The 66536-nt window shown below is 57.7% G+C and overlaps 8 protein-coding genes across 10 annotated transcripts in view; 3 read left to right on the top strand and 5 right to left on the bottom strand.

Annotated features, from left to right (window-relative positions):
* The window catches only part of USP39 (ubiquitin specific peptidase 39), a 12528-nt gene extending 11409 nt beyond the window's left edge, over positions 1-1119 (bottom strand). The window contains exon 1 of the mRNA XM_029075778.1: positions 882-1119. Coding sequence (XP_028931611.1) covers positions 882-1119 — 238 coding nt within the window. The remainder of the gene's footprint in view (positions 1-881) is intronic.
* Positions 1120-3860: 2741 nt separating this feature from the next.
* C11H2orf68 (chromosome 11 C2orf68 homolog) lies at positions 3861-5583 on the top strand. Its single transcript, XM_029074446.1, has 4 exons — positions 3861-3988; positions 4087-4205; positions 4498-4637; positions 4796-5583. The coding sequence occupies exons 1-4, from the start codon at positions 3882-3884 to the stop codon at positions 4916-4918; spliced, it is 489 nt and encodes a 162-aa protein (XP_028930279.1). The 5' UTR covers positions 3861-3881; the 3' UTR covers positions 4919-5583.
* Positions 5584-10303: 4720 nt separating this feature from the next.
* Positions 10304-15544, top strand: TMEM150A (transmembrane protein 150A). 2 transcript variants are annotated; one of them, XM_029075926.2, is made up of 8 exons: positions 10304-10385; positions 10794-10941; positions 11588-11635; positions 11922-12008; positions 12268-12335; positions 12843-12970; positions 13456-13633; positions 14829-15544. In XM_029075926.2, exons 2-8 carry the CDS (start codon positions 10877-10879, stop codon positions 15068-15070), a joined length of 816 nt encoding a protein of 271 aa, XP_028931759.1. In that variant the 5' UTR covers positions 10304-10385; positions 10794-10876; the 3' UTR covers positions 15071-15544. The 2 variants fall into 2 exon arrangements, with proteins under 2 accessions (XP_028931759.1, XP_028931758.1); XM_029075925.2 differs by lacking the exon at positions 10304-10385 and having other exon boundaries at positions 10523-10941.
* Positions 15545-16356: 812 nt separating this feature from the next.
* RNF181 (ring finger protein 181) lies at positions 16357-20077 on the bottom strand. The gene is made up of 5 exons (XM_007665554.3): positions 19941-20077; positions 17390-17523; positions 17009-17124; positions 16734-16808; positions 16357-16492 (listed from the first exon to the last, which is right to left on the bottom strand). Exons 1-5 carry the CDS (start codon positions 20024-20026, stop codon positions 16433-16435), a joined length of 471 nt encoding a protein of 156 aa, XP_007663744.1. The 5' UTR covers positions 20027-20077; the 3' UTR covers positions 16357-16432.
* Positions 20078-24912: 4835 nt separating this feature from the next.
* On the bottom strand, positions 24913-35521 carry VAMP5 (vesicle associated membrane protein 5). Of its 2 annotated transcripts, none has more exons than XM_029076041.2 (3): positions 35307-35521; positions 25638-25775; positions 24913-25452 (listed from the first exon to the last, which is right to left on the bottom strand). In XM_029076041.2, the coding sequence occupies exons 1-3, from the start codon at positions 35307-35309 to the stop codon at positions 25294-25296; spliced, it is 300 nt and encodes a 99-aa protein (XP_028931874.1). In that variant the 5' UTR covers positions 35310-35521; the 3' UTR covers positions 24913-25293. The 2 variants fall into 2 exon arrangements, with proteins under 2 accessions (XP_028931874.1, XP_028931875.1); XM_029076042.2 differs by lacking the exon at positions 35307-35521 and adding an exon at positions 30723-30812.
* Positions 35522-38376: 2855 nt separating this feature from the next.
* On the bottom strand, positions 38377-42081 carry VAMP8 (vesicle associated membrane protein 8). The gene is made up of 3 exons (XM_029076040.1): positions 41916-42081; positions 39617-39775; positions 38377-38793 (listed from the first exon to the last, which is right to left on the bottom strand). Exons 1-3 carry the CDS (start codon positions 41916-41918, stop codon positions 38650-38652), a joined length of 306 nt encoding a protein of 101 aa, XP_028931873.1. The 5' UTR covers positions 41919-42081; the 3' UTR covers positions 38377-38649.
* A 3406-nt stretch (positions 42082-45487) lies between these two features.
* On the top strand, positions 45488-53955 carry GGCX (gamma-glutamyl carboxylase). Its single transcript, XM_029074849.2, is given in 16 exon segments — positions 45488-45569; positions 46478-46648; positions 47285-47443; positions 47856-48021; positions 48962-49040; positions 49287-49393; positions 49882-50045; positions 50295-50410; positions 50412-50558; positions 50661-50792; positions 51100-51251; positions 52123-52292; positions 52561-52691; positions 52919-53066; positions 53176-53371; positions 53615-53955. Coding segments are annotated over 16 exon segments (2277 nt in total). The 5' UTR covers positions 45488-45541; the 3' UTR covers positions 53826-53955.
* A 1708-nt stretch (positions 53956-55663) lies between these two features.
* MAT2A (methionine adenosyltransferase 2A) lies at positions 55664-62983 on the bottom strand. Its single transcript, XM_029074850.2, has 9 exons — positions 62788-62983; positions 60651-60728; positions 60443-60565; positions 59507-59619; positions 59247-59390; positions 58691-58909; positions 58380-58562; positions 58138-58271; positions 55664-57363 (listed from the first exon to the last, which is right to left on the bottom strand). Exons 1-9 carry the CDS (start codon positions 62876-62878, stop codon positions 57261-57263), a joined length of 1188 nt encoding a protein of 395 aa, XP_028930683.1. The 5' UTR covers positions 62879-62983; the 3' UTR covers positions 55664-57260.
* Between the last annotated feature and the right edge of the window lie 3553 nt (positions 62984-66536).

Here is a 66536-nt window from a genome sequence, read left to right as displayed (position 1 = left end):
ACGTGGGACCACCTGATGACCCTGCATCTCCCCCAGCGCTTCGAAGCAGCGTGGCTCAGTGGCAAGAGCCTGGGCTTGGGAGTCAGAGTTCATGGGTTCGAATCCCAGCTCTGCCACTTGTGAGCTGTGTGACTTTGGGCAAGTCACTTAACTTCTTTATGCTTCAGTTCCCTCATCTGGAAAATGGGGATGAAGACTGTGAGCCTCACGTGGGTCCACCTGATGACCCTGGATCTCCCCCAGCGCTTAGAACAGTGCTCTGCACATAGTCAGTGCTTAACAAATACCAACATCATTACTGTTCTCTGTGCCTCAGTTCCCTCATCTGCCAAATGGGGATCAGCTGTGAGCCTCACGTGGGACCACCTGATGTCCCTGGATCTCCCCCAGCGCTTAGAACAGTGCTCTGCACATAGTCAGCGCTTAACAAATACCAACATTATTATTCTCTGTGCCTCAGTTCCCTCATCTGTCAAATGGGGATGAAGACTGTGAGCCTCACGTGGGACCACCTGATGACCCTGGATCTCCCCCAGCGCTTAGAACAGTGCTCTGCACGTAGTCAGCGCTTAACAAAACAGGGCCGAGCACGTAGTACGCGCTCAGGAACTAGCACCCTCCTGAGAATTATTTGTTAAGCACTTACTATGACCCAGGGGGTTTCTAGACCCAGGGGAATCAGGTGGTCCCACGTGGGGCTCCCAGTCTTCATCCCCATTTTCCAGATGAGGTCACTGAGGCCCGGAGAAGTGACTGGCCCCCCGTCAGCCAGCTGACAAGTGGCAGAGCCGGGACTCGAACTCATGCCCTCTGACTCCAAAGCCCGGGCTCTTTCCAGTGAGCCACGCTGCTTCTCTTATTAGAGTATCAGTCGGTGTCACCTCGCACTTCCCGGTGGGGCTGGGACTGGTCGTCCTGCAGGCGGTCGCGCTTCCCGCGGGTCCCGGCGGGGTCGGGCCAGGCCGCCGACGCCTCCTCCCGCGGGCGCTTGGCACGGGCCGGGCTCCCCCGGGGCTCCCGCTCCCGCTTGGCCCGGCCGGCGGCGGCTCCGCCCCGGGGCTCCGCCTCACGCTTCGCCCGCGCCGAGCTCCGCGGCTCCCGCCGCAGCCGCCCGCTCATGGCCGCCGCCCGCCCGCTCCCGCACCGCGCGCCGCGCACGCGCAGACACCGCCCCCTCGGCTGCCGCGCAGGCGCGCGGCGCTGGCCCGGCGCGCGGCGCTGGCCCGGCGCGCGGCGCTGGCCCGGCGCGCGGCGCTGGCCCGGCGCGCGGCGCTGGCCCGGCGCGCGGCGCTGGCCCGGCGCGCGGCGCTGGCCCGGCGCATGCGCACCCTCACCTAACGGCCTCCGCGCCTGCGCGCCCGCCCCAGTCATGGCAATGCTAATCATCCATTCATTCAAGAGTATTGATAATAATAATAATGATGTGGGTATTTGTGAAGCGCTTACTATGTGTCGAGCACTGGTCTAAGCGCTGGGGTAGACACAGGGGAATCAGGTTGTCCCACGTGGGGCTCACAGTCTTCATCCCCATTTTACAGATGAGGGAACTGAGGCACCGAGAAGTTAAGTGACTTGCCCAAAGTCACCCAGCTGACAAGTTGATAATAATGTTGGTAATGTTGGTATTTGTTAAGCACTTGCTATGTGCCGAGCACTGTTCTAAGCGCTGGGGTAGACACAGGGGAATCAGGTTGTCCCACGTGGGGCTCACAGTCTTCATCCCCATTTTACAGATGAGGGAACTGAGGCACAGAGAAGTTAAGTGACTTGCCCAAAGTCACCCAGCTGACAAGTTGATAATAATGTTGGTAATGTTGGTATTTGTTAAGCACTTGCTATGTGCCGAGCACTGTTCTAAGCGCTGGGGTAGACACAGGGGAATCAGGTTGTCCCACGTGGGGCTCACAGTCTTCATCCCCATTTTACAGATGAGGGAACTGAGGCACAGAGAAGTTAAGTGACTTGCCCACAGTCACATTGGGGGTGGGGGGACAGACACGAAGGTAAATCAGTCAATAAATGCCAGTTATGTCCCCGGGGGCAGCACACAAGTGCTTAATAAATGCCATCATTATTATTATTATTATTAAAAGGGGGGAGAGAGAGACATCGAAACAAGTAAACAGGCAACTTTATCCACTGAGCCCCCCGCTTCTCCAACCTCCCTGCCCACAAAGAGGTTACAGTCTGGGAGTGGGGGGACAGACAGGAAGGTAAATCAATCAGTAAAACCGGCTATGTCCCTGGAGGCAGCACATAGTAAGCGTTTAATAAATGCCATCATTATTATTAGAAGGGGGGAGACAGACATCGAAACAACAGCCAACTTTATCCACTGGGCCCCGCCGCTTCTCCTACCTGCCTGTCCACAAGGAGATTACAGTCTAGAGGGGAGAGACAGACATGAATAGAAATCAATAAATGCCAGTTATGTCCCTGGAGGCAGCACCTAGTAAGCGCTTAATAAATGCCATCATTATTATTATTATTAAAAGCGGGGAGAGAGACAGCGAAACAAGTAAACAGGCAACGTTATCCACTGAGCCCCGTGCTTCTCCAACTTCCCTGCCCACAAAGAGGTTACAGTCTGGGGGTGGGGGGACAGACATGAAAAATCAATCAATAAATACCAGCTATGTCCCCGGAGGCAGTACATAGTAAGCGCTTAATAAATGCCATCATTATTATTAGAAAGGGGGAGAGAGAGATCGAAACAAGTCCACAGGCAAATTTATCCACTGGGCCCCGCCGCTTCTTAGAAAGGGGGAGAGAGAGATCGAAACAAGTCCACAGGCAACTTTATCCACTGGGCCCCGCCGCTTCTAATAATAATAATAATATTGGTATTTGTTAAGCGCTTACTATGTGCCGAGCACCGTTCTAAGCGCTGGGGTAGACACAGGGGAATCAGGTTGTCCCACGTGGGGCTCACAGTCTCAATCCCCATTTTACAGATGAAGTAACTGAGGCACCGAGAAGTTAAGTGACTTGCCCAACGTCACACAGCCGACAAGTGGCCGAGCTGAGATTCGAACCCATGACCTCTGACTCCAAAGGCCGTGCTCTTTCCACTGAGCCACGCTGCTTGTCCACAAAGAGATTACAGTCTAGAGGGGAGAGACAGACATGAATAGAAATCAATAAAGGGCAGTTATGTCCCCGGAAGCAGCACCTAGTAAGCGCTTAATAAATGCCATCGTTGTTATTATTGGAGAAGCAGCGTGGCTCAGTGGAAAGAGCATGGGCTTTGGAGTCAGGGCTCACGAGTTCGAATCCCAGCTCTGCCACTTGTCGGCTGTGTGACTGTGGGCAAGTCACTTCACTTCTCTGGGCCTCAGTTCCCTCATCTGTAAAATGGGGATGAAGACTGTGAGCCCCACGTGGGACAACCTGATTCCCCTATGTCTACCCCAGCGCTTAGAACAGTGCTCGGCACATAGTAAGCGCTTAACAAATACCAACATTATTATTATTATTAGAAGGGGGGAGACATGGAAACAAGGAAACAGGCAACTTTGTCCATTAAACGGGCAACTTTCTCCACTGAGCCCCGCCGCTTCTCCAACCTCCCTGCCCACAGAGAGGTTAGGGTCTGGGGCGGCGGGGGGGGCAGACACGAAGGTAAATCGATCACTAAATGGCAGTTGTGTCCCCGGAGGGCGGGGGTGGGCTTCCCGAAGCCCGTCCCTTCGCCCTCGCCCCCCCGGCTGTAGAGCGAGGCCGCGGTTGTCTCGGGGGGGGGGCCGGTCCCGGTGTCCGGCGGAGGGCGGTCCCGGCCGGTCCTGGGGCCCGGGGAGGGGGCGGACACCGTCCGGTGCCCCGGCGGGTGGGGGTGTTTCGGCGCCGGGGCGGGGCCGGGGGCGGAGCGGCGGAGGACCCCGATGGAAGCGGAGCCGGGCCCGGGCCGGCGCTGCCGCTTCCAGCCCGGGGGCCGGCTGGACATGAGCCACGGCTTCGTGCACCACATCCGCAGGAACCAGCTGGCCCGGTACCGGCTGCCCCAGCCCCCGCGGCCCGGCCGGGGAGGGGGAAGGGCTCCCGGGGCTCCCGGGGCCTCTTGACCTCTGACCCCGCCGCTCCCCGCAGGGACGACTACGACAAGCGGATGAAGCAGGCGGCCACCGAGAAGGGCAGGAGGCGGCACACGCCCGCCCCGGCTCGGCCCCGCAAGCCCGACCGCCAGGTCTACCTGCCCCGCCGCCGAGGTGAGCCCCAGGGACGGGCCCCAAAGATGGGGAACCCCCGTCCCTCCCTCCCCTTGCCCCTCCGGGCCTCGCCATCATCGTTATTCTTGGCAACTGAGCCCGGGGTTGGCAGCCCTCCCCTCCATCTGTTGCCGACTTGTCCGTTCCAAGCGCCGAGTCCAGTGCTCTGCACAGAGTAAGCGCTCAATAAATACTATTGAATGAATGAGTGGATCCCCCACCCCCCCTCCGACCCCTGCCCCTCCTTCTCCTCCTCTTCCTCCTGCTGCTGCTGCCCCCCTCGACCCCCCAGCCGGAGAGCCCCCCGCCCCCCGCGTCCCCGACTTCGAGGAGTCCAGCGGCAGCTCGGACCCGGAGCCGCCCGGACCCCAGCTCTTCTGCCTGGAGTACGAGGCCGACGGCGGAGAGGTCACCTCCGTCATCGTCTACCAGGTAGGGCCCGGCTCTGGGGCGAGGGCCACGGGGCAAGGCCCGAACCGGAGCTCCCTGGCGCGCCCCGTGTCCGCCGGGCGGCCGGGACGGTCGGTTGGAGGGACGGGGCAGGGTCCCGTCCCGCCTCCGCCCCCGTGACTTTCCTCTGGTCTGTCCAGGACGATGACCCAGCCAGGGTAAGCGAGGAGGTCTCGGCCCACACCCCCCTGGACCCTCCCATGCGCGAGGCCCTGCGACGGCGCATCCAGGAAGAGATGGCAAAGCGGCAGAGTCTGCAGTGACCGGGCCATGTGTCCCGCGGAGGGGGCGAACCCCCTTTTCCCCGGCTGCCCCTAAGGGGGCCGGGGGAGCTGCGGGTTGGACCGCCGGCGAGGGGGGAGCCGGGCCCCGCCTGCGGCCGGGGGACACCTCCCCTAGTCGGCCGCAGCTTGAGGCCCCCCTCCCGAGGGAGAAGAGGTGTCGATCCACAGGCCTGGGGCCTCCTTCGAGGGCGTGCGCTGACCATCCCCCTGGACCCCTCCTGCCTCAGGCAGTGACCCGGGCTCTGGACTGGCCTGCCGCCGTGTGGCCCGGGGAGGGCCCTCAGGGGACCCCCCGCCTTTCGCCCAACCTCACGCCTTGCCAGTGAGGAAATCGTGGTGGTGTCAGAGAACAGCGCAGTGAGCCGTTGTCTCGCTCCCCCTCTAGGGCCCAGTTAAGTTCTGTGCCAACTTCCCGAAGCTGCCTGTGTGCCGTATAACAGCCTTCTCCACCTGGCCGCCCCCCTAAACGGGGAGCCCCATCCATATCTTATGGTGAATCATCTCCTCCTGCAGTCCTTACTTCCCCCGATCCTGGTTTTTATACTGCTTTCCTGTTCACGCCCTCTCTGTGTGCCTCCAGAAAATGTCCGCGGCTGCGCGATGCTCGGAATAAAGGTACCGAAAAAGGGCGGCCCCTGCCTTGATCTACTGAGTCTAATTCCTATAGGGGCGTGGGGGTGCTCCGAGGGTCTGTGCGCCCCAAGACCGTTAACCCCACTGCCCTCAGCAGCACTGCTTTCCTAGTAGAGGTCTCCCGGCACCCCCCCTCACCACCACCCTCTGAAGCCAGTCCCACAACCCTATCAGGCCCTGCTTTTTGTCCTCAATGTTGCCCAGCAGTGGGGGCTGCCAGTGGTCATCGTTGATGGCCAGGAACCCTTTTCCTCCTCCAGACGCCTCCAGCCACCACATAGCCTGACCCTCAGCCTCGTAACAAGCACTAGCCACCGTGTCTAAAAGTTATGGATCCAGGTGAACGGGCATCACGGCGAGCGGAGAGTAGAAGCTCCTCACCAGCAGAGCCGTGTCTTTTGTTTTTCTTTTACTCTCCTAAGGGCCCAGTACAGTGCTCTGCCCACGGGAGGCAATACAAACGGCACTGTGCCCCCAGGAAGCCTGCCAGTACAATTCTCTGCTCACAAGTCACCCAGCACAGTGCTTTGCAAGCAGGAGGCACCCGTTACAGTGCTCTGTTTACAGTGGACATTTAATACCAATGGTTCCCATAGCTGAGTGCTGCAAACAAAGCCATAGCAGATCTCCCTAAACCTTCTGCTCCTTCCATCAGTGCCCCTTCCCTTTCCTGTGAGGGGAGAGAAAAATACCGTTTCAAAAACCAGGCTCTCCCTCTCCTGGCTGCTGTTTCTGCCTTGAACCTCTCCCTTGCTGTCTTCAGTCTCAGGATCAGGCTGAACCCAGCCCAGACCCCTCCAGGGTCCCCTTAGGGACAGAAGCCAAGAATAGGCTTCCCTCGGCTAGAAAGAGGGTCGAATACTGAGGGTAAAGGGGATGGTGGCAGTCAGACATTTATCCAGTCATCTGCCTCCCCCCCGCCATACATTCCTCCCACGTGGCAAAACTGCCTGAAGCCAGGAGTTGGGGAGGAAGGGGCAGTGGCCACGAAGCTTTGCCTCCATCCTCGCCCCTCTTCCAGGCCTCAGCAAGTGGGTGCTGGGCAGCCTCGAGGGACTCTGTGGGTCCCATCAATCTAAACCCCCACAGCCCCGACTGTCTGAGTCAGTGGGTCGATCTGAGTTTGCCTAGCTCAGCCGGGCCCAGACCCCTGCCCCCAACCCCCCCCCCCACCAGAGACTCTCGTCTCTCCCTCAGCTGGGTCCCCGGAGCCCTCAGGACACTGGAGCTGCATCCCATTCTGCCTCTTCCCCCACCTCTCCCAGCCCTCTGGTTTTGTCCACCCTGGGAGGAACTGGGGCTGGGTTCCCCCCACACTCCTGTCCTCCCCGGCCCAGGTAGGGAGTAGGTTTGTGGGGCACGTGGCTATGGCAGCACCTGAAAACGGGATACTCCCCCATTTCCCACATGTGCCGAGGATGAGGGCAGATCCGGGCACTGGAGCGGTTTGAGTAGCTCAGCAGGTTCCCTGGGCACAGGTCACATCTCAACAATAAAAACAAGCCTTTGTACTTGCCTAGAGTTTTGATTTTTCCCAAGTGCTTTCACATAAGTTGTCATTTTTGCCTCACAACAGTTCTGGAAATAGGTCATCATTTTACTGATAAGGGAATCAGTGGAATTTATTGAATGCTTACTAAGCACTTGGGAGTGTACAGTACAACAGAGTTTGAGATATATGTTCCCTGCCCATAAGGAGTTTACAGACTAGAGAGACAGATATGAAAATAAACTCGAGATGTGTACATAAGAGCTGTGGGGGTTGAGGGTGGGATGAATTTCGGGTGCTTAAAGGGGACAGATCCAACTGCAAGGATGACACGGAAGGGAGAGCCATAGGGGAGATGCAAGATTTAGTTGGGGAAGACCTCTTGGAGACGTGATTTTAGTAAGACTTTGACAGTGGGGAAAGTGGTGATCTGTCAGATATGAAAGAAGGAGGGAGTTTCAGGCCAGAGGGAGAATGTGGGCAAGGAATCGGCAGCAAGGTGGAACTGAGGCCTACTGAGGTCAAGTGACTTTCCCAAGGTCATTCAACTGGCCACTGATGAGCTGGAAAGAGAACCTGGGTTCCCCTAATTCCCAACCCCTTGTGCTTTCCACTAGGCTGCACTACCTTCCCTGAAGGCTTTTTTGGGGGGGGGGGGGGGGGGGGGAGGTGTTGAGGAATTCGTGCACTGACCCGACCCTGGGGTCGTTCCTTGAGAAGGAACAGGAGATCAGTGTCCAAACCAGGAGGGGAGTCCGGAGTCCTGAGTCAATCGCGAGTTCTGCTACGACCCGGAGGAGGACTCTGCCCCACTGGGCCTCGGTTCTGGCCGAGGGTGCCGAGACCCCGCACGCAGACGCTACAGAGCTACCCTAGAGAGCGGCTCCAGCTTGGCCCCAGACTCCTCACTGGGCTCAGATCCAGCTCCATCGCCAAATAAATGGCCAGGCCTGTTTCTTCTTACCTGTCGCTGCCAAGGCTGGACTTCCAGGGTCAGGGGTCTCCTGGGCAACCGTGACCTCACAACGCAGTGGGATTGTTTAGGGCCGTTGCCAGGGAAACCTGGAATCTGGACCCGAGTCCTGGACAGTAAGCAGGGGGAACTGGTCCTTCAAGGGCGTAAGGCTTTCTCAGCCTGAGGACAGGGTGGGAGGCGGGCCCCTCACCCGGAGAAGCCTCTGGAAAGAGACATGGAGTCCCTGGGGTTCGTCCCCAGCTGAGGCCGACTCCTGCCAGCTGGGGTGGTCCCTTTGTGGCCCGGGAACTGCCGCTGAACCCCATCCAGCAGGGCAGGGGCGTCCAGCCTCTGCGGGAACAAAAATCAGCTCCTTTCATCCACCCTAGCGACTGAAACAAGCGTCCCTCTTCTGCCTCCAGTCTCTCTCCTCCTGCCTTCTTGCTTTCAATGACCCCTCCCCCCAATCCTCTGCCTCGCTCACGGGTTGAGGTGAAGCAAGAGTGAAAGAGCTGCTTACCTCTACGGACCCAGCACAGTGGAAGCAACAGATCTCTGGGCTTTAGTTTCCTCATCTGTAAAATGGACATAAAATACCTGGCCTCTCCTGCTTTTAGATTGTCAGCCCCCATGGGGGACCGGCACTGTGTCCATAGGATTATCTAATAGCTAAACCAGCGCTTTACACAGTGCTAGGCTCATAGTAAATGCTCAATGAATGCCATCATTCTTCCAGCTCATCAGCGCCCTGGCCAAGAGAGTCAGCTGATAATCTCAACTCCAGATGGGGTGGCGAATGGTTCCCACCATTGAGCCAACGGTCCTCACCCCCTCCCCTGGCTGGGTCTGTCCCCTTGGGGTGAGGGCGGTGGTCCCTTGCCTCTCCAGGCGGGGAGGGTGAGGCCGTCTCCACGGCTGCTGAGCTCTGGCTAGAAGGAGTCCTGAAGCCCGAAAGGCGCAGCCCTTTTCCGCAGCATCTCGTGGCTGCAGGGGAGTCCCACGGCCACCCTGATGACCGCTCCCGAGATCCTCCGGGGCTGGACACGTGTGGTGTGGCTTGGGCCGAGGATGGGACACCCTCGGCGGGGTTGGGGGGAGCTGACAGGATTTCACCCCACTCCCCGTGGAAAGGGCCCGCCAGAAAGGAGTAGCGCTGGATGTGGCTGAACCCCGGCCCCTTCTGGCTTTTGCGGCCCTCCCTCGGCGTCGGCCCTGGCGCAGGGGCCCAGGGCGGATTCAAGTCCATCCACTCTGTGTTCTGGGGGTCACATTCATTCCTCCGGGGCTGCTGAGGCACGAGGACATTCCGAGCGCTTAGTACAGTCCTCTGCACATAGTAAGCGTTCAATAAATACTATTGAATGAATGAAAGGAAGTCTTTAGATGGGGTTGGCACCGGCCGGGGTGGCCCCGCTGCACCAGACCGCTGCCCGGAGGGTCCAGGGGCCTGCTGGAGGGGGCCCCGCTGCCCCAGAGATGCCACTGCGTGCAGGCGAGCCCATGGAGAAGGGCACCTCTCGGTGGGGCAGAGGACAGAGGGCAAGGGGCCCTCTGCTCCCTCTCTGCTCCCCCTTCACCTCCCCTCAGCTATGCCCCCTTTCCCCCCTTTAATAACGTTGGTATTTGTTAAGCGCTTACTATGTGCAGAGCACTGTTCTAAGCGCTGGGGTAGATACAGGGGAATCAGGTTGTCCCACGTGAGGCTCACAGTCTTCACCCCCATTTTCCAGCTGAGGTCACTGAGGCCCAGAGAAGCGAAGTGACCCGCCCACAGTCACCCAGCCGGCAAGTGGCAGAGCCGGGACTCGAACCCTTGAACTCTGACTCTTCCCACTGAGCCACGCTTTCCCTCTGCTCCTCCCCCTCCCCTCAGCCCTGTGCTCATTTGTCTATATTTGTATTCCCCCGTTTATTTGGAGAATGAGGCGTCCACCCCCTTCATTCTATTTACGGTCATTAAGTTGTCTTGTTTTTGTCCGTCTCCCCCTTTCAGACTGCAAGCCCGTCAGCGGGCAGGGACGCAAACTGTCCATTCCAAGGGCTCAGGCCAGCGCTCTGCACCTCGTAAGCGCTCAAGAAATACGACTGAATGAGTGAATGAAGGGGCAGGGGGCGGCCCGGCCCCGCCCCCCCCGCTATTGTGACGTCACGGCGGGGCCGGCGCGGGGGCTGCCGGGAATTGTAGTCCGGGCGGCGGGGGCGGCCCCGGGGCCTGCCGGCCCATGGACTCCAAGGCCCGTCGGCCCCCGGGGCGGCCGCCCCTGCCCGGGGGAGGGAGGGCAGGGAGCCGGCCCAAGACCCTGCTCTTTAAACCCTTTAAAGGGCCATTCCGGGAGGAGGAGGTGGTGAAGGTGGAGGAGGAGGAGGAGGTGGTGGTGATGATGATGATGATGATGATGATGATGATGATGATGATGATGATGGTGGGGGGGAGAGGTCACGACCCCTAACCTGGAGCAGAGCTGCCACATCCAGCTCTTTCCCCCTCCCTGGGAGGAGCCTGCACCCGGTGGGGGAGGGTCCAACAGACCCCTCCCCCCGGCCCAGGGAGGGACGAGGAGGGGGCTCCCACCCTTTCTGCCCCCCGCTCAGGGTTGGGCGCACTTGCCTGGTTTTGCTCCTTTTTTTTTTGCAGCAGGGTTGGTCTTACTGGGGTCTGAGCATCCATGGGGACCCCCCAGAGGGGTGGGAGGGAGAAGAGGGCCGTCCTAGAGACCGGTCCCGCTCCCCGGTCCCCACCGTGACCCCCTTTCCTCCCGTCTCTCCGCCTCCCCCAGGGTCGGGGCAGCCCATGGTTGCGGTCGGAGGCAGGAGGAGGTAGCCGGGCTCCCCCGTCCCGCTCCCGGCCCTCCCCTCCCTCATGACCGCCTGGATCGTCCTTCCAGTCAGCCTCTCCGCCTTCTCCATCACCGGCATATGGATCGTGTGAGTTCAGCGGTGGGCAAGGGCTGGGGGAGCCTGGGGAGGGCACAGCACTGGGGGTCGGGGAGCACTGGGGAGCAGAGGAGGGGAGCAGTGAGGGCAGGGGGCACTGAGGACAGGAGGAGGAGAGTAGCGTGGGGGCAAGCAGAACCAGGAGCCGGAGGAAAACGGGGCCGGGCCGAAGCTCTGGCCGGGAAGGCTGGGGAAGGGACCCCAGACACAAGGTCCCTTGTCCCAGCCAGGCAGGAGGGCCAGAGCCCGGCACCGCTCCTGGTGCCTCCACCGCCTGGCCCAGCGCCCGGCCCAACCCCGCAGCCACCCAGCGCCCTCAGGACCAGCTGGCACCACCGCCAGACGGCCAGACGGGCAGCAGCGCCCTGGCACCTCTGCTCCCGGCCGGGGTCGGTGTCCAGAGCGGACTGCCTTGCAGAGCGGGGCTGGGAGGGGGAGGAGAAGGGGGCAGATGCTCAGGTTCCGGCCCCCAGCCCCCACCTGCCCCGGAGCTCCGAGCAGGGCATGTGCTAATCTGCTGGGGAGGAAGGGCAGGACCGGATTCCAAGGAGCCTGGAAGAGAGTGGCTCGAGGAGGAGCGGGCTGGCCGGTTGGGGGGAGGGGCGGAGGCTACTGATGCCCTTCTGCCCCCCGGCAGGTATGCCATGGCGGTGATGAATCACCACGTGTGCCCCGTGGAGAACTGGTATGATGTCCCTTCTCCCAACCCGAGGGGCCAGATGGAGTCCCCGGTCTTCCCTTTTGCATGGCCATCCCCTGTCCCCAGTCCCCTGCCCGGCCCCCCATCCCACGTCCGTGTTGTCTGTGAGCTGCGGGGCGGGTGGCGGGGGTCTCCGAGCTAGGAGAGGGGCCGAGAGTTGCCGTCGGGCGGGCACGCCGGGAAGAACAGGGTGGGACCTGCTTTCCTCCAATCCACTTCTCCTCCCCCGTCACCCCTGCTCCTGTCCCCCTTCCCCTCTCCCTTCCAATAGGTCCTACAATGAATCGTGCTCCACTGAGTCTGCCAAGCAGGGCTCCCCGAAGAGCTGCTGCACCCTGGAGGACATTCCCCTCATCAGGTGAGGCCCCCGGGGCCAGAGGCAGGGTGTTCCACTGGCCCCGCTGGGGGCTCCTTGGCCCCTCGGAGCCACAGGCCCCGGGCGCGACCTGGCTCCGGGGCTCCTTAGCCTGAGACAGAGCCCCCGGGGCGGCAGCCGCCTTCCCTTTCTCGACCTGGCAACCTCGGGAGAGCAGGATTCTTCCGAAACGGGGCAAGGTGGGGCTTGGCTGGACCCTGGGGTCGGCTCTTGACTGCCCTCTCCCCCGCCGAACCCCCAGCAAGTGCGGTACGTACCCTCCCGAGAGCTGCCTCTTCAGTCTCATCGGCAACGTCGGTGCCTTCATGGGTGAGTGCCTCTCTTCCTTCCGTCGCCCCAAACACATCCTCCCTCCTCCCCCTCCCACCGGCCCCTATCACCCCTCTGCCCTGCACTAGGCCTTCTTTAGAGCGGAATTGGGTGAGGGCAGGGAATTCCGGGTTGGCTCCTGTTATACTCCCCCAAGTGCTCAATTCTAAGTGCCCACTAAATGCAGAGCAGCGTACTTACCGTAGGTTGATTGCAGGTGACCCGATGGCAGCTTAGGCCTTCACGGGGGCCGTCCGTGAGGCCGGTCTCCCTTTTTCTGCCCCTCTTCGTTCCCCCTCCGCCCCCGGCCCCCACACACAGAGTGGCTGCCCCTGGCCCAGGGCCGGGTTGTCCACTCAGAGCCCCTGCCCACCTTCCTCCGCCTCCTTGACCAACCCTCTGAGTGATACGAGGGAGGGATGGCCCAGCCCCCCCAGTTTCCCAACTCTTCCCCCCCGCCACCCCCATCGGTCGGGGGCCGAGGCCTCTAACGTTTTCTGCCCACAGTGGTGCTGATCTGCCTTCTGCGCTACGGCCAGCTGCTGGAGCAGAGGCACCACTCCTGGGTGAACACCACGGCTCTGATCGCGGGCTGCACCAACGCCGCCGGGCTCGTCGTCGTCGGTAACTTCCAGGTCTGGCAGGGTGTCGTCCCCCACCCCTCCTTCTGCGGCGGCGGGCAGATGCGAGGCCAGAGGTTGTGGGGAGGTTGCCGATAATTCATTCTTTGTTAAGCACTTACTTAATGCTAAGCACTGGGGAAGAAATAGATGATCAGATCAGAGAGCCCCTCCCCTACATGGTCACAGTGGAAGTGGAGAGAGCAAGTGTCTTATCTCAGTTTTACAGATGAGGAAACTGAGGCTCAGAGAGGTTAAATGACTTGCCCAAGGTCACACAGCAGGTCAGTGGTAGAGCCGGGATTAGACTTGGGATGATGATGATACTAAAAATGACGGTGGTGGTGGTAAGCCCTTCCTGAGGGCCGAGCACGAGGCGAAGGTGGGGCTGACGTGAGATGATCAGACGGGTCACCGTACCGGCCCCTGCCTCCGGCCCCTGCCCCGGCCCTCGGCCCCGCCGCCTCCCGTTTAGCCCCCTGTGGTCCCCGCGCCCCCAGGTGGATCACGCCAAGTCTCTGCACTACATTGGGGCTGGGGTGGCCTTCCCCGCCGGCCTGCTCTTCGTCTGCCTGCACTGCGTCCTGTCCTACCACGGGGCCGCTGCCTCCCTCGACCTGGCCATGGCCCACTTGCGAGCTGTACTCGCCATCGTCGCCTTCGTCACCCTGGTCCTCAGTATCCTTACCGGGGGAGCTGGGTTTGGGGGTGGACTGAGCCCCGGCCCCCGGGGAACGCCCCCATCCCCACCCCGGGCCTGGGGCCTCGATAGCCGGGGACCCCTGGTCTGACACCTCGCACGATGCACTCCCAGATCCGACCCAAGGAGGGGCGGTGCAGGGGTCAGATGCTTCTGACCCACAATAATTATAGTAATAATTACAGTATTCTTTAAGCTCATACTATGTGCCAAGCACTGTTCTAAGCGCTGGGTTAGATATAAGCTAATCAGGTCCGACACAGTCCCCGTCCCGCAGGGGGCTCACAGTCTTAATCCCCATTTTACAGATGAGGTAACTGAGACACGGAGAAGTGAAGTGACTTGCCCAAGGTCACACAGTAAATAAGTGGCAGAGCCAGGAGTAGAACGCAGGTCCTTCTGACTCCCAGGCCCAGGCTCTATTACGGTAAGCAGCATGGCTCAGTGGCAAGAGCGCGGGCTTGGGAGTCAGAGGTCATGGGTTCGAATCTCCGATGTGCCACTTGTCAACTGTGTGACTGTGGGCGAGTCACTTAACTTCTCTGTGCCTGTTACCTCATCTGTAAAATGGGGATTTAATAATAATGTTGGTATTTGTTAAGCGCTTACTATGTGCCGAGCACTGTTCTAAGCGCTGGGGTAGACATAGGGGAATCAGGTTGTCCCACGTGGGGCTCACAGTCTTAATCCCCATTTTACAGATGAGGGAACTGAGGCACGGAGAAGTTAAGTGACTTGCCCACAGTCACACAGCCGACAAGTGGCAGAGCTGGGATTCGAACTCATGAGCCCTGACTCCAAAGCCCGTGCTCTTTCCACTGAGCCACGCTGATTTAGACTGTGAGCCTCATGTGGGACAACCTGATGACCCTGTATCTCAGAAGAGTGCTCTGCACACAGTAAGCGCTTAACAAAAACCAACATTATTAACTAGGCCATCCGCTTCCCCATTAGTGCAGTGATACCGCCCCGGCCGTGCCCCAGAAGCAAGTCGGGGGGAGGTGAGAGTGTGGGCGGGAGCGTAGGGATGTGGGGGGGTCACATCTCTGCCCCTGTGAGAAGCCCCCCCCACCCCCCAAAGCCGATCCCCACCCTGGCACCGGGTCAGGTGCAGCTGAGAAGACGAGGAGGATCCATCCCATTCTGGCGCCCCGTTCCTTAGCCGGCTCCCAGGCGGCATCTTCTTCATCCACGAGAGCTCCCGGCTGCAGCACGTGGCCGCCCTGTGCGAGTGGGTCTTCGTCATCGACATCCTCATCTTCTACGGGACCTTCAGCTACGAGTTCGGGGCCGTGTCGGGCGACACGCTGGTGGCCGCCCTCCAGCCGGCCTCCGGCCGCGGCTGTAAGTCTCCGGGCAGCAGCAGCACCTCCACGCACCTCCACTGTGCACCAGAGGGCATCGCCATGATTTGAGACTGGATGGGGGGCAGGGGTTGGCGCCGGCCCTCACCCCGCCCCCATTTATTTTGTACCAAAAAGAGTTTTTTTAAGAGAAAGCGTTATTTGGAGGGGGGAGGCCCTTCTCCAGCCTGTACCACCCTAACGGGCCACTCCCCCAACCCCTGGGGCTGCCCATGTGCCTAATGGAGCCAGTCCACCTATCGGGGGGGCAGGGCCAGGAATTTTTAAACGTTGTTTCCCACCCCAATCCCCCCACGGTGCCTTCTGCTCCCCTGCCCTGGGGCCGGTGGAGCTTCTGCTGCGGGAAGTTGGGAGGAAGGGACTGGGCCCGGATGGGACCCTCCCGCCTCCAAGCTGCAGCAGGCCAGCACAAGCCATTCAACTCTTTTCCTTCTCCCCTCCTTCCTTTAGGGCAAATAACAGAGCAGAACCACTTGGGTAATTTTAGTACTTTTTTATATCTATAAAAAAATGGCTTGGATTGTGCCACGGCCTTGGGGTCTCTTTGGAGAGAGGGGTGGAGGGCAGGGAGGGGCTGGGGCTTGGCCTCTGATTCCAGGGAAGAGATGAACAACAGTGGGGGGTACGGGGGGGGGGGGGCACCACCCCTACTCTAATCTCCCTTTTAACTGCGGTTCCCGCGCTCTCTCATCTCGGGGATGGGGGCGAGCTCTTCCGGGCCTGCTCGGTTAGTGGGGCGAAGCATTACTTTGCCTACAGGCCCAAGGTTGCTGTTTTCCCCACCCCTACACCGGGCCTGCCGGGGCAAGAGGGAAAAGGGCAGCTCTGGCCAGCGGGTCAGGGGGGCCCAGCACTGTGCTGATCACCCTGGGCCCCGGGACGGATGCTGTAGGGTGGAGACCTGGAGCAAAGCAGCTCCTCCGGGGAGGCCCAAGCATTGATTTCTGGAGGCGAGGCCCCCTCCGCTCCCCGGGGGCTCAGAATCAGGTGAGCTCTGCGAGGAGCGGCTTCAGCCCACAGGGGAGCCGCTCCATGAGGGTCTTTAGGGAGGTGGCGGGCTCCTGCCGGGGGCAACCGTCTGGAGGTCTCTGCTCGCTGATTCTCCAGTGACCCGATAGTTCTGGCCCACTGCTTGGAAGAGCCTCCTCCCCACCCCGGAGATTGGCATCTGAGCAAGCCTCCCCTCACCGGCACGGCCAGGCCCCCTGCAGCGCCTGGGCCCGGCGAGCCGGCTCAGGCTTCGGCACTTCTGAAGGGGCCCTAGCTACTCCATCCTCCCCCCTCACAGAGATACCTGTGGCGAGATACCTAGGCGAGATACCTGCGGGGCCACATAAGGAAATTTAATAAGCCGGGGGGGCGGGGGGGCTGGCGGGGAAGGAGGGCAGGGGCAGCCTCGGGCTCCCGGCTCCATCACGTGTACATGGCTCCGTGCAGGTACTCGAGCCGGTGCTGCCGTTGCTGCTGGCGGGCCTGCAAGACAGAGGCGGCTGGAGCGAGGGGTCCCAGCCCACCCCGAACCCCTCCGAGGCCCACCAGGGACCTGCAGTAGCTGCAGGGCGGGGGGGGAGTTGGCGTGAGGTACCCCGGGGAGTCTCTGAGTGGTCTCAAGATCTGGAAAGATCTGGCCTGTTGGTGTGTGCAAAGAGGGAGGAGCCCTAGCATGAGGTGGGGTAGGAGAGACCCTTTGGCCCATCCCCGCCCCTAACCCTACCTTGTCCTTCTTGTATTCCTCGTACTCTGCGTTGTCCGTGGGCAGCTCGTGCCGGCACAGGGGACAGGAGTTGGTCTGGAGAGACAGGTCGGGGCTGAGGGCTCCCGTTCCTCCGGCCCCAGAAGGACACGCACGTGCGAGGGCCCCATTTCACCTCTCGCCCCTGATGCCCGCAGGCTCCGCTTTATTGTCCAGTTGGCCACCCCCCAGCCACTTATTCCCCTCCAAAGCCTCAGGCAGAGTCTCCAAGGGGTGGGAAGGGGACAGAGGGGTACCTTGCCCAGCCAGGGTAGGATGCAGTTGGCGTGGAACAGGTGCTGACAGGGCATGGCGCGTGCCGTCTGCTCCTCCTCAAACTCCAGCAGGCACACGGGGCACTTCAGACCTTTGTCTGGAACGGAGAATGAGTTGGAAGGGGCGTCGCTCTGTCCCCCTGGAGGTCTCCAGCCCCCGGGGCAGCTCACGCCTAAAGCCCTGCTCTCCTGCTCTCTGCCTCCCCTGGGGCTGGAGAGAGGGGGAAGAGGGCGGCAGGGGAGGTTTGGACCGAGTGAAGCGGCTGCCCCACGGCGGGTACGGGGGGCAAAGATGAAAGGGAAAGGGAGAAGGACCCTCTAGGGGACGGAGGCAGAGGGGAAAGGGAGGAGGAGGACGCTCACCGGCCTGGGCCTCGGTGATGACGGCCGTGGGGAGGTTCTGGACGATTCTCTTGGCGGCGGGCGGGGGCAGCCGGTGGTCCCAGTCGGTGAGGTCAGCGGAGCCCAGGTCAATGTCCATCCCGTTGAAGAGCGTCCTGGGATGGGATGGGGCTTCACTGGACCGTGCCTTCTCCCCTCCGGCCTCGCAACTCACCCCCACCGATACTCCTAGCGCCGCCTCTCCCCCCTCATTCATTCAATCGTATCTACTGAGCGCTCACTGTGTGCAAAGGCCTGTACTGAGCGCTTGGGAGGGTACACTACAACAGCAACGGGACACATTCCCTGCCCACGACGCCAATCCAGGTCCAGCCCCCTGCCAGGAGCAGAACTCAGGATGTTTTCAATCAATCGAGGGTATATTTATTGAGCACTTACTATGTGCAGAGCGCTGTGGCCGCCCCCCACCCCTCACTCCTCCTGCCCGGCCCCCCGATAACCTAACATCCTGCCCCCGGATAGAGAAAGTGTGGCTCAATGGACAGAGCACGGGCTTGGGAGTCAGAGGTCATGGGTTCAAATCAGTTTTGAATTAGAATCCCGTGCCTCCTCTTGCCTGCTGTAAGACCTTGGACCAGTCACTTCCCTCCTCTGGGCCTCAGTTCCCTCATCTGTGAAATGGGAGTGTAGACCGTGAGCCCCACGGGGGACAGGGACCGGGTCCAACCCCATTTGCTTATGTCCACCTCAGCTCTGACTGCAGTGCCTGGCACATTGTGAGCGCTTAGCACTGTGAGCCTGTTATTGGGCAGGGATGGTCTCCATCTGTTGCCGAATTGTCCATTCCAAGCGCTTAGTACAGTGCCCTGCACATAGTACGCGCTCAATAAATACTATTGAATGAATGAATCCCCATTCGGCTGCTTTTCAGCTGTGTGACTTTGGGCAAGTCACTTAGCTTCTCTGGGCCTCAGGGACCTCATCTGTAAAAGAGGAATAATAATAATTATGGTATTTGTTAAGCGCTTACTATGTGCAGAGCACTGTTCTAAGCACTGGGGTAGATACAGGGTCATCAGGTTGTCCCACGTGGGGCTGACATTTTTTAATCCGTGGCTCAGTGGAAAGAGCCCGGGCTTGAGAGAAGAGGTCCCTGAGGCCCAGAGAAGTGACTTGCCCCCAGTAACCCAGCTGACAAGTGGCAGAGCGGGGATTCGAACCCATGACCTGTGCCTCCCAAGCCCGGGCTCTTTCCACTGAGCCACACTGTCTCCTCCCCCAGCGCTCCTAACAGTGCTTGGCACATAGTAAGCGCTTAACCAATGCCATCATCATCCTTATGATGATGATTATCCCGGCTCTGCCACTTGTCAGCTGTGTGACCGTGGACAAGTCACTCCTCTGGGCCTCAGTTCCCTCATCTGGAAAATGGGGATGAAGACTGTGAGCCTCCCGTGGGACCACCTGATTCCCCTGTATCTCCCCCAGCGCTTAGAACAGTGCTCTGCACATAGTAAGAGCTTAACCAATGCCATCATCATCATCCTTATTATGATGATTATCCCGGCTCTGCCACTTGTCAGTTGTGCAAGTCACTTCTCTGGGCCTCAGTTCCCTCATCTGGAAAATGGGGATGAAGCCTGTGAGTCTCACGTGGCACAGAGAAGTGAATTGACTTGCCCACAGTCACACAGCTGACAAGTGGCAGAGTCTGGATTCAAACCCATGACCTCTGACTCCCAAGCCCGGGCTCTTTCCACTGAGACACGGATTAAAAAATGTCAGCCCCACGTGGGACAACCTGATGACCCTGTATCTCCCCCAGTGCTTAGAACAGTGCTCTGCACAAAGTCAGCGCTTAAATACCAACATTATTATTATTCTCTGTGCCTCAGTTCCCTCCTCTGTCAAATGGGGATGAGGACTAGGAGCCTCCAGTGGGACCACCTGATGCCCCTGTCTCTCCCCCAGCGCTTAGAACAGTGCTCGGCACACAGTAAGCACTTAACAAATACCGGTATCATTATTATCCCAGCTCTGCCACTTGTCAGCTGTGTGACCTTGGGCAAGTCACTTAACTTCTCTGTGCCTCAGTTCCCTCCTCTGCCAAATGGGGATGAGGACTGGGAGCCTCCCATGGGACCACCTGATGCCCCTGTCCCTCCCCCAACGCTTAGAACGGTGCTCTGCACATAGTCAGCGCTTACCAAATACCAACATCATCATTCTCTGTGCCTCAGTTCCCTCCTCTGCCAAATGGGGATGAGGACTGGGAGCCTCCCGTGGGACCACCTGATGACCCTGGATCTCCCCCAACGCTTAGAACAGTGCTCTGCACATAGCGCTTACCAAATACCAACATCATCATTCTCTGTGCCTCAGTTCCCTCCTCTGCCAAATGGGGATGAGGACTGGGAGCCTCCCGTGGGACCACCTGATGACCCTGGATCTCCCCCAGCGCTTACAACAGTGCTCTGCACATAGGAAGCGCTTAACCAATACCAACATGATGATGACTAAATGCCCCCTGCCCCGGGGCGGATAAAGCGCAGCGGCGGGCCCGGGGTCGCACCGGGCGAGCTCCAGCAGCGCGTTCTGTCGGTATTGCTCCTCCGGGAGGCCGGGCTCGCAGTCGTGCTCCTCGAAGTAGGACGCCATGTGCCCGTCCCGGCCCGTCCCCTCCGGCCCGCGGTTGCCCCTCCGCCCCCGCCGCGGCCCCCTTTGCCCCCAGCCAATGGGAGGCCGCGCCGCGCCCCGCGGGCCAATCACAGCAGCTCTCGCCCGCGCCGACGTCACCACAACCCGGAAATGGAACGCTTATTCCCCATTGGCTCCTTGCGGGTCAGGTGAGCGGCCGCCCGAGCCAATGGGGGCGGTCGCTTGCCTTCTAGACTATTTATTGAGCGCTTACGAGCGGCGGAGCGCTGGACTGAGCGCTTGGAATTCATTCATTCATCCGATAGTATTTATTGAGCGCTTACGAGGTGCAGAGCACTGGACTGAGCGCTTGGAATTCATTCATTCATCCGATAGTATTTATTGAGCGCTTACGAGGTGCAGAGCGCTGGACTGAGAGCTTGGAATTCATTCATTCATCCGATAGTATTTATTGAGCGCTTACGAGGTGCAGAGCGCTGGACTAAGCGCTTGGAATTCATTCATTCATCCGATAGTATTTATTGAGCGCTTACGAGGTGCAGAGCACTGGACTGAGAGCTTGGAATTCATTCATTCATCCGATAGTATTTATTGAGCGCTTACGAGGTGCAGAGCACTGGACTGAGAGCTTGGAATTCATTCATTCATCCGATAGTATTTATTGAGCGCTTACGAGGTGCAGAGCGCTGGACTGAGCGCTTGGAATTCATTCATTCATCCGATAGTATTTATTGAGCGCTTACGAGGTGCAGAGCACTGGACTGAGAGCTTGGAATTCATTCATTCATCCGATAGTATTTATTGAGCGCTTACGAGGTGCAGAGCGCTGGACTGAGAGCTTGGAATTCATTCATTCATCCGATAGTATTTATTGAGCGCTTACGAGGTGCAGAGCGCTGGACTGAGCGCTTGGAATTCATTCATTCATCCGATAGTATTTATTGAGCGCTTACGAGGTGCAGAGCGCTGGACTAAGCGCTTGGAATTCATTCATTCATCCGATAGTATTTATTGAGCGCTTACGAGGTGCAGAGCACTGGACTGAGAGCTTGGAATTCATTCATTCATCCGATAGTATTTATTGAGCGCTTACGAGGTGCAGAGCGCTGGACTGAGAGCTTGGAATTCATTCATTCATCCGATAGTATTTATTGAGCGCTTACGAGGTGCAGAGCACTGGACTAAGCGCTTGGAATTCATTCATTCATCCGATAGTATTTATTGAGCGCTTACGAGGTGCAGAGCACTGGACTGAGAGCTTGGAATTCATTCATTCATCCGATAGTATTTATTGAGCGCTTACGAGGTGCAGAGCGCTGGACTAAGAGCTTGGAATTCATTCATTCATCCGATAGTATTTATTGGGCGCTTACGAGGTGCAGAGCACTGGACTAAGCGCTTGGAATTCATTCATTCATCCGATAGTATTTATTGAGCGCTTACGAGGTGCAGAGCACTGGACTGAGAGCTTGGAATTCATTCATTCATCCGATAGTATTTATTGAGCACTTACGAGGTGCAGAGCACTGACTAAGCGCTTGAAGTGGACAATTGGGCAACAGATAGAGACCATCCCTGCCCAATGATGGGCTCACAGTGTAATTACTGAGTGCTTACTATGTGCAGAGCACTGGACTAAGTGCTTGGAATGGACAATTGGGCAACAGATGGAGACCCTCCCTGCCCAATGACGAGCTCACAGTCTAATTATTGAGCGCTTACTAGGTGCAGAGCACTGGACTAAGCGCTTGGAATGGACAGTTTGGTAATAGAGACAATTCCTGCCCAATGATGGGCTCACAGTCTAATTATTGAGCGCTTACTAGGTGCAGAGCACTGGACTAAGCACTGTCTCTATCTGTTGCCGATTTGTCCATTCCAAGCACTTAGTCCAGTGTCGTGTACCTAGTAAGTGCTCAATAAATACTATTGAATGAATGAATGAATAATAATAATAATGTTGGTATTTGTTAAGCACTTACTAGGTGCAGAGCACTGTTCTAAGTGCTGGGGTAGATACAGGGTAATCAGGTTGTCCCACGTGAGGCTCACAGTTAATCCCCACCCTACAGATGAGGGAACTGAGGCACAGAGAAGTGAAGTGATTTGTCCACAATCACCCAGCTGACAAGTGGCAGAGCCAGGATTCGAACCCATGACCTCTGACTCCCCAGCTCGGGCGCTTTCCACTGAGCCATGAATACTAGGAGCTTGGAATGGACAATTGGGCAACAGATAGAGACCATCCCTGCCCACTGATGGGCTCACAGTGTAATCGGGGGAGACAGACGGACAAAAGCAAGACAACATAGTCACGATAAATAGAATGAAGGGGATGGACACCTCATTAAAGACGGGCCACAGGCTGCACGTGCTCTAGGCTTGGACAGGGGTCGGATGTTCTCCCGCCTAATAATAATGATGATGGTGTTTGTTAAGCGCTTCCTTGGTGCCAAGCACTATTCTAAGCACTGGGGTGGACACAAGTTCATCAGGTTGTCCCATGTGGCGCTCACAGTCTTCATCCCTATTTTAATAATAATAATAATGTTGGTATTTGTTAAGCACTTACTATGTGCAGAGCACTTTTCTAAGCACTGTGGGAGATACAGGGTCATCAGCTTGTCCCACCTGAGGCTCACAGTCTTAATCCCCATTTTACCCATGAGGGAACTGAGGCACAGAGAAGTGAAGTGACTTGCCCCCAGTCACTCAGATGACAAGTGGCAGAGCAGGGATCTGAACCCATGACCTCTGACTCCCAAGCCCAGGCTCTTTCCACTGAGCCACGCTGCGTCTCCAAAAGTAGTATTTGCTAAGCGCTTACTATGTGCCAAGCACTGTTCTAAGCGCTGGAGGGATAGAAGATGATCAGGTTGTCCCACGTGGGGCTCACAGTTTTAATCCCCATTTTACAGATGAGGGAACCAAGGCCCAGAGGAGTGAAGTGACTTGCCCACCGTCACACAGCTGGCAAGCGGCGGAGCTGGGATTAGAACCCATGACCTCTGACTCCCAAGCCCGGGCTCTTTCCACTGAGCCACGGGCTCCTAGGGGCCAGTCAGTCAATCAATCAATCAGCCAGCCAAGCAATCAATCCATTCACTTATTTATTGAGAGCCTACTGGGAGCTGAGCACTGTACTAAGCGCACGGGGGAGCTCAATATAACAGACTTCGTAGAGACGTTCCCTGCCCACAGCGAACTTAGTCTAGTCAGTTTGGCTCCTGACATGGGGTGGGAATAAAGGCGTAATTCCAGAAGGAATCGGGCAGTTTCCCCTTGGCAATGAATTACCAGGTTTAGGGAGGGAATTTCCTCACTTTGTAGGGGTACCAGGAGGTAATGGGTGGGGGTTGCAGGTGTTGGGCGGCTATTCATTCAATAGTATTTATTGAGCGCTTACTATGTGCAGAGCACTGTACTAAGCGCTTGGAATGAACAAGTCGGCAACAGATAGAGACAGTCCCTGCCATTTGACGGGCTTACAGTCTAATCGGGGGAGACGGACATTCCCCGCAGATCAGGCCCCAAGAATCTTGATGACTTACTGTGGGCAAAAGATGTCCCATTTCTCCCTGCCTCCTTCCCCGGACACAGAACGGGCCTGTACCTCCAGGATTCTGGGACAGAATCAGGATTCTGATTCAGGCCCAGCAATTGTAACACAGTTGAGCTCCTGGTGGCACCCTACCGGGGTCTTTTTGGTCACTGAGAGGAGAAGCCCAGCCCCCGTCTGTCTCTGAGGTGCTCGGAACACACACTGCAGCTCTCCTGGGGCAGGACCAGTCGATGGTTTCCTCCAGTGGCTGATGTGGAAACTGAGGCCCAGAGTTTGGCAGGTCCTGGTTGAAGGTAGCAGAGCGGGTGGGCTGAGCAGCCAGGAACTGTCCCCGGGAGAAGTCCTGTTCCGGGGTATCCGGCCAGCCCCGCAGACCCCCTCCCAGAGCTGGGGATGAGGCTGCGTCTTGCCGAGGTGGCTTGGGGAGGCCGCGGGAGCCGTGAAGTTCAGACAGGAGAGAGGATCCACTCAGCCAGACAAGCCCCTTCTCAGTTGCGGGCTTGGGCTGTGCACACGGGGACAACTGTCCATTGGGAGGGTGGGAGGAAGGGACGAGACTTTTATGGAGGGAGTGGGTTGGCTTTGAAGAGCTCATGGGTGGAAAAGACCCTATGTGGGGTCTCTCCAACACCCATGGACGTTCTTAGGTGTAATCGGAGAAGGAGATGAACAAGGAGTCCAGCCCGGCGAGCCGTGGGGGGAATAGCGGCTTTGCCATCTCTATAGCTGGAACCCGGGTATAACAGTTCCCAAATTCCTCCCAACCGGAACCCAGGGGACACTGTCACGGAGCCGGCCGGGAAGGATATTACCCAAAAGAGACACGCTGAGAAGCAAAGAGGCCTAATGGAAACAGCACGAGCCTGAGAGCCAGAGGACCTGGGTTCTAATCCCAGCTCCACTGTTTGTGTGCTGTGTCCTTGGCAAATCACTTCACTTCTCTCTGTCTCAGTTACCTCACCTGCAAAACGGGCGTTAAGACTGTGAGCCCTATGTGGGACATGGACTGCGTCCAACCTGATTAGCTTGTATAATAATAATAATAATTGTGGTATTTAGTAAATGCTTAATATGGGTCAAGGACTGTTCTAAGTGCTGGGTGGATACAAGATAATCAAGTCCCACGTGGGCCGCACAGTCCAAGAAGGAGGGAGGACAGGGATTCAATTTGCATTTTTTAGATAACGGAATTGAGGCATAGAGAAGTTTTAAGCGACTGGCCCAAGGTCACGGAGCAGTTAGGGGCAGAGCCGGATTGGAAACCAGGTTCCCTGACTCCCAAGCCCATACTCTTTCCACTAGGCCACGATTGCTTCTCTATCTATTTATCCCAGGGCCTAGTACAGTGCCTCACACATGGTAAGTGATTAACAAATGCCACTAAAAAAAAAAGAGACAGGCCATGCTTCTCGGTGGAGCACTAATGGGCATTCTGCTCCAAGCACTTGCAGAAATCACCCTCGCAGTCTGTCCCAAACAGCAGTTTTTAAGGCGTTATGGGCAAACCCGGTAATGGGGGGGGGCCCACACCCTGGGCACATGGGCAGCAGAGAAACCACCAGGTTTTTGCGTGAGACAAAATGAAGCCCAAAGTTTCGTCCTCCAAGGCACTGCAGGATGTGTGTGCGTGTGTGTGTATGTGTGTGGTGTGTGTAGCGGGGTGGGATGGGGAGAAGGGTGGCCCAGGGTGCCCCCAGGGCTCGGGTCAGCCCCCTTCACCTCGGGGCAAGAAGACCACGAGCAAAATCACAATCAGCAGCAGCACAACCCCGCCTAGGACCAGACCCACGATGAGAGGGCAGCGCCACTTTTCCCAGTACGTTTTCTTAGCCAAGGTCTTGGTCGTCTTGGTGAACGCCGACGACTGCAACGCAACGGACAGGGGAGGGTCAGTCTCTCCCTGGGCACCTTCTTCCCGAGCCCCCTGCTCCTAAACCCCACCCTCCTGCCCCTTCTCGCTGTGAACGCCCCTTGCACCCTCCTTCAGCTGGGCCCCCACCCGAGATGGCCCCCTCCCCCTTCACGGTGCCCTCCGGTGCTGCCCCGCACCATGTCCAGTAGCTGATGCGAACGCTGCTCCAGGTCCGACAACTTCCCATCCCGCTCCAGCACGCGCTCGTAGTTGTTCAGCATGATCTCCGTCACCTCGTCCGCCTGCCTTTGGCACAGCTCCAGGTTGTTCCCGGCCTGGGAGGGCAGAGCCGGAAGGGTCAGCCCCACCGCCCCCACGGTGCCCTCCCCTCCACCCCACGAGACTCACCCTGCAACCTCGGGCACAGTGGGCGGAGGTCGGGGCTTCCCGGGGGCAGGACGGAGGGGGTGTGGCTCCACCCACCCCTGGGCAGCGGCTCGGGGTGCGAGGGCAAAGGGAGGAGAGGGTCAGGGTGCCAGGGTTTGGAAGCTGAGAAGGCAGGCCCCTGACCTCTGACCTGGCCTCCTGGGAGAGCCCCTGCTCCGGACAACCGGATGATCGTCCCAGAGGAGAAAGGACAGAGGAGGGGTGGAATCAGGGGTCAGCGTGGCCTGGGAGTCAGGAGACCAGAGTTCTAGTTCTGCTTTTGCCACTTGCCTGTTGTGCACCCCCACCTTCGGCATCCATACTGTCTGTCACCCCCTCTAAACCGAAAGCTCCCGGAGGGCAGGGACCGTTTCTCTACCAACTCTGTTGCATTGCACTCGGCACACGGTAGGCGCTCAATAAATACCACTGATTGATTGGTGGGTGACCTTGAGCGAGTCACTTAACTCCTCTGTGCCTGTTTCCTCATCTGTAACATCTCCTACACCATGAACCCCCGGGTGAGACAGAGACCATGACTGAGCTGAAGATCTTACATCCACCCCAGCGTCTACCACAGGGCTTGGCACAGTCAGTGCTTCATGAAGATTGTCCTTAGTTGTCCCAGACAGGAACCTCGCTCTCTCCTCCCGGTGGGCCAGTCCAGTCCAGCCAGTTCTGCCTCCTGGCCTTTTTCCAGCGAGAACATTCTTGTGGCAGATGAGAGTTCTCAGCAGGCACCTCCCTCCTCAGGAAGCCACAGCTTGTCCACTGCCTGCCAACATCCCCGGCCCTCACCCTCCTCCCTGCACTCTCCCCCAGAAGAAAGCAACCGGGAGGATGGTGGCAAGAGAGGAAATGGTGGAAGCTCCAGAAACCCAGACAGGCGCCAGGGTGGGAGGCGAGGGGCGGCGCAGGCGTCCGAGGCTGAGGAAAGGGCTTCCGGGGAAAGGGGCAGAGACCCGGAGTTTAAACTCGCTGATCCCCCCCGTCCTGCCGTGAGCCCAGACCAGGAGGGAGCCCAAAGCCCCAGATCATCCAGGCCTCTGACCCCTGACCTGGCCGCCTGGGAGAGCCCCTGCTCCGGGCAACCGGACGATCATCCCAGAGGGTGGGGTGCTGGGGACCCAGGACGACAAGAGCCGTTGAGACATCCCCAACTCTATCAGGGCGGCGTGGCTCGCTCAAGGTGCCTTCTGGGAGCCTGTCTGCCAGCTAATAATGATAATAGTAATAATAGTGGTATTTGTTAAGCACTTACTATGTGCCAGGCACTGTACTAAGCGCTGAAGTAGATACAAGTTAACCAGGTTGGACACAGTTCCTGTCCCACATGAGGCTCACAGTCTTAATCCCCATTCTACAGATGAGGGAACTGAAGCACAAAGCAGTGAAATGACTTGCCCAAAGTCACACAGCTGATGAGTGGTGGATCCGGCATTAGAACCCAGGTCCTGCCGACTCTCAGGCCTGTGCTCTATCCACTAGGCCATGCTGCTTCTCAGTCTCACCCTCCTCCCACTCACCCGCTCCCTCGCCAACCCTTCGCTGTCACAAAGGTTGGCAGCGGGAAGTGGAAGGGCATCCCACAAGGGGCAGGTGGGGAGGGCTGGGAAACATCCCTTCCACAGCTCAAACTGCCTCATTCAGTCAGTTAATCGTATTTATTGAGAGCTTACTGTGTGCAGGGCACTCTACTAACCGCTCCGGAGAGGAAGACAATACAACAATATAACAGAAACATTCTCTGCCCACAGTGAGCTTACCGTCTAGAGGGGGAGACAGACATTAATATAAATAAATAAAATTAGATATGGACATAAGTGCAATGGGATCGGGCAGGGGGAATTCATTTAATAGTATTTATTGAGTGCTTACTATGTGCAGAGCACTGTACTAAGCGCTTGGAATGAATAAAGGGAGCATGTCAGGGTGATGCAGAAGGGAATGGAAGAGAAGAAAAAGAGAGTTTAGACAGGGAAGGCCTCTTGGAGGAGATATGCCTTCAAAAAGGCTTTGAAGTTGGGAAGAGTAATCATCTGCCAGATATGAAAAGGGAGAATGTTCCAGACCAAAGGGAAGGTGTACCAGACCAGAGGCAGGACATGCGTGAGAGGTCGGCGGCGAGACGGGCAAGATGGAGGTGCAGTGAGAAGGTTGGCATCAGAGGAGCAAAGTGTGTGGGCTGGGTTGTAGTAGGAGAGCAGCGAGGTAAGGTAGGAGGAGGTCAGGGTGATTGAGAGCTTTAAAGCCGACGGTAAGGAGTTTCTGTTCGATGCGGAGGTGGATGGGCAGTGGGGAAACAAAGCCTGCCTCGTGGCTCTTAACCTTCTGAGGATGACCCCGCCCGCCTGGGTCCTCCCCGCTACCTAATCTCTGCCTTGCCGGGTGACCCCTCCCAGGGCCTCAGTTTCCCTTCTAGGTCTAAGCCTTGAGAGAAGATAGTGGGGGGAGGGAGAGGAGAGGGAGAACAGGGCAGGGGCTCCTGGTCAGGAGGTCCTGGGGGGGGGGGTGGACCCAGGCACCAGTCACCCAGGGAGGGAGGAGTCCGGGGAAGCTGGCCTTTGGCCACCCCATCTCCCCTGAAGAAGGCAGGAAGGGCCCCTCCCTCCGGTCCTCTGAGTGTTGCCAGTTCTAAACTCCCCCTTACCGCCTCCCCTCAACCCAGCACAGGAAATGCCTGCGAGATATTTCAGGCCCAGGGGGTGAGAAGGAGCCCGCCTCTTCCTGGGCAGGTCATTTCCCCTGCAGCTGGAATCCATTGCCAGCCACTCCTCTGGTCCAGGGCAGAAGGGTCAAGGTTGGGGGCGTGGAGAGGGGAGACAGGATCTATGAGGTACAGGCTGGGATCCCATGGTTGATACCTCCCCTAGTCCCTCCTCCGATCTCCTCCAAGAGACCTTCCCCACCTAAGGCCTTCCTTTCTTCTACTTCCTCTCCCTCCTGCGTCACCGTCACCGCCTTTGCACCTTTTAAGCACTTGATAGTCACCCCACCCTCAGCCCCACAGCACTTACATACACATCCATCATTTATTTTAATGCTTGTTTCCTCCCCTAAACTGTAAACTCCTTGTGGATAGAGAAGTTGCCTCAGAGTCAGAAGAACCTGGGTTCTAATCCCAGCTCTGCCACGTGGCTGCCGGGTAACCTTAGGCAAGTCGCTTCGCTTCTCTGTGCCTCGGGTACCTTAACCATAAAATGGGGATTAAGACCGTGAGCCCTATGCAGGACACAAACTGTGTCCAACCTGCTTAGCCTTTATCTCAGTGCTTAGTACAGTTTGTGGCACATAGAAAGCCCTTAACAAATAACATGATTACCAAATCCATTATATTGTACCCTCCCAAGTGCTCTGAGCTCAGTAAATATCACTGATTGATTGATTGATTGATCTCTGATCTCATTCCCCATCTTGCCTTAGGGACAGGATGAGGCTTGGAACACCAGTCCACACAAGAGAGGCAGGGATGAGGTCAGGGAAGGGAAAGACAGGCAGACTTTCTAGAGTGTGAGCCCGACGTGGGCAGGATTGTCTCTATTGCTGAATTGTACTTAGCAAGTGCTTAGTAGAGTGTTCTGCACACAGGACGACAGAATGAATGAGACCTATCCTAGAGCTCAGAACAGTGCTTGATGCATAGTAACCACTTAACAAATATTAGAATAATAAAAATATGACAGACAAGTCCTTCTCCCCAACTCCCACTTTAGATACCCTTCGCTAACTCTGCTTGTGCCCTCACACTCACCCATAGTCCTTCTGCTCAAATCACTATCCACGCCCCACTAGTCTAGTCCTTATTCAATCAACCAATCATTGGTATTTATTGAGCACTCACTGTGTGCAGAGCACTGTACTAAGCACTTGGGAGAATACACTGTACGGCTACAGGGCCCTTTTCCCCTTTCTCTTCTGCCCTGTGTCCGTCTCCGCAGTTAGACTTTCAGCTTCGCGATTGTATCTCCAATCGGCTAGTACAGCACTCTGCACACAGTAGACTGGCAGCTCCTTGAGGGTGAGGTTGGTATCTATTCATTCTATTGAACTCTTCCAGCACTCAGTACAGTGCTCTGCCCACTGAAGGTAATAATAATAATAATGATAATACGTGATATTTGTTAAGTGCTTAATGCCAGGCACTGAACAGGGTTGGATACAAGTAAATTGGGTTGGATACAGTCCCTGTCCCATGTTGAACTCCCAGTCTCAATCCCCATTTTACAGATGAGGTAACTGTACACAGAGAAGTTAAATGCCTTCCCTGATTAAGCCCTCTTTCCCCCGGCATCCTCTCCCTTCTGTGTCTTCTACGCACTTTGATCTCTGACCTTTGGACATTTGATATTCGCCTCTCCCTCAACCCCACAACACTCACGTACACATCTTTCAATTTTAAAGTATATATTATTTATTCATATTAATGTCTCTCTCCCCCTCTACACTGTAAGGTTGTTACAGGCAGGGAACTTTTCTGCTAATGCCGTTGAATTGTACTCTCCCAAGCGCTTAGTACAGTGCTCTGAACATAGTAAGGGCTCAATAAATACCATTGATTGACTGACGGATTGATGTATTTCCCTAGTGCTTTGCCATTTCTGCTCTGGTTCTTCCACTTCGCTGCTGAAACCCACGGTCGGGACCCCAATTAGGGGAGGTAAGCACACACATTTCCCCACTGCCAATCCTTCCAAAAGAGGAATCTCGTTGCAGGGTACAGGCTACAGGTAGGAGATGGGTGGCTGGGGGGAGTGGGGAGAGGGGACAAGGTGGGGCTCTGTGGGACAGAAATTTAGGGACCCCCACTGGATTGGGGGTTGATAAGAGCCAAAAACAGTGGCAGCCATATAACACACCTTGAAGTTGATTTTCCAAGCCCTTTCACATCACATCTCCTTTTGTAGGGAGAGGCAAGCTTCTTCTCCCTATTTAAAAGTCAATCAATAGTATTTTTTGGACGTTTATTCTGTGCAGAGCACTGTACTAAGCTCTTGGGAAAATACAATAGTAGTAGACATGTTCCCCGCCTTCCAGGAGCTTACAATCTAGCAACCGTGCTCCGCACACTGTAAGCGCTCGATAAATATGATTGCATGAGCTGTAGGCACTGGTGTAGGCAACAGTGATGGAAAAATTAAGTTGGGAGAGGATTTAGGAGAAAAGACGAGGAGTTCAGTTTCATATTCAGTTTCAGGAGTTCAGTTGAGCTTGGGAGAGGTGGCCTGGGGGCAGGAAGAGATGAAAGATATCAGAGAAGGAATATCAGGCTAGTGAGGTGGATTTGAGAATCATTCACATAGAAGTGGTAGTTGAAACATCGAGAGGGTAAGCTCACTGTGGGCAGAGAATGTGTCTGCTAACTCTGTTGCGCTCTGTTGTATTGAGAAGAAGCATGGTGCAATGGATAGAGTACAGGATTGAGAGGAGGAAGGTCATGGGTTCTAATCCTAGCTCTGCCGCTTGTCTGCTGTGACCTTGGGCAAGTCCCATCACTTTTCTGTGCCTCATCTGGAAAATGGGGATTGAGACTGTGAGCCCCACATGGGATGGAGACTGTGCTCAACCCAATCTGCCTGTATCCATCCCAGCACTTAGTATAGTGCCTGGCACATAGTAAGTGCTTAACAAATACCATAATTATTATTATTGTTACTCTTCCAAGTGGTTAGTACAGTGCTCTGCATGTAGTATGTGCTAAATGCCATTGATTGATTGATTGAGCGCCCCAAGGATTTGAACATAGGTTGAGAATAAAAGAGGGCTCAGGACTATGGGGGGCACCTACAGTTAGGGACCAGTAGGCAGAGGAAGAGTCAGCAAAAGAACCTGAGAAGGATGGTGTCCCAAGGTGAACGAGGGTACGCACCATCTCAAGGTCAGACGCGATCTTGTGACTTCCCGAGCCAGCAAAGCGGAACTCAGAAACGTGGGTGGGACACCACCCCCGCAACCGCAACTTCTAGATGGACATCCCGGGCCGGGAATACAGAAGGTGTCCTTCGTCCTCGTGCCAATAAAATAAGGTTTGGAGGAGTGGGGAGGGCAGAGATTGGACAAACTGAGGCCGGAAGCTGCAAAGGCCTGGGAGCACAGTTAAAATATACCTGTGGTCTCAGACCTTCCGGGTAGAGGATGGAGACTTGCAGCAGCCGGCTGAGTGTCACCTCTGCCCAGAGCGTGGGACGCTCGCTCCGCCTGCACCAAGCGAGGAGCCGAGGGATGGGTGAATGTCCCACCGAACGATCGTGGGGCTGGAAGCTAGGCCCTTTGCCAAATGCATGTAAGACATCAATATATTCCTCCCAAATGGAAAGTGCTTGTGGGTGGGAGCTAGGTGCTTCTCCATGAGCTATCAGTGTCATCGATGAGCCATCAATAGGAAAGCTCCAATAAAATTAAATAATCATATTCCTCCCAAAAGGGAAGTTCAATTTGCTGTGTCCAAATAATTAAATAATCACATTCCTCCTGAAAGGGAAGTTCAATTCTCCACATCCAAAATAACTAAATAATTATATCCTCCCCAAAAGGGAAATTCTCTTCATCGCAAGGAATAAATTTTATATAAACTCAGCCTTTCTGACCCCGGGTCTGTCACTCTTGCCGGGCCGATTGCCAAACCCGTCCCCTTCGGGGTCCGGCTCCTTCTTCTAGCCTCGGTGATGGGTGACAAGAGAACAGAGAAATGACAGGAAAACCAGGAGAGGACTGTGTCAAGGAAAACAAGGTCAGCTACCATTTCCAGGAGAAGGGGGTGGTCCACGGTGTCAAAGACAGCGGAGATGTGGATGAGAATTAAGGCAGAGTAGAGTCCATCAGATTTGGTGAAGAGGAGGTCATTGGAGACCTGGGAGAGAGCGGTCTCAGTGAAGTGGAGAATCAAGGCGGGAGTTGGAGGAGACGAAGTGGGGGCGATGGGTGTAAGGAGGGGTGAGACGAGCAGGATGAGAGGTAGCTGGATGGCACAATGGACTCAAGAAAGTGGTTACACGGGCATGTTTGAAGGCAGAGGGAAGTGAGGGAGTTTAAGGGCTTAAGGAAGAAGTTAAAAGTCTGGAGTAGTTGGTGCAGGTAGTGACATGGGAGTCCAAGAGAGAGAAGTGGGTTTGCTGGGTGGAAGAGAGATCAGAGTTAAAGCAGGCAAGGATGAATTTGTGAGGGTCGAGGTTGTTCTGTGGACAGGACCGCTAGGGAGTTTAGTTCAGAAGATGAGGGAGCTGAGGGTGTGGATTTGGGTATCAAGAAAGGGAAGGTCGGGTAGGGAGGCTAAAAGGGACATATCGGTCTAGAGAGGGTCAAGAGATCGGAAGTCTTTTTAAGAGGAGAAGACTCTCTTTGGGGAGAAGGAGGTGTGTGGGAGAGTAAACAGATAAGGATGCGAGGAATAATATGAGGAAATTCTTGAGGCCCAGAGAGGTCGAGTAACTTGACCAAAGTCACACAGCAGTCCAGGGGCAAGATGGATTAGAACCTGGGTGTTCTGATTCCCAGCCCCATACACTTTCCAAGAGGCCGTGCTGCCTCTCTAGAAGGATGTGAGACACCCAGGTTTGCTAGTGGTCTGGAGCAGGCACAGTGATGCCTGCCCCCGGGGCTTCCTCAGCTCTTAGTGGCTTGGTGTTCCCGCTAGGAGGGTCTGGGCCAGATGGGCACTGTTCACAGCTTGGGCAATGATGAGGGTCCAGATTCTGGCCATGCCCAACAAACCTCTAAGCTACCATGGGGCTGTGCTGGGCTGGGCAGTTTCATGCCTTTAATCGAGGTTCGAGGTTACAAAGGGAGAGAAGAGCCCACCGAAGACTCTGCCTCCTCTTTCTCCCCCTTCTCCTTTTTTTCTCTTTCTCCTTATTTTCCTCCTCCTCCTCCTTCCTTGACTCCTCCACCTCTGCCAGCCCTCACTATCTTCCTGTTTCTCCTGCCCCAGGCCTGCCCGGCTCTCTGCCCATGGCCAGTTCCCGGTGGGCGGCCTCCTCTCTCCCCGCCTTTGGGCTTCCTGGCCCCTCCCCCCGGCCCTCTCCACCGGCTTCCTGACCCCTTTCCTCTTCCTGCCCCTCTTACTTGGAGACGGAGCCGTCCGTGCTTCCTGACATCCCCCCCGGCCCCCAGTTAACACACATGAACACATCACCCAGTGCCAGGGAGAGAAATTTCCTCCTGCCTCTTCCCCACTTGGGGGACTGGCTGGCCAGGGGCCTCAGAACTGCTGCCCAAAGCCCAGCAGCAGAGCGGAGAGGGCCTGACCAGGTGTGGCCAGCTGTGGCCAGCGGTATTTTCAAGGCCAAGGATTCGGGACCCTGATGGGAGCTGGGGAGGAGGGCGTAGGGTTGAGGGAACGATGATTTGCTCAAAGGGCCTGAAGCTGGTGTGGGGGAATTTTGTTTGGACAGCTGGGTCACCCTCTCCAGTTGGCCATCTCCTCCGTGTGACTCTGGACCGCATCCCTCCTCCCTCTCCGGGGAGAGCCACTCCATCCCGGCCTCCAACCCTCGCTCCCCCCGCCCCATACCCCAGGCCATCAGCTCCCCCACGGCTCTCATGACCCGGCCAGCGGTCCCCACCCCCCGACCCCTGGCTTGGTGTCAGTGCAGAGGAGAGGGAGATGGCCGGACAACTGACCGTGATGCGGCTAGAGGCGGGGTTGTCGGGTGGTTAGAACTGTGCAGGGGCTGCGGGACCCCTCCTCCCCCACCCCCGGGGTTTGGATTGCTGGACTCCCATCTCGGGGGGAAGGGGGCAGATGAGGCGCTCCCCCTTTCTGGGTCGGGGGGATTCCGCACCACTGGCTGTGGGCAGGGAAAGTGTCTACCAACTCTCATGCTGTTACCGTGACCTCTCCCGATCGCTTAGGACAAGGCTCCGCTCACAGAACTGGGTTCGGTGAATACCGGGGTTGATTGAGGGCAGAAAGGGAAGGCAGGGCAGAGGCACCTCGGCAGGGCAGGGAGCTGGGAGGGATTTGGGGGTCGGGGTTTCCCCTCCGTCCACCGCTCTGATCCACCCCCCGTCCCCGCTGACCGTAACGCGACACCGGCCGCGGGCACCACCTGTGCCCGTCCGTCCGGCCCCAGCCCAGCCTCTGCCCCGAGCAGAGACCCCCTTCGCCCCCCACCCAACCCGGGCAGTGACCCCCTTCTCCCCTCCTCCCGGCCCGGGCACTGCCCACCTTCTCCCCTCCCCCCGGCCCGGGCAGTGCCCATCTTCTCCCCTCTTCCCGGCCCGGGCAGTGCCCACCTTCTCCCCTCTTCCCGGCCCGGGCAGTGCCCACCTTCTCCCCTCCTCCCGGCCTGGGCAGTGCCCACTTTCTCCCCTCCTCCCGGTCCGGGCACTGCCCACCTTCTCCCTCCTCCCCAGCCCGGACAGTGCCCTCCTTCTCCCCTCCTCCCGGGCCGGGCACTGCCCACCTTCTCTCTCCGCCCCCGGCCCGGGCAGTGCCCCCTCACCATGTCGTCGTCGTCGCCGCCGGCGGAGGGTCCCGCCGTCCCACTCCCGGGCCCCGCGGGTCTCGGCTGCTCTCCGCCCCGGGAGGGCCGGCTCGAGGACCGGCCGGAGGGCGGGTCGCCGGGGGCGGGGCTGGCCAGGTCCCGGAGACAACCTCGGGAGGAGAGCGGACAGGGAGCACCGGGAGCACCGGGGGGAGAGGGAGGGAGCACCGGGACCAGGGGAGGGAGGGAGCACCGGGTCAGGGGGAGAAGGAGCACCGAGACCGGGGGAGAGGGAGCACCGGGACCGGGGGAGGAAGGGAGGGAGGGAGCACCGGGTCAGGGGAGAGGGACCACGGGGACCGGAGGGAGAGGGAGCACCGGGACCGGGGGAGGGAGGGAGAGAGCACTGGGTCAGGGGAGAGGGACCACGGGGACCGGGGTGGAGAGGGAGCACCTGGACCGGGGGAGAGGGAGCATCGGGGCAGGGGGGAGAGGGAGCACCGGGATCGGGGGAGGAGAGGAAACACCGGGACTGGAGGAGGGAGGGAGCACCGAGACAGGGGGAGAAGGAGCACCGAGACCGGGGGAGAGGGAGCACCAGGTGCTGCTGGTCTTCTCCGCTGGGCCCGAAGCCTTGAAATGAAAGTGAAAATGGGCGCAGGAGAACCCTCTCCGTCCACCCCCGGGCCGGCCCCCGGCCCGCCCCCTTGCCCGGGGTCCGGGCTCTGCCAGAGCGACAGCAGCCTCCTCTCTGCACCTCAGTTTCCCCCCGGGGACCGGCAGACCCCTGGGAGGGTTCCCAGGGAAACGATGCTGGGGATGGGGGTTGGCAGGGAATGTGTCTGTTTACTGTTCTATCGTACTCTTCCAAGCGCTGAGTACAGTGCTCTGCATATAGTAAGCGCTCAATACGCACCATTGATTGATGGAATGAATGAATGGGAGGAAGGAAAGGAGTCCTGGCCCTCCCCCTGCCCCAGCCTTCCCCACCCACTAGGCCGCAGCAGGGGTCTCCCGTCCCCCCCCCACCCCCCGCATCTTTTTCTAACGGCCGTCACCCTGGTCAGGGTGGTCTCGGAGAGGGATCCGGGTCTTTGGGCTGCGGGTCATAATAATAAGAATAACGTTGGTATTTGTTAGGCGCTTACTATGGGCCAAGCACTGTTCTAGGTGCTGGGGTAGATACAAGATAATCAGGTTGTCCCGGGTGGGGCTGACAGTCTTCAGCTGCATTTGACAGATGAGGTCACTGAGGCCCAGAGAAGCGATTGCCCAGCTGACAAGTGGATCGTGAAAGTGACTCCACAGGCCATCTCCCCCTCACGGGCCCACGGTGGTCAAACTCAGCTGCCCCTCTTTGAATCTGCCAGGCCACTGCTCCTCCCGCCCCAATTCGAAGTCCTCCTGAAATCCCTCCTGCTGGAGGAGGCTTTTCCCTGATCAATTCTCACCGCCCCATATCGATCCACGCATTTCTCGTTTCATCGTTCCATACTCTCACTACTACTAGGAGTGTGGCGTATATATAATGATATTACTGATGCCCGTTTACTTGTTTTGCTATCTTCCCCCACCCTTCTAAACTGTGAGCCCGTCACGGGCAGGGATTGTCTGTATTTGTTGCTGAATTGTACTTCCCAAGTCCTTAGTATGGTGCTCTGGGCCCAGTAAGCGCTCAATAAATAGGAATGAATGAATGAATGATGAATGAATGAAAGTAGCAGTTAGAGCACAGGTTCATGGGTTCTAATCCCAGCCCTGCCATTTGTCTGTTATGGGGCCTTGAACAAGTCACTTAACTTCTCTGAGCCTCAGTTCCCTCGTCTGTAAAATGGGGATTAAGACTGTGAACCCCATGCGGGACAGGGACAGCGTCCAACTCAATTTGCTTGAATCCACCCCATTGCTTAGTACAGTGCCTGGCACATAGTAAGTACTTAACAAATACCACTATTATTACTATTATTATTCCATATGAGGAGGGACTGAGTCTGCAGAGACAGGCTGAGAGGTAGAGAAAGTATATAAAAGCAGCATGGCCTAGTGGATAGAGCATGGACCTGGAAGTCAGAGTCCCACCTCTGCCACTTGCCTGCTGTGTGACATCGGGCAAGTCACTTCACTCCTCTGTGCCTCAGTTACCACATCTGTAAAATGGGGATTAAGACTGTGAGCCCCATTTGGGACATGGATTCTAACCAACCTGATTAGCTTGTATCTATCCCATTGCTTGGTACACTGACTGGCACAGTAAGTGCTCACAAATACCACAAAAAATAAATATAAAGTACATATTTATAAATATACATGGTAGTATAAATTATTTATAGTAATGTCTGTCGCCCCCTCTAGGCTGTAAGATTGTTGTGGGCAGGGAACTTGTCTGCCAAGTCTGTGGTATTGTGCTATCTCAAGCACCTAGTACAGTGCTCTGCACACAGTGTCATAAATATCACTGATTGATTAAGTGAACAGGGAACTGTGGTCCCCCCCAGCCCAACCCCATCAGGGCAAGGGGCACCTGCTGGAGGCGGAAGGGGGCAGGTTCAGACCAAATAAGAGAAAATATTTTCTCTTAGCAGAGGATAAACGTTCGAAATCCAGCCACCAGGAAGCTGTGCAGCTGAATATATCACCAGGGGTGCAGTGGGATTAGCAAAGATCCACGGTCCAAGATGGGTCCCAGGGGAGAGTCAGGGGGTCCGATGATCTGTGCTGAGTCACTTGGGGGGAGACAGAGCTGAAGAGGGGAAAGTCACGGGGGTGGGATGGTTTGTGTTGGGTCACTAGGGGAGAGTCAAGGGCGTTGAAGGAAGTCAGGGCTGGAGCGGGAGAGACAGGGCTGTTGGATGACCCACCGTTAACCCTGAGGTTGGGTGTCCGAAGGGTCAGCCAGTACACGGTTCCTCTTGGTGATGCATCAGAAAGAGTCCTGGGCTGGATGGGCTGTGGCCTAATCCAGTAACGGCTCTGACGGCCTTCGGTGGGGCTTGCCTCGACTGGGAGACTGCAGCAGCAGAGCAGACAGAAAGCCTGACCTGGTGCCCCTCCCCGCCAGGCCCCATGACCGGAAAAGGCCACACACCCAGGCAGGAACACAGAAAGGTCTTTATTCCATACGTGTCTCCAGCACACCCCTGCGGCGAATCTGAGGCCCCAGAAACCCAGTTCCAGGCAGGCAGGGCCGGTGAGCCCCTGGAGCAAGCAGGAGAGGGTCCCAGGGGTGAGAGGGGAGGAGCAGGAGGAGACAGGATGGGTCTCCACCCTCAGAGGAAAAGGAGGACAGGGAGATGGCACCCTCTGGCCATGGGGGAGGGGGAGCTAGAGGAAGGAGGCCAGGAATCCACGGTGGGGGGACCCTCTAAGTTGGGATCGTCTTAGTGGCAAAGAGCACGATGAAGAGGATGATGATGCCGACGATCACGCAGATGAGTACGATCATCTTCACGTTCTTCCACCAGAACTTCCGGGCCACCTTCTGAGATGTGGTCTTGAAGTGCTCCGACTGCGGGGGCCGGGCAGGATGAGCCGTGGGTCGGGCCGCCCCTCTCACCCTGCACCACCAGGGGAGCGGTTCCGGCCGGCCCCCTAACCCTCCACCGCCAGGCGGAGGTCCCGGCCGCCTTCTTCACCCTCTGCCACTGGGCAGTGGCCGGAACCACCCCCCTCACCCTCCACCGCCGGGCAGCTGCCCCCGTCACCCTCCAATGCCAGGCAGCCGACCCCCACTGCAGCTCGGGACAGTGGAAGCTAACAATAGGCAGCTCCCTCAGCCTAGCTCTGCCCCCACTAGCCGGGATCACCCTCCTGGTAAGGACAGAGGCAGAGCCGGCTGGGGTGGGGGTGGGGGTCTCCCGGGAAGGCAGCGGTTGGCCGGGTTGCCGGTTCCCAGCCCATCCAGGAGAGTCCCGCCTCTCCCGCCCTGAACTTTGGAGTCAGCTGACTCCCAGCAAACAGCCCTGCGGCCCCCTACCCCAGGCCCTGGGGAAGGCGGCTAGGGCGAAGGGCTAGCGGGGGCAGGGCTACAACGGCCTGGGCAAGCCAGCAGAGCCACTGACCACCTTCCGCCCCCGCCCCACACCCCCCAGAGATTCCCTCCCCGCCTTCCCAGTCGGGCTGCACTGCTGTCAGCTGCTCCAGGGCCCTGGTCTCCCCCAACAGTCCCGGGCACTCAGAGCTGCTTGGATCAAGGCATTCCAGCCTGCAGAGGATCAGACAGCTGCACTCGACAGGTTGAAGCTCCCGGCTGCTCCACCACCGTGGGGACGCCCGGTGTGCCAGCGGCCCCCGGACCCCCACCTGTCCCCCCGGCCTCCCGCCCATCTCACCGTGGCCTCCAGGTCCTCTGTCTTGTTGCGCAGATGGTCGAGGTTCTCTCCCCGGGCCAGGATGCGCTCCACGTTCTGGGTCATAATATTCTTCACGCCCTCCACCTCACTCTGCAGGCTCCTCACCCGGTCGCTGCCCCCGCCTCCGCTGGCTTCCTCCTGGGAACGGTGCCGGGTGGGGGGAAGGTATTACGTGGGGCGACGGAGAGGGTGACCAGCCAGGGAGACGGATGTAGGCCCTCATGGAAGCTTGGGGGGAACCGAGGCCCACGCCTGACTCCGAGGCGCCGGGCAAGGGTCAGAGCCTGATTGGGCCCACGGCTGGTGAAGGCCCACAGGCCCCACCTGGCTTTATCGGCCCCTAATCTGGGCTGAGACCCCCAAGAAGCCGGAACAGAGATTAGAGGGTGACACTGGGTTCCGAGGCTGTTTCTCATGGTTCCAGTAACATTCCTCCCATCACTGACAGCCCCAATTCCTCCCTGACCACCCAGCTTCCCCGAGACTGGGACCACCCTACTCCCCCCGATTCCTGCTCCATGTTCTGGCCGACACTCATCATGCCTTCCATCTCTGGAGCCCCTCGCTCTGGTCCCGGCTCGGGTTAGGTATCACCACCCATCCTAGAAGGCCTCACTGCAGGCCCCGCCTCCTCCCTCCCCAGATGTTGCCCCCTTCACCCACCCTGTGCTCAGGACATCGTCACCTCCAGGCAGTTGAGCGAGGGCAGCACCAGCCTGCCCCGTGGGGTCCGCCAGCCGTTGGGCCACAAACTTCTGCTTTCCCTCCCCCCGCTTCGACTGGTTTCAGAGCATGGGATCTAGAAACTCCAACTGGGCCCTCTGAGAAATATCCAACACCCTCCTTCTCGGGACTAGAGGGCAGGGGGCCAGAAGGGCTGGGGAGGAGGGTGTCCTCTTCCAATTAGTCTCTCCTTCAGCAACCTCCTGATCCCCCTGCCAAGACCGGCTATCAATCAATCAATCAAGAAGCAACATGGATAGAGCATGGACCTGGGAGTCGGAAGGTCATGGGTTCTAATCCAGGCCCTGCCACATGCCTGCGGTGTGACTTTGGGCAAGTCACTTCACTTCTCTGTGCCTCAGTGACCTCACCTGGAAAATGGGGATTGAGACTGAGATCCCCACGTGGAACAGGGACTGTTTGTACCACTCCAGGGCTTAGTACAGTGCCTGGCACACGGAAAGCACTTAAATACCGGAATTATTATTATTATTACTATGCATTAAGCCCTTCCTGTGTTCGGGGCACCATCCTGAGCGAGTGGTGGAGTACAATAAAGTCGGTAGATATAATCACTGGCCACAAGACTGGAGGCAGTTTGGGCCGACAGCCTGCTGGAATTTCGGCTCCCCCTCCCACCCAGTGGGAGGGGAAGCTGACAGAGTTGGAAAGGGTGAGAATCCCTCCCAGCATAGCCCCCTCCCCTTCTCCACCTTTGGTCTCTGCTTTTTCAGCCACTTGGCTCCCCGGCCTAGGAGTCTGCGGAGTGTGGGATTGGGGGCCTACGCGGATGCCCCCGGGAGCAGCGGGGCAGCGGGCCGGGCTGGTGGAGCTGGCTCTCTCGGAGGGCTCGGCCCAGGCTCCCTTCCCCCAAAGATGACCTCAGGGATGCCAGTCCCTCCCCCATGCGGAGGGCCGAGGCCCTTGACCACGGGCTGCGCGTTGACTCACCTGCAGCGTCGTTTTTAACACGGGGGAGGGGAGACTGGATTCCGGAAGCCACCAGGACCGGTCACCCCGAAACAACACCACCACCCTCGAATAAACAGTTTCTCTGCCTCTCCCGGTCCATCCCTCTGCCTCCCAGTCTGTCACTCCCTCTATCAGTGTCCATTTCTGGTGCTCTCTGCGTCTGTCTCTACGAGTCTGTCTCTGTTGGTCTCCGTTGGCCCGCTTGACATCTCTGGGGGTCGGTCTGGCTCTGTTGGCCTGCTTGACATCTCTGGGGGTCGGTCTGGCTCTGTTGGCCTGCTTGACATCTCTGGGGGTAGGTCTGGCTCTGTTGGCCTGCTTGACATCTCTGGGGATCGGTCAGTCTCTGTAGGTCGGTAGGTTTCTGGGGGTCTGCCTGTCCTTGGGAGTCTCTGTCTTTTGGGGTCGGCCGGTCCCTGTGGGTCAGTGTCTCTGTGGTCGGTCTAGGGATCTATAGATCTCTCTCTGCAGCTCCATTGGCCTGTCTGTGGGTCGGACGGTCTGTCTGTCTCTTCCTTTCCCCCTCTGGCCCCGTTCCCTCCCTGGCACGGCCTTCGGACCGGGACGCCCCGTTCACACTTACCATAGCTGGGACTCCCGGGGCCTGCCGGCTGCAGAGGGGCTGGCTGGATCTGTGTGTGTGTCTGTGTCTCTGTTTCCGGGGCTGTCCGGAGCTGGGGCCCGGCCTCCTCCCGGGCTGCTAGCAGCTCTCACTTCCTGCTCCGTCCAACCCTCCGCCCGCCCCGCCGGCTTCCTGCCCGGGCCCCAGCGACTCCCACACCTGGATCCACAGGTTCCCGCAGGGCTCCTCCTCTTTCCCTCCCCTCCCTCTCTTTCTCCTCCTCCTCCTCCCGCCCCGTCTCCCCCACGCCTCCTTCCTCTTTCTCAGAGTTGGAGTTGAATTAAAACGTCCGGATTGCCCCTTCCCAACCTCGACCCGAGCTTTCTGGTTTCTCTGCGGGGAAGGATCCTTGTTCCAGCCTCCTTTGCTCCCTCTCATTCATTCAGTCGTATTGATTGAGCGCTTACCATGTGCAGAAGCACTGTACTAAGCGCTTGGAATGGACGATTCGACAACAGATACAATCCCTGCCCAGTGACGAGTTCACAGTCCAAACGGGGGAGGCAGACAGCAAAGCAAAACAGAACAAAAGACAACAGCATCATCAAGATAAATAGAATCATAGAGATATGCACATCATATACACAGTCCTCCCTCCACCAGGCACCCCTTCCCCAACAGCAGGAAGGCAGACCCGCTGCCCCTCTCCCCCAACATGCCCTCCCTCCCCAAAAGGGTGGGAAGGGACAATGTAGAGAGGGGGTGTCTCTGAGTGATGACCACAGGCCAGCGGAGCCAGAGGATTTGTTCAGAACCGGGGCTGGTCATGGGAATATCCAGTTGACTGGTATTGTCCCCCAGATTTGGGGGAGAGCGGCATAATGGAGCAATAGGGCCAAAGCCAATGGTCAAGACAGAACCTGGATTTCCCTGGGGCTTGATCCCCTTCCCAACTTGATTAACTTGTATCTACCCCAGCGCTTAGAACAGTGCTTGGCACATAGTAAGCGCTTAACAAGTACCACTGAGAAGCAGCGTGGCTTAGTGGAAAGAGCACGGGCTTGGGAGTCAGAGGTCGTGGGCTCTAATCCCGGTTCCGCTACCTGTCTGCTGTGTGACCTTGGGCAAGTCACGTTCCTTCTCTGGGCCTCAGTCACTCCATCTGTAAAATGGCAATCGTGTGTGAGCCCCACATGGGACAGGGACCGTGTCCAACCTGATTAACTTGTATTTACCCCAGTGCTAGAACAGTGCTTGGCACATAGTAAGTGCTAAACAAGTACCACAATAATAATATCTATTGTTATCAAGTGCTTAGGTGACCAGAAATGATGAAGTGGCAGTTGTGTACAGTAGGGAGATTAGATATTAAATGGAAGGTCTTCTGGAAGGGATGTGATTCCAGAAGGGCTCTGAGGGTGAGGAGACCTCGAGGTCTACGGGACTTGGGGTGGGAGGAAATTATAGGGGAGAGTGTGAGCAAGAGGTTGGAGGTGGGAGAGAATTAAATGAAGTTCGGTGATTAGGTTAGGTAGAGGAGAATGAAGAATGCAAGCTGAGGTGTAATGGGAGAAGAGAGTGGATGAGTAGAAGGGAGAAGCTGATTGAAGCCAATGGTCAGGAGTTTCTTAGTAATGCTGAGAGGGAAAGAGTAACTTTTGGAGGATTTCGAGGAGTAGTGTGATAAATGATGACTTAGAGAAAGGATCCGGGCAGATGAGTGAAGTGTGCACCAGGGAGGGTTGAGATGGGTGGCAAGGAGACTGTTGCAGTAATCAAGCTGAGGCCTAATGGATAGAGCACGGGCCTGAGAGTCAGGAGGTCATGGGCTCTAATTCCGCCTCCGCAACTTGTATGCTGTGTGACCTCGGGCAAATCACTTCGCTTCTCTGTACCTCAGTCCCCTCATCTGTAAAATGGGGACGGAGACTGTGAGCCCCACATGGTACAGGGCCTATGTCCCACCCGATTTGCTCGTATCCACCCTGGCGCTCAGCGCAGTGCCTGGCACACAGTAAACACTTAACAAATACCTTAATTATTATTACGACAGGGGCCTGGGCCAGAGTGGAGGTCGTTGGGATGGAGAGGAAGGGGCATGGTGGTGCTGAGGCAGAGGCCGCGGCCCCAACATCCCCACTCTCCCAGGGGACCCTGCTCATCCGCAAAGCCCCTCTCCAGTCAGCCCCCTCCCGTGTTAGCTGCCCCCAGGTCAGCCTCCCGGTCTGTCCAGCCCTGGACCGCTGAATGGCCAGGCGGACACGTGGCGAAGGGCAAGGGGCACCCGGATCATCTTCCTACAGAAACGCTCTGGGCATGAAACTCCCCTCCTCTAAAACCTCCAGTGGTTGTCTATCAACCTTTGCTTGATACAAAAACCTCACTCTTGGCTTCAAAGCTCTCCATCCCCTTGCCCCCTCCTACCTCACCCCTCTTCTCTCTTTCTACTGCCCACCCCATACACTCCTCTCCTCTGCCACTCACCTCCTCACGGTCCCCCGTCCGCGCCTGTCCCGCCATCGACCCCTGGCTCGCGTCCTACCGCTGTCCTGGAATGCCCTCCCTCCTCACCGCCGCCAAACTCTCTTCCCCTCTTCAAAGCCCTACTGAGAACTCACCTCCTCCAGGAGGCCTTCCCAGACTGAGCCCCCCTTTTCCTCTGCTCTACCTCCCCTCTCCATCCCCCCTTTCCCCCTCCCTCTGCTCTTCCCCCTTCCCCTCCCCACACACTATGTATATTTGCATATATTACTTATTACTCTCTTTATTTTGTTAATGACATGTATATATCTAGGATTCTATTTATCTTGACGATATTGACGCCAAACTCCTTGTTTTGTTTTGTTGTCTGTCTCCCCCGTTTAGACTGCGAGCCCGTTATTGGGCAGGGATGGTCTCTATCTGTTGCCGGAATTGTATGTTCCAAGCGCTGAGTCCAGTGCTCTGCACATTGTCTCTATCTGTTGCCGAATTGTCCATTCCAAGCGCTTAGTCCAGTGCTCTGCACCTAGTAAGCGCTCAATAATTGGACTGTGAGCTCGTCATTGGGCAGGAATTGTCTCTATCTATTATCGAATTGTCCATTCCAAGCGCTTAGTCCAGTGCTCTGCACCTCGTATATGCTCAATAATTAGACTGTGAGCCCATCATTGGGCAGGAATTGTCTCTATTACCGAATTATCCATTCCGAGCGCTCAGTCCAGTGCTCTGCACCTAGTAAGCGCTCAATAATCAGACTGTGAGCCCGTCATTGGGCAGGAATTGTCTCTATTACCGAATTGTTCATCGGGCAGGGACCGTCTCTGTTGCCCAATTGTCCATTCCAAGCGCTTAGTCCAGTGCTCTGCACCTAGTAAGCGCTCAATAAATACTACGGAATGGAAATACGCGCGGATGAATAGTAAGCGCTCCATAAATAGGACCGAATGAATGAATGAAAGAAAGGGGCAAAGGGCAGGGCCGCGGCCGCCGCCGTAAAGCGCCCCGCCTAGGAGACGGGCCGTTGCGACAGCCGGCCTCTTTGCGACGCCCCTCCCCCCGGAGGGTGTTGACGTGTCCCGGGAGGCCCCGCCCCCTCCGCCGATAGGCCCCGCCCCCTGGGGGGTTGTCCTGGCAACGCGCTGGGGGCCCCGTCCGACGCCAGCGCGATGGAGGGGCTGCGGCCGACGTCGACAGGTAGCGCGAGACCCGGGCCTCGGCCCCGCGCGCGCGGGCGCGCGCCCCCCCCTGCACGTGCGGCCCCCCCCCCGTCTCGCGCACGCGCGCCGGCCCCCAGCTCGGGGAGGCTCCATCCCCCTGGGGAGCACCGGGGAGATGTCCTGGCCAGAGAGAAGGCGGCTCTGGGACTCCTGATCCTTAGGGGACGGGGCACCCCGGGATAACGAGGGGCTGTCCTGGGGGGAGGAGGGGGCACTGGGACCCCGGATCCTTAGGGGAGGGGGCACCCCCGGAAAACAAGTGTGTCCTGGGGGGAGGAGGGGGCACTGGGTCCCTGGGAGGGGGCACTGGGTCCCTGGATCCTTAGGGGAGGGGGCACCCCGGGATAACGAGGGTGTCCTAGGGAGGAGGAGGGGGCACTGGACTCCTGCTCTTTAGGAGAGGGGGGCACCCCTGGAAAACGAGGGAGTGGCCGGGGGGGGGGGAGCACTGGGACTCCGGATCCTTAGGAAGGAGGCACCCCTGGAAAACGAGGGGGGGTCCTGGGGGGAAGAGGGGGCTCTGGAACTCCTGATCCTTAGGGGAGGGGGCACCCCTGGAAAACGAGTGTTTCCTAGCGGGGAGGAGGGAGCACTGGACTCCTGATCTTTAGGAGAGGGGGCACCCCTGGAAAACGAGTGTGTCCTGGGGGGAGGAGGGGGCACTGGGACTCCGGATCCTTAGGAGAGGGGGCACCCCGGGATAACGAGGGGGTGTCCTGGGGGGAGGAGGGAGCACTGGGACCCCGGATCCTTAGGGGAGGGGGCACCCAGTGAAACGAGGGGGGTGTCCTGGGGGGAGGACGGGGCACTGGACTCCTGATCCTTAGGGTGGGGTGAGGGGCGACCTGGTGACTCCACCCCCCCACCCCTCTGGTCCCTTGTCAGAGCCCCCGCGGAGGGACCGGAGTGGCCGGACCCCAGGGCCCGGTCAGCTGAACACCATGAGGAGGCTGTTCGGCTTCGACTGGTCAGACGTATCCAGCTGGACAAGGCTGGTGACCCTGCTCAGCCGCCCCACAGACCCGGCGAGCCTCGGGACCTTCCGTTTCCTCTTTGGTGAGTTGGGGGGGTGGGGGTCGGAGGACAAGGTCAGCGTCCCCCTCTCCCCCTCCGGGCTTCGGTGGGGTCGGGAGGTGGGAGGACCCGGGCCCAAATCGTTTTCCAGATCCTCTGACCCTGTTGCCGGAGACCAAGGGACTTTGCCCTCAAATGGCAAAGAAGAGGAGGTGGGAGGTGGGATGTGGGAGGGAAAGAGAGATGGGGGCAGGGGAGGAGGGGCCTGCCACCTTCCCTAGGCAGAGCCTACCCCTTGACCAAGAAAGTCTTCTCCCTTCCCCCCGAAAAGAGAAAGCAGCTCTGACCCCTTGACCCTAGGTGGGGCCAGATCTCCCTCTAATAATAATAATGCTGGCATTTGTTAAGCACTTACTGTGTGCAAAGCACTCTTCTAACCGCTGGGGAGGATACAAGATGATCAGGTTGTCCCATGTGGGGCTCACAGTCTTAATGCCTATTTTACAGTTGAGGTAACTGAGGCTCAGAGAAGGGAAGTGACTTGCCCAAAGTCACCCAGCTGACAAGCTGACAATCTAGCCGGGATTAGAACCCATGACCTCTGACTCCCCAGCCCGGGCTCTTTCCACTGAGTCACGCTGCTTCTCTGACCCTGTGACCACGCCCCCACCTTTCCAGGTTTACTGATGGTGCTGGACATCCCTCAGGAGCGGGGCCTCAGCTCCCTGGACCACCGGTACCTGGAGGGACTGGAGGTGTGCCGGTTCCCGCTGCTGGACATTCTGCAGCCACTGCCCCTCGACTGGATGTACTTCATCTACACCCTCATGCTGTTGGGTGAGGGGAGCCTGAAGATCGATCGGTCAATCGGTCCTATTTATTGAGCCGCTTACTGTGGGCAGAGCACCGCTCTAAGCACTTGGAAGAATACGATGCAAGAGATTTGGTAGACACGTTCCTTGCCCAAAAGGAGCTAGACAGGGAGGGAGACTGGGGGTGGAGGCGAGGGGGCAGAGAGGGGCCTGGTCCCCTTCACCGAGCCACCAGTCAATCAATCAGTCGATCAGTTGCATTTATTGAGTGCTTACTGCTTGCAGAGCACCGGACTAAGGGCTTGGGAGAGTACAATACGATCAAGTTGGTCGATGTGATCCCTGCTCTCAAGGAGCTTACAATCTAGTGAGCCGTGCTCCCCGTCTTCGGGCCGCGGTGACCCAGTGACCCTTGGACTCTGGTCATTGAATTCCAGGGGCCTTGGGCATGATGCTGGGCCTGTGGTACCGCCTGAGCTGTCTCCTGTTCCTACTGCCCTACTGGTACGTGTTTCTGCTGGACAAGACCACCTGGAACAACCACTCTTACCTGTATGGACTTCTGGCCTTCCAGCTGGCGCTGACGGATGCCAACCGCTACTGGTAAGGAGATTCGGGGGCGGGACTGGCGGAGGGTGGGCTAGGGATGGTGGGCGGACACAGGAGGCGATTAAGTCTTTGCTCTGTGCTGACCAAGAGGCTTGGCTCAACACCGTTGCAAATTCACTGTAAGCCCGTCAATGGGCAGGGACTGTCTCTATCTGTTGCCGATTTGTACATTCCAAGTGCTTAGTACAGTGCTCTGCACATAGTAAGCGCTCAAGAAATACTATTGAATGAATTCAGTCAATGTCGGACTTATTGAGCATCTACTGTGGGCACTGTACTAATTGCTTGGAAGAGGATAAGATCCCAGTTCTTAAGGAGGTTACAGTCTTGTGGGGGAGACAGATGCTAATATTAATTACGATTAGGAAGGAGAAGGAAAAGGGGATATGTACATGAGACAATGCTTAATGAATAAGGTATTAAAATTGTGGCTTGAATGAATTCTGAGGTTTCATGGAAACAACACCCAAAGTACCCGGTGGGAGGGGCAGGCAGCGTGGGAAGGAGGAAGATGGATATTTTAGAACTTGCAGAACAGTCCTACCCGCCGCGTCTGAGGGCTTGTGGGACCTAGGGTCCAGGAGAGGGTGGGGGGACATGGGGGCTCCTGAATGTATTTTCAGAAGGCCGGCCGGCTGGGCCTGAACGGGGCAGGGGTCTTGAATGGGAGAGGCTAATTAGAGACACGGTTTGCTCTCACCAGTGCAGCGGGCTGAGCTGGCCCCTTGGCCGCGGCCTGGGCTGAGCCTGCCGCCTAACCCACCTGTCTGGATAGGTCCCCGCGGAGCAGTACGTACATCCTAGAGACAAACAGGGGAGGGCAGGGCGATCGGGGCTGTGGAAGGGTTGGCACCAAGTAGCCCTTCGGCCCTCACCTCCGCCTTCCTGTCCTCCTTTCCTCCCCTTCTCTTTGCCCCTCCCTCCTCGGCCCCAGGTCCCTGGATGGCTTGCGGGACTCCCGGAAGAGGAACGTGCATGTCCCGCTCTGGAACTACACTGTCCTGCGCAGCCAGGTTTGCCAAGGACCCCTCTCCCTCACTCCCTGATCCCCACCAGGCTCCAGACCGGCGGCTGCTTCCGACCCGCCCAGCCAGGACCCGCTTCCTTTTGAAGGAAGCATGATGGGAGGAGGGATGACCCCTAGAGCCTTCCTGAGCCGCAGCCCTCCCTAGACTACCCACTTCCCCCGGCCCGGTCCCCCTTCCCTCCCCACCGATCTGTTCCGGCTCATAACTGCCCGTCCTGGGTCGCCATCGCAGATCTTCATCGTGTACTTCATCGCCGGGGTGAAGAAACTTGACGCCGACTGGGTTGGCGGCTACTCGATGGGCTCCCTGTCCCGGCACTGGCTCTTCAGCCCCTTCAAGTGAGAGCTGGGGACCCGGAGAAGGACTCTGACCCCGGGTGGGAGAGGGCGGGCCCGGCGGTAACTTCCTCAGCCCCTTCCCAGTCCGCTGGATACCCGGGGCTGCTTGGCCCCCAACTCCTCTGTGCACCACCAGGGGGAGCCAGGGCCTCTTAATAATAATAGTTTAATATTTGTTAAGCGCTTACTATGTGCCAAGCACTGTTCTAAGCGCTGGGTAGATACAAGGTGATCAGGTTGCCCCACGTGGGGCTCACAGTCTTCATCCCCATTTTCCAGATGAGGGAGCTGAGGCCCAGAGAAGCAAAGTGACTCGCCCACAGTCACACAGCTGACAAGCGGCAGAGCCGGGATTAGAACCCACGACCTCTGACTCCCAAGCCCGGGCTCTTTCCACTGAGCCGCGCTGCTTCGAAGGAGCTCCCGGCTCCTTCTGTGGTGGGGAGGGCCCAGGGACCATCTTCTCCCCCGTACCCTGCTGTCCACAGGCTGGTGCTGTCGGAAGAGATGACCAACCTGCTGGTGGTGCACGGGGGTGGGCTGGTGCTGGACCTCTCGGCCGGATTCCTGCTGTTCTTCGACGCCTCGCGGCCCGTCGGGCTTTTTTTCGTCTCCTACTTCCACTGCATGAACTCGCAGCTCTTCAGCATCGGTCAGGGCCCACCCCGGGGCCCGGGTGGCTCAGGGCCCCGGGGGCCCGGGCTTCGGGGCGGGGCGGTCGGTCCCGACGTCAGGGAGGTGCAGGGAAAGGCCCAACGGGGATGGGGAACTGGGCTTGGACCCCGAATAGCGGTGGGCTGGCCATTTCACGCTGCGGGGCGGGGGCGCCGGGGAAGCGAAGGGCTCCAGGAGCCCCTAGACGGAGCCCCCCGACCTGAAGCCGTCCCCTCTGCCGTCGCAGGCATGTTCCCGTACGTCATGCTGGCCAGCAGCCCCCTGTTCTGCTCTCCAGACTGGCCCCGGCGGTTGGCAGCCCGCTCTCCTCGCTGGCTCCGGGGCCCGCTGCCGGCCGTGGCCCCCCCCGGAGCGCAGTGCCTCCTGCGTCTACAAAGGGGGCCGGGGTGGCCGCCAGAGGCCCGGGTGGCGGCAGCGGCTGGGAGCCGCCTTCACGCTGCTCTACGTCCTGGAGCAGCTCTTCCTGCCCTACTCCCACTTCCTCACCCAGGTAGCCGTCAGGGTCGGGGAGCTGGGGTGCCGGCGGGAAGGAGGGAGGGAGGACCCCGACTCCCAGAGTGACCCCTCCTTTCTCTCCCCGTCCCCCCCCAAGGGCTACAACAACTGGACGAATGGGCTGTATGGCTATTCCTGGGACATGATGGTGCACTCCCGCTTCCACCAACACGTCAAGATCACCTACCGCGATGGGCTCACCGGCAAGCTGGGGTACCTCAACCCCGGGGTGAGCCTCCCCCCGCCCCACGTGCCATCCCTTGGAGAGAAAATTGCTGCTCTACCACCTAGCCTCCTCCCCTCTCCTACTCTGCCCGCTGGCTGCGGTCCCCGACCCGGCGGAAGCGTAACGCCGTTTATCGAACACCGACGGCGACTGCCGGCGCGCTGTAATAAGCGCTTGAGCCCGGCCCCCGAGGTGCCAGTTCAGCGGGCAGAGGCCCCGGGTGCCTCCTCCCCGCCAGCAAGCCGGGGCGGGCCCGGGGGCCGCTAGCGGGCGGAGAGCGCGGCCGGGGCTGACGTCGGGGTCCGGACAGGTGTTTACCCAGAGCCGGCGCTGGAAGGACCACGCAGATATGCTGAAGCAGTATGCCGCCTGCCTGAGCCAGCTGCTGCCCAACTACAATGTCTCCGAGCCCCAGATCTACTTCGACGTCTGGGTTTCCATCAACGACCGCTTCCAGCAGAGGTGGGGCCCGAGGCTGGATAGAGCAGGAGAGGCCAAGTCAAGAGGGCGAGGGAGACCTGCGGGTTAGGGTCCCCGGGCTGCGGGGGCCGGGCCGGCCCAAACCCAAATCCCATCGGGCTGGACTAATAATAATAATAATGTTGGTATTTGTTAAGCGCTTACTATGTGCCGAGCACTGTTCTAAGCGCTGGGGTAGACATAGGGGAATCAGGTTGTCCCACATGGGGCTCACAGTCTTAATCCCCATTGTACAGATGAGGGAACTGAGGCACAGAGAAGTTAAGTGACTTGCCCACAGTCACACAGCCGACAAGTGGCAGAGCTGGGATTCGAACTCATGAGCCCTGACTCCAAAGCCCATGCTCTTTCCACTGAGCCACGCTGCTTCTCCATCCAGGTGACCTGGACTAGATCCAGGTGACCTGTCGCCCTCCGACCCCAGCCTCTGCAGGTCTCCCCGCCTGGGGATCGGGTCATGGGCGGGGCGGAGGTCCCCCCGGGGCATTCAGTCCCCCCGCCCGGGCCCAGCAGCACCACCGGCGACCAGCCCAAATCCCCGCCGGACCTCGCAGACTGAACCGTGGCCGGTCCACCCTGGTGCTCGGACGCCAGTCCGGAGCCGGCTGCTGGATCGGGGGTCCCGGTTTCCTGGCCAGTGCCGGCCGTGTGGGCGCCCGCCCGCCGGCAGGGGACATTACTCCACCAGAGAAGAAGAGAAAACTCAGCCAAGCCCCAGGAGGCCTTCCGCCTTCCTCCTCGGCCAGGCCCAAGTCTGTTGTGGTATGGTGGCCCTCCCCCTCGCTCCAGGCGGGACCAGGGCGGAGTGCAGAGTCCCGGTAGAAGGGCAGATCTCTCTCTCTCTCGACCCCAGGCTGTTTGACCCTCGGGTGGACATCGTCAAGGCCACCTGGTCCCCGTTCCGTCCGACACCCTGGCTGCAGCCGCTGCTCCTGGACCTGTCTCCGTGGAGAGCCAAATTCCAGGAGATCGAGGGTGGCCTGGATAACCACACCGAGGTGGTCTTCATTGCCGACTTCCCTGGTAGGGCCGAGGTAGGGGAGGTCTGCCCCAGGGGCTCTCCCATTTTGGGCCAAGCGGGTGGGGGGGTCTTGGACGCTGTAGGCGGTTAGGCGTTGTAAGCCCGGAGGGTGAGCGGGCAGTTGGGGGCCCTGGGCCCCTTGACCGGATGGGCAGTTGGGGGCTCTGGGCCGGGCGGCCTGGAGAGGAAGTGAGGGTAAAGGTGACCCCTTTCCTCCCGGGAGGGTGGCCAAGTCCCGCGCCCCGAGCCCCGTGCTCTGTGCCCGAGCAGGACTGCACCTGGAGAACTTTGTGAGCGAGGACTTGGGGAACACCAGCATCCAGCTGCTGCAGGGGAAGGTGACGGTGGAGTTGGTGTCGGAGCAGAAGAACCACTCCCTGCAAGAGGGGGATCGGCTGCAGGTACCGGCCCCGGACCCCCCCGGCCAGGGTGGGCCGGAGAGGCGGGAGCTCAGAGCCGGCAGTTAAGTGCCAAGTTCTCGGAAACGGATAGGAACGTCCGAGTCTTTGACCGCTCTCCCTTCACCCCTCGCCTCCTGTGCCCTGCGACGGAGAAGGCACGGCTGCTGGGGGGCCAAGAGGCAGCTGGGGGTGTGGGTCGTGACCCCTGCTGCCTTGTCCCTTCCCAGCTGCCCCCTGGCGAGTACCACAAGGTCCACACGGTGTCGGACGGCCCCTCCTGCTATATGTACGTCTTTGTGAACACGACGGAGCTGGCCCTGGAGCGAGACCTGGCCCGGCTCCAGGAGCTGAAGGAGAAGGTGGAGAACGGAAGTGGTGAGCACCTAGTTCACGGCGCGAGCGGGGCGAGCCGGGCCAGGGGCACCCTCCTCCCCGCCCCCGCCGGCCACCTTCCCGTCATCTTCCTTCTCCCTTCCCGGTGCAGAGACGGGCCCACTGCCCCCTGAGCTGCTTCCCCTCCTGGAGGGGGAGGTGAAAGGTGGCCCCGAGCCCCCGCCTCTGGTTCAGACCTTCCTGCGGCGGCAGCAGCGACTGCAGGAGCTTCAGCGCCGGCACGCGGCCCCCTGCCACGAGCGGCTGACCCGCTTCCTGCTGCGTAAACTATACATCTTTCGCCGCAGGTCAGCGTTTGCCCGCCGTTTTTTCTGTCTGGCTCCCGGCCCCTCGTGAGGCGGGGCCCCCATCGGGCCGAAATGGGGCCGGTCCTCTAAGGAGCTGGGAGCAGAGTGTCCTTCCCCACGGGCGGGCCTGGGTGACAGGGTGGCTGGGGAAAGCGGGAAAAGGCTCAGCCACTCTGGCTCCAAGTTGGTCCTACTCTGCTTCTCATCCCTTCCCCCTCTCTCTAACTCCTCTTCTTCTCCCAGCTTCCTGATGACTTCCATCTCCCTGCGCAACCTCATGCTAGGCCGCCCCTCCCCGGACCAGCTGGCCCAGGAAGTGGCCTATGCCAACCTGCGCCCATTCGAAACGGCGGCTGCCTCGGACCCGGGGGCATCGGAGTCTCCCCCCTTGGACTCTGACTCTCCAGATCCAAATGCAGGCCCTGGCCCCACAGCAGCCCGTTCGGAGCTTTGATGGGGATGGCCTCAGGGTAAGTGGGTGGGAGAATTTATACAGACTCATTTTTTAAGCCCTTCCACCCCCTCACCCCCCCACCAAGGAGCAGGCTTCTTTCTCACAATAAATGGCCCTTTGTAGCCTGTGATTTTTATTGTGCCATAAGGTAGGGCGGCTACACAGCCAATATAAGAGTGGAAGGGCAAGACCATTGTGCTGGGAGCCGTTAAGAAGGCTTCCTTACAGCACAGGCGATTGGTTGAGTGAGTGGGACGTACTCTTGCCGGAGACTGGATCTCCATGCAGCCACAACAAGACTGGGCTAGCTAGGCTGCCTATACCCATTGCTGGGGGAGGGATCTCGATCTCCCCCCTACTCATCACTGACCTATCTTGGGCACAGGGGAGCCCTGGTGTGCCCAGTCGGACACCTGGGTTCAAAGCAGGTACAGCCTTGGGCCAGGTACAGCCAAGTGTTGCCTTGAGAAGGGGACTACAGTGCTAACCTGTTTACACTGGGCCCCCCCATTGTTCTGAGTGACGCCAGCTACTTGCTGCAGAGGTCAGGGCAACCAGTCAGGTGGAGAGGGGTCACAATCCTACTTCATCAGCCCTGCTGAGGGGTCCAGGGAGGAGAGACCATAACCACACTCTCCTCTATGGGGCAGAGAGAAGGGCTTTTTTTGGTCAACCAGTCACTCCTTGAAGCTGCCTGGGTAAGGAATAGGGCCCTGCTATAGGGTAGGGGGCTCAGGGCCCAGGTTCAAGCTCAAATCCGCACCCCCCCCAACCACCCAACTGGGCTCCACGTATTCCTTGCACCAGGAAATCCTAGAAGGCAGTTACCAGCACCCCTGGCCAAAAGCACACTGGTGGTTAGGTCAGGAAGGGTTCAAAGCTATGGGGTACAGGTGCCAGCCTCTGCCCGTGGTTCAAGAGGTTCCAGTAGCTAAGGTATGAATGTGATCACAGCTCCCCAAAAGCAGCAAACAGAGGGGCTTTAGGGCCAATGGGCACCTGTCCTCCCAAGCACAGGGCACTTCTAGCCAAAACCTGGCTGCTCTAGCCAGGCAACAGAGCCTCCGGCTGGAAACGTTTAGAGACTCTGGCCCACACAAGCTGCCTTGTACTTTGGCTATCACCAGCCTGCATCCACAGCAAGGACAACACAACTCAGGGCAGATGAGCACCTCATCTATCTGACCTCACGGTTTGGCAGGGAGAGCAGTTACCCAGGCCTAAATGCTCCTCCCTTCAGATTCGAGGGGAAGCAGGTGGGAGCAGGAACACCCCAAATTCTCCTCTTACAGGGTCAACTTACCTAGTCCCTCCCAGCCAGGGAGTTGGGGAGGAATGACCATAGCCAAGCGGCCTCCCCCTAGGATTGAACCAATCTAGCTCCTCTTAACCCAGTAGAACTCGGCCCACAGTAGGTATAAAGCCACTCCAGTTAGCACTTGCCCAGGCGGGTCACAATTAACAGAGCTGGGATATGAATTTAAGTCCTTCTACCACTCAGGCCTGCGCTTTATCCCCTAGGCCCCGATGCTGTTTATGACTAGCAGGGAAGGTTTGCACTTCTGTGCCAATCCGGAGGGCACTACCCTTATAACAGTTTTCCCACAGGCAGGCAGACCCATCTGAAGGGCAGGACCAGTTTTCAAGGGGACTTTGTACCCACTGTAGACCAAGCCCAACCCAGGAAGAAATAAATGTCAATGAGGAAACCCAACCCGGGCTTGGGTCAGATAGCCACCCCACCTGCCCCGCTTCTGTTCGAGGCCATGGGCCAAGGCTCTCCTCCCCCACCCCGCTAAGCCCAGAGTGGACAAAACTTCTCCAGAGGGAGGACCGACTCACAGTAAAAGGTAGAACCTAGCATTTTATTAAGATCTTCATTTACTGTTGGAATTGAGAACCAGACATACGTAATAAACCTCCCAAAAAAAAAAAAAAAGATCCTGAAAGGCACTTTCTGCTGAGGACAGTAGTCATGGGATGAGCCTGTAAACAAGCTGGCTTCTCTGTACAACACCAGCCAAGTCAGCGTCTCCCCACGGCCAGCCGCTCCAGCTCTGCCCTCCCCTCAGAAACCAGCCAGAACCCCCAAAGGTGCGACCCAAGGTTTTTCTGTAGGACACCCTGGCCTACCTGGGAATGCTGGAAACATGGCAATGAAATCATGGTGTCCAAAAAGAATAGGTTTTTCATTTTCTCTTTTTAAAAAGCTGCCTCTCTGAGGTGATAGCTTCTCTGTACTCACGCCACACCCCAGAACACAATAAATAAGCAATTAGAAAATGTTTCAAGTATGAAGGGATTTCCTTCTCCTCCCCGCCAAAAGTACTGCTCTCTGAAGGGAGCTGGTTTCTCTGTAGCTACACCAGCTGTTCAGAAAGCTCATTGGACCTGGTTTTGAAAATAAAACAAAGTTAAAAAACCCTGGGAGGAGCTCTTGTGCAGTGTGGAATACTTGGTCTTTCTTATAAAGAAAAAGTTACTCCGATACCAAAGTGTGCAACCTACAGACCCTCTGGCACCACCCCGCGACTTCTCTGTAGGACATCGCAAGAGTGCCAAGCGCCCGTTATCCTAGAGCTAGGAGTTGGTGAGGTTTGGCTAGTGCTGAAACCATGCATAGGATTGATTCGATAAAATTAAAACCTTATTACGTACGTCCTCCGGACAGACAGCTAGAAAGTGGAGAGGTTTCGGCCCCGGTGCCGGCCAGAGGGCGGCCGTTAAGAGAGCGCGGGCGCCGGGGCAAGGGCTCAGATGCTGACTGCCTTTCTCTGAAGTGAGGCTAGAGCTCCACCTGGAGCTTTGCGTGGCATGCAAGACTGATCTGGTAAGGGACACCCGGACAAGCAGCTACATAATTAAGAGTTGGGTTGAGGGGGTCCAGGGTGGGGAGAGGGGGTAGCTTCACATTCATAGTAGGAGCTCGAATATAAAAAAAGCCCCATGCCACTGACAGGGCTGTGGTCCTGCAGGACAGGCGATCGCTCGGTCGGGTCAAGAAACTACAAGTACTTCACGGGCACGTTACAAGGACATCTCTCGATGGTGGAGGGGGAGGTGAGGCGGTTAGATCCGGGGGCTCGGGGGGGGCGGAGAGTGGGGTCAATTTGAAAGCATCATTTACTAGGCAGACTGCTGTCTGTTCACCTCTAGGAAGTTACGCGGGTCACCTAAAGCTCACCAAATCCATTATAAGGGTGAGCGGAACATTGGGGATGGGATGGGAATTGGGGGGAGGGAGGAGAAATAGCACAGCCCACCTTACGGCCTCCACACAAAAGCTAAAAATTCAGGTCATTGGACAGAGTGACTGCAACTGATCAGGAGCTGAAAGAGGACAGGAGAGTTTAGGGAGCGGGGCCCTTTCCCGCAGAGCTTGAAGGCTTCTCTGTAACCTACGCCAACAAGTCTGGGGAAAGAAGCCTAACACTTTCAATACTTTAGCTTTTTGGGCACTTCCCATGGGAAGCTGTCCCTACCAAAGTGGCCATAGGCTGCAGTCCTCTGATAAATTGGTTTCTTCAGATCCAGATCCCTGGAATATACAAGTCCAGAACTTAATACGTAGTATTCAAATCGAGGTCAGACACAAAAATCAGCAAGACTCATTCTCAAGACTCCTGGCACATGAGACGTGTGCGGCTCAGTGGGGAAAGCTAGGAAGAAAGTCTGCGGGGGGAAGAAGGGTTACGCCTCCCTGCTGTCCGGACTGCTTGCAGTGAGGGAGAGGAAGGACAGGCACTGCCCCGCTGGCTCGCAGTCTAACGGCGACTGCGGAGCCGTGGCCCTTTGCGTGCCTTCGCAGAACCCGAGGCGCCTGTCTGGCTCGAGCCCGGAGCTGTGCCCGGGACCACGTGCTCGAGGCTCCAGTCACCGACAGACCTGAAAGCTCGTGGAGCGGGTCCCGAGAAGAAAAGTCTGAGATCGTGTGATACTTACCATCCCGCCCCGGACCCCCCACCTCCATCCCACCTCAGGTCTCAGTGGCAGAGAAAGGCACTCTAGCATTTAGGGGCTGCTTGACGGGTGACAGCTGGGGTGGGGTGGGGGCGGGGGGAGCAGATTTCAAAGCCTGACTTCGCGACACAACCAAGACCAACAGGAATGCAGACAGCACGACCTACCGTCTCTCCGTCTCAGAGAGCAGCTATCGAGTGTCGTCGGAATGAAGGGGTCTCTACTGTGGGTCTTGGTTGAGGGCCCGCCCTGCCTTAGTTTTTACTTGGACCTGAGTACTAACAAGACTTGGGTTTTTTTGTTTGTTTGTTTTCCGGGGGAGGGTGCTAGCAACATGCATTACCATCTTTACCTGACAATGACCCCGGGTCGGAGGTCAAAGTTCTTCTTCACAATCTCCAGCAGCTCCCTCTCGCTCTTCTGAGAGGTGCCATAATGGAAGATGGAGATGGACAATGGATGAGCCACTCCGATGGCATAAGATACCTAGGAGGCGAGGTGAGGCATCAGAAGCCCACCCTTCACTCGGAGCGTCAGGCGCGGCTACCCGTCGTTCCACTCCTCACACCCAGGTCCCGTCAGGTTAGCACCTACCTGAACAAGCACCCGCCTGCACAGACCTCCTTTCACAAGGGACTTTGCGACCCAACGGGCGGCGTAGGCAGCCGAACGATCCACTTTGGTATAATCCTTTCCGGAGAAAGCTCCTCCGCCGTGAGCACCCCAGCCACCATACGTGTCCACGATGATCTTGCGTCCCGTCAAGCCAGCGTCACCCTGGAGGAACAGCCTCATTGAGATCCTTGGGCACAAGGGGCAGATGTTCGAGCCACCTCGGGACCTGGCCGGAATCTCCCGCCCTGTGCGCCCCACCCCCCGCCCCCCACCGATGCCCCCAGCCTTACCTGAGGCCCACCGATGACAAACCTGCCACTAGGCTGCAGGTGATAGATTGTGTCCTCATCCAGGTACTTGGCCGGCACGACGGCTTTGATCACCTTCTCCTTCAGGGCATCCCTCATCTCATCCAAGCAGACGTCTTCGTCATGTTGGACGGAGATGACGATCGTGTGGACTCTGATGGGAAGGACGGCCCCGCGGTCCTGCATGTACTGTACCGTCACCTGAGAGACGATCCATCGTGAGATGCGGAGAGCCGACAGCCCGTCTCCAAACCACCCCCGCGAGTGGAGCACCACCTCCCCGCGTGGCAGGAGCCGGCTTCCCGGCTGGTTTAACCCATACAAGAGCTAAGCCATGGCTATGGCGATTTTTTTTGGGTCGGCGGATGAGGGAGCGGGGAGGGAGATGCTAGATGAGGAACCTGGGGCCGACCCTCCGGTTTTAGAGGGCTCCTCGGCTCTCTCCACATGTGCCATTAGTGCCCTGAAGGTGCTAAATTGAAGACCCGGCTTGCTCAACGAGATTACATGACTGTCGGAGATTCCAGGAACTGCTTACTTGAGTTTTGGAATCTGGACGAAGCCAAGGCAGGGTGCCATTGCGCCGCAACTCGGCCAGCTTAGCGTTGAGTTTGTGCGCGAGGACAATGGTCAACGGCATGCACTCTTCTGTCTCATCTGTGGCATAGCCAAACATCAAGCCCTATTGCGAGGGGGAGAGGAGGGAAAAGAAGAAGAGAGGACAAAAACCCCATCATGAAACTCTGTTACTCAAGGAGCTGCAATGTGCTTTGGGATGGAAGACTTTTAGCAACGTACCTGGTCACCCGCACCAATATCCTCTTCATTTCTGTCCAGATGAACTCCCTGAGCAATATCGGGGGACTGCTGCTCCAAGGCCACGAGCACATTACAGGTTTTATAGTCAAACCCTACGAGAGAGGAGCTTGTTTCAGTGTGCACCAATAACCCTCCGGGGCCGCACCTTACCATTCACCTTTTAACTATGGAGTGGGTTTGGGGGACAAGGATAAGACCTAATGGAGTGGGTTTTTCAAGTTAAGACAATTGGGGAGAGGGGGCAGGGAGAGAGCCATTTGAGTTTTAAATATAGAGTTGACTTACAAAGGCTAATACCGTCATAGCCCAAGACTCAGGGACTGGGGATTTAACAGATGGATGGGTTTCTGTTAATTCCCACACAGACTGTGGGAGGTGGGCTTTGCAGGCAGTCACCTGGCCAACAATCCAAACAGTAAACTCGGGCTTTCAAGTATCACCCACGTTTTAAAGGGGGCGGGGGCACAGTGAAACACTGTCAGGGCTTAGTGTACTCCAACAAGTTTGAAAGAAAGAGACAGCCGGCATTTGGAGAGAGTCATTGAGTGGGCAAAGCCACACCAGGGCTCTTCCCAGAGGCCACCGGAAAAGTGACCAAAGATGGCTGTGGAGCCAGCAGTAAAATGGAGTTGATGACTCAGGATCATGGGACTTTCGGGGTGGGGGGGGGCCACGGGTGGAGAAAGAGAGGAGGGGGGAGAGAAGAGGTATCTACTGCCTTATTTCAGAGTGTACTTAGGTGGCTGGAATGACCCACATCATGGACCTGGAAGTATGCATTGACACTAGCCTGGGTAATGTCAACTACCTTAGGTGGGTGAGGAGAAGGGGGGTGGGGAGGGAGAAAGGCTACTGGCTTATCTTGGGAATACCAGTGCGCAATTACCTTATTGTCAAGCCAATTGGACAACTCACCTTTGGAAGAATCATCATAGCCCACGTGTTTGATGGTTTCTCGGACCACTTTCTGGTAGTCGACAGCAGCTCTGGATGTGATTTCCCCAGCAAGAAGGATCATCCCTGTTTTAGCAACCGTTTCTATAGGACAGGTTACACACAGTCATTACAGAGGCTCGGGTGTTAAGGCTAGGTAACTGACGGTTCAAACAAGTTCACCACTCACCACAAGCAACTTTAGCGTCGGGGTCCTGCTGGAGGTGGGCATCAAGGACAGCATCACTGATTTGGTCACAAATCTTATCTAGAAAGAAACGCAAGGTTGCTGCTTTCAGACACTTCACACTACTGGATCCAGCCTAAAAATGTGACTCAGCCAGTTTGCCCCCTCCTCCCCCTTCCCTTCCCCCCAAGAAAAAACATTCCACTGAGGGCTTTAGGAGCCTCTGCCATTAACTAGTGTATCGCTAGAGGTCACGGAACTGAAGGCAGCTGGAATAATCTAAGGGGCTGAGTTGCATGCTAATTGCAAGTTGACACTGTGTTCTCAATATAGCTGCACTTCAGACTTGGCTCTTCAGCTAGTGAGCTGCAGAAAGCTGTACTCATTTTTTTTTTTTAAGTGGGCAGAGACTACGAACGACAAAAACCTAGGTACAGCATGGGAAGTGATTAATGTTTAATAAATACGTTGATATACGAATGCAACCTCAATTTCGGGAGCAGGGAGAATGAGAGAGAGTTCATTAGAAAAAGACAATAGTCCTTTGTTTCAAGCTCCTTCTCACGTTAAGGCTAATTCTAAGCTTATTCAATACTTGGGCTTGGAGTCCAAAAACAGGGAAAGCAAAAAAAGATCAGTTTCTCTGAATCACATACCCGTGGGCCGTACTACGCTTCTGGATTACTGACGGGAACCCAGATTTAACCTCTCCCCATTTCGCAGAGCGATTAAAGGCGCTCAGTCCTCGCGAAGCGCTTGAGTCTACTCCATATTTTCCCTTCCCGCATTTTCGAATGGCTAACGCGTGTGCGGAAAAAGAAAGCGTCCCTATTTAGTCAGCCTACTTTCCATTAGATCCCTAGGTTTCCTTACGGGCGGAACGATCAACACGCTCCCTCCCCCGATTTTCGAATTACTCATGATGTCAAGGACAAAAGATGCCCAAGGGACTGGACGCCTTTGGAAATGGAGCAGAAACGCTTCTTCCAAGGAAACCGGAATAGATGCATTCTTCGGATTATGATGCAACCCGAATGTGCACGCAGATCTTTCTGTCTAGAGCTACAGATGCACAAGTCTGGTTACATCTATCTACACACTCAGAATCACACCCACACGTCCCACACTTGGGGACAGCCAGGAATGGCTCCTCCCTCTGCTGCAGCCTCGTTGGGTGTGTTCGGGGGGAGGAAAAAAAAAGCGCTCTCGCCCTTCCAGGCCGAATAAGGACCCCCCCCCTGCGGGGCGAGGACCCTGGGTGGCGGGTCTAAAGCGACCGACACCTAGTAGGTGGGGGACCCTTCCATCCTGGGGGGGCTAAAAGCAGTGAAAAAGGACTTTCGGATGGTGACTTGGGTGCCTCTCCGCCGAGGAGCTAAATCAAAATGTCTGACGGCACAAGGCTGTTGAGAAATGGCTGTAAAAGGATCCTGCCCCAGCCGGCGGGGAGGGAAGGGCTTTTAATAGTAACGATGTTGGTATTTGTTAAGCGCTTACTAGGTGCGCAGCACTGTTCTAAGCGCTGGGGGGAGATCAGGCGGTCCCACGTGAGGCTCGGTCTTCACCCCCATTTTACAGAGGAGGTGACTGAGGCCCAGAGCATAATGATGTCGGTATGTGTTAAGCGCTTACTATGTGCAGAGCACCGTTCTAAGCGCTGGGGGAGACCCAGGGGAATCGGGTTGTCCCACGTGGGGCTCACAGCCTTCATCCCCATTTTACAGACGAGGGAACTGAGGCACAGTGAAGTGACTTGCCCAGTCGCACAGCTGACAAGGGGCAGGGGTTGGGGGGGGGGGGGGAATCGCACCTCTGGCCGGTATAGCATCCATAGGTGGTCCCTCCCTGCATCCCCCCCCAAGAGAGGGTGTCCCGCCCCCCTGCAGACGGGTCTAAATTTAGAGGCCTCGTCGGGTGCGGGGCGGGCCACGTGCGAGCCCGCATGGCTGCGGGGGTCCCCCCGCCCCAGGAGCAGACACGTGGTGGGGCGCTGCAATGCGGGGAGCGCGCGCGCGCCCGCGGGGGAGGGGGGGGGCAGGGCTCTCCCTTCCCCCTCCCTCCTTCTGGAATCTTCTAGGCCCGAAGAAGGGGGGGGGGAAAGAAAAAAAAGGACCGGCCACGCGGGCCCTTTCCGCCTCACCTGGGTGTCCTTCCCCGACCGACTCGGAAGTGAAGAGGAAGGTGCCCTCCTCGATGAACGCCTCGTGGAAGCCGTTGAGTTGCCCGTTCATGGTGTCGGCGGCTGCGAGGGGGGAAAGCGAGGAGAAGGGAGGGCGCTCCACCGGCCCGGGGGAAAGCAGGGAGGAGGAGACGACGGCGGCGGGGCGGAGGGCGCCGGCACAACGAGGCGGCCGCTGGGGCGCCGCCACCTTTATAGGCCGACGCCAGCGCGCGCCCGGCCCCCGCGCGCCGCCGCCGCGCGCCGAGGCGCCGCCCCTCGCCGGCGCGCGCCAATGCGCCATTCATCAGGGAGCGCGGGGCGGGGGGAGGGAGCGGACCGAACCACTCGGAAAAGACCCCCCTAAAAAGGCGGCGCGCCCGAGCCGTTATGTAACCCACGGCTCCCCTCCCCACGCCCGCTCCTCCTCTCTGGGGAGCGCCGGCTGAGCCCGGGAGACGTGGGAAAAGGAAGGGGAAAGGAGGGCGGGGGGAGGGGGTTCTGAGGAGGAGTGTCCCCCCCCCAGGGGGTGCAGTTGGGCTCGTCCCGCCCCCGCCCTTTCCCGACCGTTGGTGGCGGCGGGTCGTGGCGCGGCGCGGAGGGAAGGACCGTCCCCTCCCTCTCCTTTTTGTAGGCCATCATCGCCACCCCACTTTGGCCACGGAACAAGGGACCCCCCCCCTCGGGGGTCTTGTCCCCAGTAGCCCGAGCCGTGGCGCGCAGTTAGGCCTCAGGACGGGAAATGGCCCCCTGGACTGCGATATAATAATAATGATGATGGTATTTGTTAAGCGCTGACTATGTGCAGAGCACCGTTCTAAGCGCTGGGGGAGATCCAGGGTCCTCAGGTGGCCCCCCGTGAGGCTCACAGGCTTCATCTCCATTTGACAGATGAGGGGGCACAGACAAGTCAAGTGACTTGCCCACAGTCACACAGCTGACGTGGCGGAGCCGGGATGAGAATCCATGACCTCTGACTCCCGAGGCCAGGCTCTTTCCACTGAGCCACGCTGCTTTTCTAAAATAATTTGATATTTGTTAAGCGCTTACTATGCAGCAGGCTGTTCTAAGCACTGGGGGAGATACAGGGTCATCAGGGGGTCCCACGTGAGGCTCACAGGCTTCATCCCCATTTTACAGATGAGGGAACTGAGGCCCAGAGAAGTGACTTGCCCACAGTCACACAGCTGACAAGTGGCAGAGCTGGGATTCGAACCCATGACCTCTGAATCCCAATACTAATTATGGTATTTGTTAAGCACTTACTATATGTAGAGCACTGTTCATTCGTTCACTCATTCAGTCGTATTTATTGAGAGCTTACTATGTGCAGAGCACTGAACTAAGCACTTGGAATGGACAATTCAGCAACAGATAGAGACCATCCCTACCCAATAACGGGCTCACAGTCTAATCCAGGGAGATAGACGGACAAAAACAAGACAACAAAATCACGATAAATAGAATCGCGCTGGGGTAGATACAGGGTCATCAGATTGTCCCCCGAGGAGCTCACATTTTTTAATCCCCATTTTCACAGATGAGATCACTGAGGCCCAGAGAAGTCAAATGACTTGCCCTAGGTCACCCAGCAGACAAGTGGCGGAGTTGGGATTAGAATCCACGACCTCTGACTCCCCAGCCCGGGCTCTTTCTACTGAGCCACACTGCTTCTCTAAGATCCACTGAGATCCACGAGGGCGGCAGGGGCTCACACCTGCCCACCATGTCGCCCTGTCCCAAGCGCTCAGTACAGTGCCCGGTACACACTAGCAAGCTCAATTAGTGTTGCCGATCGAAACGGCCACCCCCCAAATGGTCCCTAAAGGGGGAGGGAAACACAGAGGGTCAGTCTCATCATTTCTGTGTTGGATGAGGGATGAGGTCAAGAGCAAAGACCATTCTTCCCGCTATTTCAGGGCGGGAATGGCGGGAAAGGAGCCCGATGAGCCGGGACTCGTGACACGGAGCGGGACCCAGGAGCAAAGTGCAGACTTTGACTCCACAGTCCAGCCCGCTGTCTGTGCCTCTGGTGAATCCGGGCATCTAACCAGGCGTTTCGCCTCACTTGTGCTCCTGAATAAGGAGATAATGATGAAAAGGAGGGCATTTAGGACGTGCATATTAGGTGCCAAGCATTGTGCCCATACCAGGTAATCAGAATAATTGTATTTGCTAAATGGCACTTACTACTCATCAAGCACTGTATGAGCGGCAGGGGTAGATATAATAATAATACTAATGATGGCATTTGTTAAGCGCTTACTATGTGCAAAGCCCTGGGGGGGGATACAAAGCGATCAGGTTGTCCCACAGGGGGCTCACAGTCTTCATCCCCACTTTACAGATGAGGGAACTGAGGCCCAGAGAAGTGAAGTGACTCACCCAAAGTCACACAGCTGACAAGCGGCAGAGCCGGGGTTAGAACCCATGACCTCAGACTCCCAAACCCGTGCTCTTTCCACTGAGCCACGCTGCTTCTCGATATAGATGTAGATATAGAGTCATCAGGTGGGACACAGCCCTAGTCCCGCGTGAAACTCAAAATCCAAGTAGAAGTGAGAACAGGTTTTTAGCCCCGTTTTACATGTGAGGAAACTGAGGCACCTAAACGTGAAATGACTTGCCCGAGGGCACACGGCGGACAAGTGGCAAGAGTCGGGAGCGGAACCCGGGTCCTCTGACTTCCAGTCCCGTGCTCTCTCCATGGAGCCACTTTGCTTCTCAGATTGACTAATGTCCCAGTTCCAAGCAGGGTTCATAATCTAAGAGTTAAGGGGAGTAGGGTTCTTGTCCCCATTTTATAGACGAGGATGCTGAGGCCCAGAGAGCCCCAAGGACTAAGAGCAGGGCAGTGACAGACCTGGGACTACAGCCCAGGTCTCCCAATTCCGATTTTATGGTCTTTCCTTTAGATTCCCCTACATGAGTTCTCCAGGACTTGGGATTTGAGGGGACGGGGCTATGGTTCGCCCCAGGTGCCAGTTGCATGGGGGCAAATAGGGACCCTTGCCCCATGAGGGCTTCCACCCGGGGTGGCAAAGCCATTGTTTTCACCCACTGCTAGTTGGGCCAAACCCCATCACCCCCTCGCCTCAGGACTCCGATAAAGATACAGATCCTTCCAAGCGAAGCCAAAGAAAGCGGAGTTTGAAGAGGGGCTGAGAAGCCCTTAAACGGGGCCTGATTCGTTTCACTCTCTCCCCCCCACCAAGTCCCATTCCAATCTTACCCCCCTACACTCACCTCAAATGTAAAGTTGACCCCTCTGTTCTCTGGGGTCACAACTCCCAACGGCCAGTTGGGCAGCTGCCTCGGGGAACACCCTTCGGTGCTGAGCTCTTTACTGGGCAGGGCTGGGCCTGTGACGCAAACGTCCCACCCAGCCACCCCTCCACATTTGTTTCCCGCAAACCTCCCACCCAACCACCCCGTTACGTATGTTTCTCGCTGACACTTCCCCACTGAAATGCTGTCGGTCAGGGTGGGTAGGGCGAGGTGCTCCCGGGAGCAGGGATTTGCACCTCCTCTCCTTCCCAGAAAGTGCCATTTCCAACCCAGTGGCTGAAGCAAGAGGGTGGGGCCGAGACCCTCACCCTCTCCACTCCTCCACTCCGCTTCCAAAACCCCTCAACCAAGGGATGGGCGAACACCCGACAACCCTCCCAACCAGGGTCGCTTGGGGCGGTTGCCACAGTCACCCCGCCCTTGGTACTGCTGTGGAAACAGCT

Source organism: Ornithorhynchus anatinus, chromosome 11 (assembly GCF_004115215.2).
Source record: "Ornithorhynchus anatinus isolate Pmale09 chromosome 11, mOrnAna1.pri.v4, whole genome shotgun sequence".
NCBI lineage: Eukaryota > Metazoa > Chordata > Mammalia > Monotremata > Ornithorhynchidae > Ornithorhynchus > Ornithorhynchus anatinus.
Note: the sequence above shows the minus strand (reverse complement) of the source record. Positions and strands in the feature narration are given on the sequence as shown.

Excerpts from the sequence above, each read along its gene's own strand:
- C11H2orf68 (XM_029074446.1), top strand. The coding sequence starts at position 3,882 with ATGGAAGCGGAGCCGGGCCCGGGCCGGCGCTGCCGCTTCCAGCCCGGG. Across the intron at positions 4,206-4,497 it reads CTACCTGCCCCGCCGCCGAG|CCGGAGAGCCCCCCGCCCCC; the intron begins GTGAGCCCCAGG and ends TCGACCCCCCAG. Across the intron at positions 4,638-4,795 it reads CCTCCGTCATCGTCTACCAG|GACGATGACCCAGCCAGGGT; the intron begins GTAGGGCCCGGC and ends TGGTCTGTCCAG.
- VAMP5 (XM_029076041.2), bottom strand. Across the intron at positions 25,453-25,637 it reads CGCATCAGCTACTGGACATG|TCGTCGGCGTTCACCAAGAC; the intron begins GTGCGGGGCAGC and ends GTTGCGTTGCAG.
- RNF181 (XM_007665554.3), bottom strand. The coding sequence starts at position 20,026 with ATGGCGTCCTACTTCGAGGAGCACGACTGCGAGCCCGGCCTCCCGGAG. Across the intron at positions 17,125-17,389 it reads CATCACCGAGGCCCAGGCCG|ACAAAGGTCTGAAGTGCCCC; the intron begins GTGAGCGTCCTC and ends TCTCCGTTCCAG. Across the intron at positions 16,493-16,733 it reads AGGAATACAAGAAGGACAAG|GCCCGCCAGCAGCAACGGCA; the intron begins GTAGGGTTAGGG and ends TCTGTCTTGCAG.
- MAT2A (XM_029074850.2), bottom strand. The coding sequence starts at position 62,878 with ATGAACGGGCAACTCAACGGCTTCCACGAGGCGTTCATCGAGGAGGGC. Across the intron at positions 59,620-60,442 it reads CTATGATGATTCTTCCAAAG|GGTTTGACTATAAAACCTGT; the intron begins GTGAGTTGTCCA and ends CCTCTCTCGTAG. Across the intron at positions 58,563-58,690 it reads TTGTCATCGGTGGGCCTCAG|GGTGACGCTGGCTTGACGGG; the intron begins GTAAGGCTGGGG and ends CTGTTCCTCCAG.
- TMEM150A (XM_029075926.2), top strand. The coding sequence starts at position 10,877 with ATGACCGCCTGGATCGTCCTTCCAGTCAGCCTCTCCGCCTTCTCCATC. Across the intron at positions 10,942-11,587 it reads ATCACCGGCATATGGATCGT|GTATGCCATGGCGGTGATGA; the intron begins GTGAGTTCAGCG and ends GCCCCCCGGCAG. Across the intron at positions 13,634-14,828 it reads CTTCGTCACCCTGGTCCTCA|GCGGCATCTTCTTCATCCAC; the intron begins GTATCCTTACCG and ends GCCGGCTCCCAG.
- VAMP8 (XM_029076040.1), bottom strand. Across the intron at positions 38,794-39,616 it reads CAGAGGACCTGGAGGCCACG|TCGGAGCACTTCAAGACCAC; the intron begins GTGAGATGGGCG and ends CGGCCCCCGCAG.